The sequence below is a fragment of the Oncorhynchus clarkii genome, chromosome 6 (assembly GCF_045791955.1).
Source record: "Oncorhynchus clarkii lewisi isolate Uvic-CL-2024 chromosome 6, UVic_Ocla_1.0, whole genome shotgun sequence".
Classification (NCBI taxonomy): domain Eukaryota; kingdom Metazoa; phylum Chordata; class Actinopteri; order Salmoniformes; family Salmonidae; genus Oncorhynchus; species Oncorhynchus clarkii.
Window position 1 is genome coordinate 21277993 of NC_092152.1, and position 60948 is coordinate 21338940.

Here is a 60948-nt window from a genome sequence, read left to right on the forward strand (position 1 = left end):
GTAATTAATGTTAGAGACTACACAGCTATTGATCAATTAGGCACTGAGACTGGTTTTGATGGTAGGGACAATTTGTGGCTGTCTTATATGAGGTACACAGCTAAAACCCTGAGAAGAAAGGACTGCACTATTTGTAGTCATGCTAGACTTGTTCTGGCTACACACCCATTTGCTATAGGAGAGGGGTGGTTGTGTATTCTGAGAGGTTTTTACCAGGTTCAGCCCAATTCAACCCTCTGTTCCTCTTTGAGCCTTGTGTTTCCTACAGTACCTCCTCATCGGGCCCCTTGGGGTGTTAAGGCATATGGGGGCAATTACAGTTGCATCACGGGTACAGGTAGTGGCATGGACTATGGGAGATTGCCTGAAGCTGATTGCAGCAGTAACATAACCATTTATGCCACTTGGCCAGTTACAGGCCTAAACCAAACTAGTGGTCTGGCTGATGTGTGGTGGATATGTGGACCCAAAAGAGTACTGAGACCCATTCTTAGAGGAGACTGGCAAGGTACGTGTGCTCTGACCAGTTTGATAATTCCACTGACCATTGTTGATGTTACTTCTGAACAGCTGTTGGGTTCTGTATCCAGGGGACCTGAAAACATTCCATCCCATGGGAGACATAGATGTAGTGCTCCATGGACAGAGGATGTAGTTGACATACACACTAACCTGTTGGGAGTGCCAGTGGGGGTTCCTCATGAGTTTCAGGCCTTGGGTAGGAATGATGGACTCTGGCACTTACTACCTATTATAGGTCCCGCCATAGTGGATGCTAGACAGACTGCATGGATCAGTTATATCTACTATAATCAACAGCGTTTTGTGAATTACCCCCGTGATGCACTCACTGGTCTGTCTGAACAGCTTGAGGCCACATCTAGGGTTGCCAGACAGTCTGCAAGATGTTCGGTGAACAATGTTGCACGTATATTCCTAATAACACCACTCCAGATGGTGGTATAGCTAAGGCCTTTAATGGGCTTGGTGCACTATCTGCTGAGATGAGGACCATGGCGGGGGTGGAGGAGTCTGGACTGTTCTTTTGGTTGGGAGCCTGGTTTGGTAAGTACACTGGTATGGTGGTTACTGGATTTCTGACCCTAATTCTTGTATTTTTATTATTGATGTGTTGTGCTGCTTGCATCATACCGTGTTTTAAGAAGTCTGTTACAGATGTGACTCTAACATGTTTAATCCCATTAATGACTACGGATAACCCCAGTTGTAATTGCTCTGCCTGGGATGCTGTCTATCCCATGACTAAATCTACTGCTAGGAAACCATTGTTTTCCAACAAGGTTGCCAGGGCACATTTCACCTGTGTCAAAATGACGGGAGGCGGTACTAATGTGGGACAGGTTCCTGGGAATTGGTGTCTGGATACAATCAACATTGTTGGGAGTTTCAGGCCAATATCCAGAGCAGATGTGGGGTGGTGGTGTGGCAACACTGTCCTGTTTGATAAATTACCCTCCAATACTACTGGAAGCTGTGCACTTGTTACTCTCCTTTTGCCTGTTTCTATCTACCCTACAGAGGCTGGAGACCTCATCCTTAGGGTCCAGAGGGTGAACCCTGAATATTGGAGGGGACGTTCCAGGCGTGCCACCACCCCATCTAGTGGTGATCCGACGTACATAGACGCCATTGGAGTCCCAAGGGGAGTTCCTGACGAGTACAAGTTGGTGGATCAGGTGGCAGCTGGGTTTGAGTCCTCCATTTGTTGGTGGTGCACTGTTAATAAAAATGTGGATAGAATACATTCCAGAATCGCATTGCAGTGGATATGCTACTGGCAGAGAAAGGTGGAGCTTGCACTATGTTTGGGGAACAATGCTGTACTTTTATCCCTAATAACACTGCTAGTGATGGAAGCCTGACCGTCGCTTTGGAGGGACTTCGGACTCTTAATGGTAAAATGAAATCTCATTTTGGGATTGATACCTCAATGTGGGACTCCTGGAGGAGTGCCTTTGGTAAATATAAAACCCTGGTCTCCTCCATTTTGGTCTCCATTTCGGTGTTCGCGGCCATTTTGGTTCTCTGTGGATGCTGTTGCATTCCATGTATCCGTTCCCTTACCACTAGGGTTATCTCTAGAGCTATTGACCCTTCACCCTTTCCCAGATGTTTCCTCTGCTTGCTAATGACCTGCCCGAATTTGAGGATGAGGTTGAGAGTGCCTACTAGGTTTTGTTTTTCTTTTCATGAAATGCTATGACTGCTGAAATAAGGGATAATGAGTGACACCCTAGTGGGTGTCAAAAAGGGGGGCTTAAATTTCACACCATTTTCTTTTGTTCTGTTTTTCAATGAGCTGTTGTTCTCTTTTGACATGAGGGTTGCAAGTTCCTAGGTGGCTGGTAGCCAATCTAGTACATAGTGGGATCGAATGGAGAACATGAAGGTATTTTAAACTTTGTGATTGTTAGCCTAGTTTATGTCACATCTCTTAGGAGATGTGAAGAGAGGGAATCACAAAACTTTTCCTTCTGGGAAAAGTTTTCTTTTTGTGTCTGGATCTAGTTAGGTTGTGTCACGTCTCTGGGGAGACGTGAAGAGAGGGATTTGTAAGGAAGTGCTATTTCTTATGCAGGTGACCAGCCTACTGCTATTACATTGCTATAACTGAGACAACGTATTTTCACAGTAAAACATGTTAGGTCCCATACAGGATAGCTCCCACACCCACACACACAGCACACACACATTACACACACTAACTGCCGAGGACACACAGATAAGACATACACCCACACATTGGGAGGAAGAGACAGCCTTGACTTGCAGAAACCAGCGCACACACCTAATCTCCTTTCTAGCCGAACATTGTGTGACTGAGGACAGCGCACACACCTAATCTCCTTTTTTAGCTGAACATTGTGTGACAAGGAACGGCACGACAAGACTCAGAGGGATGACGGACGGCCCAACAGGACCAACCAGAAGACCAGAACTTCTAGACTCAACCTACTTTCTGTACTGTATATAACATACATGCACTCTGTTATCGGGGCTTCTTTTCTGCTGGTTCCTTATGAACTGAATGAAATGGGCCCGTATACGTTGTACCAGATATCTTTACTCATAATTAAACTGTCACTTGTCATACAATAGACCACCTTGTCTGAATCGATCCTTGACCGGCTCACCCTCCTACATATCCCATTATCAACACAGTAGATAGCAAGTTATGTTTATTTGTACTAATAGCACAAACTCTGAGAACATCGAGTTATAGGATTCAGAAGGGGCGTGGCATTGATGGAGTTCAATGCGCCATGAGTTTGTGCTATTAGTACATAAAGACATTGTGCTAATTTGTACAGAAAGTACATAATGAATGAGAGACTGGGTTGCAACTCCTTCTATATAAAATAGATTTGGATGAAAATGAAAACATTTGTCACTTTCACGAGCTTGTAATAATGACATGTTCAGCTACATAAAATAACTGCTTTGAATCTAGGTTGTACTATTAGAAATCGATCAAATTAACAACTTAGTTTAAAAAAAATTCACTTCTGTCATTGAGCACGTTTGAGTGGTAAGTCGAACTCATTATCGAATCAATCCGTGAGCGAGAGACTCAAATATCACATGAATATTCCTCCATTGTACATGAATCGCAGCAAATTAGTTGCTGTTTCAGTCATGTCTTTGGTCACCTTCGCATGGGTCAAACAAAAACACCCGTATGAGTGGCTGACAATAGATACTCACACAATACAGTCGATGGATGCAGGATGAAGTCGGTAACCATAGCTAGCTAGCTATTTTAAAGTGAATTTTAAAATTTCTTATCTGATAAGAAATTACCAATACATTTGTAGTTTCTGTATTTCGGCCCGCATAATTCTGGACTATTATTATATTGAAATCAGTTATGTGTATTGCTTTATCATCTTGATTACCAACCACGACGAGACAGCCCACAGGAAGGTGGTGAGGGCACTCAGAGTGTGATGTCAGGAAAATAACCTCTCACTCATCGTCAACAAAACAAAGGAGATGATCGTGGACTTCAGGAAACAGCAGAGGGAGCACCCCCCTATTCATATCGACAGGACAGCAGTGGAGAAGGTGAAAAGTTTTAAGTTCCTCAGCATACACATCACGGACAAACTGAAATGGTCCACCCACACAGACAGTGTGGTGAAGAAGGCGCAACAGTTCCTCTTCAACCTCAGGAGGCTAAAAGAAATTTGGCTTGTCATCCAAACCCTCACAAACTTTTACAGATGCACAGCATCCTGTCGGGCTATATCACCGCCTGGTACAGCAAATGCACCGCCCACAACCGCAAGGCCCTCCAGAGGGTGGTGTGGTCTGCACAACGCATCACCAAGGGCAAACTACCTGCCCTCCAGGACACTTACAGCACCCGATGTCACAGGAAGGCCCAAAAAATAATCAAGGACAACAACCACCCGAGACACTGCCTTTTCACACCTGTGAGGATTGAAAATATGCTTGGCCTATCAAGGAACTTAAAGGTTAGCTTTCTTACATGGCACATATTACACTTTTACTTTCTTCTCCAACACTTTCTTTTTGCATTATTTAAATGTTTCATTAATTATTTGAGGCTAAATTGACTTTATTGATGTATTATATTAAGTTAAAAGTGTTCATTCAGTATTATTGTAATTGTCATTATTACAAATAAATACAGTGCCTTGCGAAAGTATTCGGCCCCCTTGAACTTTGCGACCTTTTGCCACATTTCAGGCTTCAAACATAAAGATATAAAACTGCATTTTTTTATGAAGAATCAACAACAAGTGGGACACAATCATGAAGTGGAACGACATTTATTGGATATTTCAAACTTTTCTAACAAATCAAAAACTGAAAAATTGGGCGTGCAAAATTATTCAGCCCCCTTAAGTTAATACTTTGTAGCGCCACCTTTTGCTGCGATTACAGCTGTAAGTCGCTTGGGGTATGTCTCTATCAGTTTTGCACATCGAGAGACTGACATTTCTTCCCATTTCTCCTTGCAAAACAGCTCGAGCTCAGTGAGGTTGGATGGAGAGCATTTGTGAACAGCAGTTTTCAGTTCTTTCCACAGATTCTCAATTGGATTCAGGTCTGGACTTTGACTTGGCCATTCTAACACCTGGATATGTTTATTTTTGAACCATACCATGTAGATTTTGCTTTATGTTTTGGATCATTGTCTTGTTGGAAGACAAATCTCCGTCCCAGTGTCAGGTCTTTTGCAGACTGCATCAGGTTTTCTTCCAGAATGGTCCTGTATTTGGCTCCATCCATCTTCCCATCAATTTTAACCATCTTCCCTGTCCCTGCTGAAGAAAAGCAGGCCCAAACCATGATGCTGCCACCACCATGTTTGACAGTGGGGATGGTGTGTTCAGGGTGATGAGCTGTGTTGCTTTTACGCCAAACATAACGTTTTGCATTGTTGCCAAAAAGTTCAATTTTGGTTTCATCTGACCAGAGCACCTTTTTCCACATGTTTGGTGTCTCCCCCAGGTGGCTTGTGGCAAACTTTAAACAACACTTTTTATGGATATCTTTAAGAAATGTCTTTCTTCTTGCCACTCTTCCATAAAGGCCAGATTTGTGCAATATACGACTGATTGTTGTCCTATGGACAGAGTCTCCCACCTCAGCTGTAGATCTCTGCAGTTCATCCAGAGTGATCATGGGCCTCTTGGCTGCATCTCTGATCAGTCTTCTCCTTGTATGAGCTGAAAGTTTAGAGGGACGGCCAGGTCTTGGTAGATTTGCAGTGGTCTGATACTCCTTCCATTTCAATATTATCGCTTGCACAGTGCTCCTTGGGATGTTTAAAGCTTGGGAAATCTTTTTGTATCCAAATCCGGCTTTAAACTTCTTCACAACAGTATCTCGGACCTGCCTGGTGTGTTCCTTGTTCTTCATGATGCTCGCTGCGCTTTTAACGGACCTCTGAGACTATCACAGTTCAGGTGCATTTATACGGAGACTTGATTACACACAGGTGGATTGTATTTATCATCATTAGTCATTTAGGTCAACATTGGATCATTCAGAGATCCTCACTGAACTTCTGGAGAGAGTTTGCTGCACTGAAAGTAAAGGGGCTGAATAATTTTGCACGCCCAATTTTTCAGTTTTTGATTTGTTAAAAAAGTTTGAAATATCGTTCCACTTCATGATTGTGTCCCACTTGTTGTTGATTCTTCACAAAAAAATACAGTTTTATATCTTTATGTTTGAAGCCTGAAATGTCGCAAAGTTCAAGGGGGCCGAATACTTTCGCAAGGCACTGTATATATATATATTTTTTTTAAAATTATAAATCGGCCGATTAATCGGTATCGTCTTTTTTTTGTCATCGGTATCGGCGTTCAAAAATAATAATCGGTCGACCTCTAATATAGATTATTGATTGTATGTTTGTTTATTCCATGTGTGTAACGGGTTTCTTCTTCCTCCTCTGAGGAGGAGTAGTAGGAAGGATCGGAGGACCAAAATACAGGACCAAAATACAGCGTGGTATGTATCCATAATGTGATTTAATGGAAAATGAATACAAAAGAACAAGAGAATCAAAATGAAAACCGAAACAGTCCCGAATGGTGCAAACACTGAAACTGAAAAATAATCACCCAACTCAAGGGTGAAAACACCTACCTAAGTATGGTTCTCAATCAGGGACAACAATAGACAGCTGCCTCTGATTGAGAACCATACCAGGCCAAACACACAAATCATAGAAAAAAGAACATAGACTGCCCACCCCAACTCATGCCCTGACCATACTAAAACAAAGACAAAACAAAGGAACTAAGGTCAAAATGTGACAATGTGTAACTCTGTGTTATTGTATGTGTCGAACTGCTTTGCTTTATCTTCACCAGGTCGCAGTTGCAAATGAGAACTTGTTCTCAACTAGCCTACCTGGTTAAATAAAGGTGAAATAAAATAAATAAATAAAAAACTGTAGGTAATCGTTTTGAAATAATCTCCAGTTACAAGGTATCTGTAGGAATATGGAAGATAATGTCATTATTAGACTTTTACATCACCAGGTAATTGTGGATTACTAATGTATAATATCCCTTATAACAAATCATGATAACATTGGACAGATAGATGCATGTGCACACACATGTGCATGTGACAATTACAGGATCATATCAAGGATAGCATCACAAACGAATACATAAATACCACCTGAAACTTGATATTTGATCATTTGAATCAGCAGTGCAGTGCTAAGGCAAAAACAAAAATACGCACCCCTTTGAGTCCCCTGGACCAGGACTGAGAACCACTGCTCTTCAGTGGGACTTTATTCATCTGTAGACAGGCTTTCATAGCTCTCTTTATCTGAGGACAGAAAATCTCTCAAGAAACAGACTTCATTATACTCAAATTACACCGCTCTGAATATTATGTTTTTTAATTTCTCCATCCTCACTTCTAGGGACTGGAACTACACAAGTACCTGCCCTATCCAGAATAGCTTACTCTCTCACTTTGACAGTTGGGGCTGCTATCCTTTCACCCTCCTCCTAAATGGTTGTTAGCTAGCTACCTACAAATGCATTTGGAGTTTTTACAGTGATAAATACATCAAAACAGCTAGCCAATTAAGTAGCTGGGGATATTTCATTCACTTAGCTAGCTATCTATTCAGTATGTAAAGTTGGTTAGATCGCTAGCTAGCTCATTTAGCAGCTAATTTGAGTTAGCCTGTACTGTAGCTAGCTAGCTAATAATACATGTTTTTTTTTACATTTTCAAAATGTATTTACTTACATAGGTTCTCCCAGCCATGTGGACAATTGGAAACAGGACAGCAAAGTTTGTTTTGTCACCAGAGCGTTTTAGAGCATTTTACTATTGAACTATTTACCCATTTAATATCCAGACCCTCATACAAACTTGCAATGCTGAATTATTGACACACAATCGAACTTGCTGCCAGCACGCCCTCAAGCTAGTCACAATGGGTGACCTAAGTGGCACGCGGCAATTTACCGCTTGCTAGTGTACACATGCCCCGCGAGAATTGTTGATGTTACTGAACTAAATCTTAATATCCACATATTTGGGGAAATTTGCTTTTACTTTTCCCCCCCTTATGTGTGGAACAATACACAGAATTCCTTGCAATTAGATATTCTGGTGCAACAATTGTAGTGTCATGGAGGCACACCTTGTTCTTATCCCTGGTCCCATAGCATATTGACAGCTACATGTATGACATCTTCTATTGTGTCCTCCTGGCTCTACCGACTGTCGTATCTGCTACTTTCCTGATTCATCTTGCAACTCGTAGATCTGTCATAGTGCCTTTGATTTGACGGCATGCACATGCGCAGTTCGGCTGGACACGATTGTTAGACCCTATTACGTATTCTGCGCATGAGTTTAGCTAGCTAATTGCCCATGACATCGCCTATAGGCGTGAAAATGGATGTGTATTGGGAGAAGCAGTATCTACATATCTTCATACTAAATCAACCAGATTTTGCGCCGCTCTCTAAGCTAGAGGAGTCTGGAGAGGGATGACTGTTTAAAGTGGTAGAGTTTCATTTCAGCTGCTGGTCAGTGGTGAGTGAGTGGTGACATGGACCCAGTGTTGCCAACTCAGTAAGGAAAGTAGCTATTGGCAGTCCTAAAAGTCACTAGAAGTCGCTAAATGACGTCATCACCCAATTTGCATAATTTACCATGTGCATGTAATTGTGATGGAAGCTGTAGGAGAGAGGAATAACATTGTGGGAGAGACGAAAAGTGAGTAAAAAACACCCTAAATATGTTTAGAACTACAAATGAACTTTCTTCTGTCGATTCTTGATTTTTTTCACGTCAGAGTCTCCAAAAGTCTCCAATAACACCAGTAAAAGTCGCTAGATTTGTCGCTAGTCGCTTTTTTGAAAACGTGTCGCTAGCGGGGTCTAGCGAGAAAGTCGCTAAGTTGGCAACACTGCGTGGACCCAATGCTCAGCAGGCCACAGCCTACCATGTGAACCAGTATGTGGTCTACTGAGCATATTAGGTTAAAAAAATGTGAAGTAGCGACCTCGGGTTCAAAGAGCTAAATAATTTAAAAATAATGTATGAATTTAAATTATTTTATATTTTTACTCAAGTGATTTGTGTGCAGCATCGCTGCATTCTATTGAAGTTCTATTGATTTGGGTTGCTATAAATCAGATAACAAAATTGTCGTAGAAGGCTTTGCAAGCTTTAGCCGACCTACGAGCTTAACTACAGCTCTTTGCCTCAGTCCCTTAACTCTTCGTTTACCTATACCTTACTTACCTCTGCCTTTCCTAAACTTCGAGAGAAGCTACGCAGAGCTAAAGGAAGGGCTGAGATGCAGCATCCTGCTAAACCACTGCTGGTACCATGGACACGTCCCCTGGGAGATGAGGTTATGCTCTGGACACAAACACAGGCATACACACATGCACACATGCACGTCGCACACACGGCCATTTGGCCTTGTTATACAAATGGAATAACTATTTGTAATCAGATCCAGGAGTTTTATCAGCTCTTGTCACCTATCAGAGAGACCTCCTCTCTCTCTCTCTCTCTCTCTCTCTCTCTCTCTCTCTGTCTCTCTGTCTCTCTCTGTCTCTCTGTCTCTCTGTATTTCTCTCAACCAGGCAACTCAAGTGAGTTTTTGTGCTGTAGTGCAACATTTACAACATACAGTAATAACAAATTTGGAGTACAATACTTAATGTGAGGGTGACATTTAAAAAATTGAATGCAAAGATATATTGCCAAAAGTAACCAACTGTATTGTTTCAAATACCCACATTAAGGAGTGTGACCTTCTAATTGATGGTAGGAAGAATACCATCCAAAAATATTTAGAATATTTTATCAATGATAATTTGATAACATATTAATATTCATTAATACATCGCTATCATTCATGTTTCACTTTCCTCCTACAAGACACCTTACGCCACAAAAACCTTACAGCTAAAGTGCTAACCAGCATTATGAGCAACACAATGGCCAGTAGCGTTGCTACGACGTCAACAGAGTGGTAGTTGAACCAGGACATCTTATAAGACTCTGTCCTCAGATGTGCCGCTCCTTTGTTCCTCATGACAAACTCAATCCAGAACATGGCGCGGTCCAGTGGTTTCATGGGCTGGTCCCTGTGCAGCCTGGATAGTCTCTGCATGTTCTCCCTGTAGGTCGGCTCATAGAGAACAGCCTTCACTGCCTCCAGGAAGATGTCTCTGTCTACGGTGGCGATGTCCACTATTTTAGCCACTCCCTTAGCCCTCATCCTATTGAGGTTGTCTTGCTGGTCGAAGACCAACGGGAGGCCGACAATAGGGACACCATGATAGATGGCCTCCTGGACTCCATTGGTTCCGCCGTGGGCAACAAAGGCTCGGGTCTTGGGGTGTCCAAGGAGGTCGTTCTGGGGGAGCCAATCCACTAGTAAGGTGTTGTTGCCCACGGAGGTGGGTCTCTTCCCAGTGTGCCTCCAGACGATCCTCTGAGGCAGTTTGGCGAAAGCAGCTGCGATGTCCTCAGCGATGTCCTCAGGAAGTTGTCCCACCAAGGTCCCCAGGGACATCATGATGACCCCATGGTCCCCAGACTTCTGGACAAAGTCCTCCATGTCCTGAGGAAGCGGCTTCGAGGGCTTGCACTGGAAACCGCCCATGTAGACCACGTTTGGCATGGTGGGCCGCGGAAACTCAAAGGTAAAGTCATTCCTCATGAGCCATATGTCTGCTGCCTGGAACAATGACATGTAGTGAACGTCAGGGCCGAAGTAACGATGGACGAACGGAATGTAGTTAGGGTCTATGACGTATGCAATTTGAAACCTTGTAAAAAGATAAAACAGAACATTTATGACTCTCTCTTGAAAAGTCATTTTGTCTGTCAACAGTGCTCCTGGCAACGGGACATATGAGAGAGGCGAGGGGGCTATGGCAAAGTGACCCTCGCCCTGGACTGTCCATCGGACATTGAAGACAAGAGGAAGACCAATGCGATGAGCCAAAAACACGCCCCCACCAATGGCAGGATCCGTCAAAACCAGGTCATAGTTTGCATCGCGAAGCGAATGCATTAGTTCGGCATCTTCGAATATCATAGTCATCATTACAACCAATTCCTTGTGTAACTCATAGAACTGCTTCACCACCTCAAGCTCCAGACTCATACGAGACCAGAAACCTCCACCCTCCCTTTGGATCTGCAATTGTCTGGTCACAAACAAACTAAAGACCTCCTCAACAAATCCACCACCAGATACTGGGATGGTAATGCACGAGTAGTGAGGGGATTTCTCCTTGATGTACCAGTTGGTGGTTGGACGAATCACTGTGATGCTATGGCCTCTGGAGTGCAGCTCTTCGATGAGGACTTTCATATTCACCCAGTGGCTTCCATCCAATGGGAAGACCAGCACGTTCCCCCCATAGACAGTGGTGAGAGAGAAGAGCAGAACAGCAACCGTGACCAGGGCTGGTTGATGCATCTCTTAGGTGAATCCTTTGATAAAAGATAAAAATGAAGAATAGTTAGTTAGAGGAACTCCATCTCTTATATCCTAATAAATCGTTTTTAATTACATTAACATTTTAGCCACTAAGCAGACACTCTTATCCAGAGTGACTTACAATTTGTGCATTCATCTTAAGATAGCTGGATGAGACAACCACATATCACAGTTGTAGAAAGTACTTTTTCAGTCAATAAAGTAGATGTTGTCAGTTCTAGTGCTAGTAGAAAAATACACATTTTCTCTGTTGATCAATAATTTACTGTGTTATTCATATGTTAATCATGTACAGTGCCTTCAGAAAGTATTCACACCCCTTGACCTTTTTCAGATTTTTTTGTGTTACAGCCTGAATTTAAAATTAATTAAATTGAGATTTTGTGTCACTGTCCTGCATACATTACCCCGTAATGTCAAAGTGCAATTATGTTTTTAGACATTTTTACAAATTCAGAAAACATTTTAAGCTGAAATGTCTTAAGTCAGTAAGTGTTCAACCCCTTTGTCTAAATAAGTTCAGGGGTAAAGATTAGCATAATAACAAGTTAAATCATAAGATGTATAGACTCACTCTGTGTGCAATAAGTGTTTACCATCATTTTTTTATGACTATCGATCTCTGTACCCCACACATACAATTATCTGTAAGGTCCCTTAGTCCAGTAGTGAATTTCAAACACAGATTCAACCACGAAGACCAGGGAGGTTTTCCAATGCCACGCATAAAAGGGACTTGAAAATGGCTGTCTAGCAATGATCAACAACCAACGTGACAGAGCTTGAAGAATTGACAAAAGAATAATGTGCAAATATTGTACAATCCAGATGTGCAAAGCTCTTAGAGACTTACCCAGAAAGACTCACAGCTGTAATCGTTGCCAAAGGTGATTCTAACATGTATTCACTCAGGGGTGTGAATACTTGTGTAAATTGTATATTTCTTTATTTTATTTTAAATAAATGTGTAAAAATGTCTAAAAACATGTTTTAACTTTGTCATTATGGGGTATTGTGTGTAGATGGGTGAGAAAGAAAATATATTTCATACATTTTGAATTCATACTGTAACAACAAAATGTTAGCGGTATGAATACTTTCTGAAGGCGCTGTACAGTATATACATATGAAGTGGGTAAAATAGTATGCAGACATTATTAAAGTGACCATTGTTTAATGTCTATGTACATAGACATGAACCTCTAAATGCGGCCTCAAATTATGCGGTTTCCAGTTTTCACAAAGTCCAGTGTAGTTCCTTGTGAGCTGTCACAGTGTCGGCTTGGAGGTAAATATACACGGCCGATGACCGAATAAATGATCTCAGAAGGTAATGCAGTCAGCATTTGATGGTGATGTATTCCAGATTGGGAGAACAAATGGACTTGAGTTCCTCTACTGTACGTTACCACAGTCACACCATGAGTAGTGAATCATGAAACATACACCTCCACCTTTCTTTTTCCCGGAGAGTTCTTTCTTCACATATCACAGTCCTAGTAAGTACATTTTTCCTCAATAAAGTAGCTATCAGCAAAGTCAGAGCTAGTAAGGGGGAAAGAGTCCGTGCGAGTGTTAGTTAACGAAAGACAATTTTTGACAAAAAAAATGTACACAATAAAAATCTTTACACTTACTGTAAATATGTAGTCAATGTTCAATTGAAAACGTAGAGGCACTGTGTAATGCTATGAAGTCTTCCAATACTGTCACAATTCTCCCAGTCATTGTCAAGCCTTCAGGCACATTACTTCTAAAGTTGTGCAAGTTCTCTCTATGTCTGGTAAAGCTTGCTTGTTACGTGACACAATTGTTTCCACTGGCAAAGCCCAGATGCACCACGAAATATGTATAGGATGGGAGCTACTCTGACAACGTCTCTTTAAAAACGATTATTTTGTTTACATACCTTACAAAAAGCTTTGTTAGACCTCACTGAAAATATTCAATCAAAGAAGTTGATCTAATTTGAATGGTGATGCTGAGTTTTATATGGATTTGTATAACTACAAATGTTTGTGGAGGATGCTTCTTGAGATGTTAGACATTTATGTTGTGTAAAAACTATTGAATCTAGTCAAGTTTATAGTTCTTCTACATAAGTTTATAGGTATTCTATAATTCTCTGTAAACATAGATCGATATGAGTTCCAATGGGTTAATCTGAGAACGTTGTAGGTCTGATGATGCTATGTTTTCAACACCAGATACTGAGATCAGAAACTGTTTCAACAACAGGTTTAACTATTCCGATATTCCACTACTTTAACTGTTAATTTAAACTAGATGTTATTCACATAAACACTTACCAAAAAAAAACCAGTCTGCAAGTAGCCTTAAATCCAAAGTGATGTTTGGCCAACCTCCCCTGAACAGCAGTTTGCAAACAGTGAAAGTAGTCCTATGGCTGTGGCTTTGAGCTGGAGTAACCTAACTTATGCTGCCACAACTAATCTGTGTTCTCTTGTTCAAAGTTCACAAGTTCTGACATGCAGTGTAATAACACCCCTGTAATTGCGTAAGGCTTTTATGTGTTGGATTCCTGTTATGAATTAGGAAATGGTAATTAGTTAAACATTGTTATAGTGAACTAAAATGGAAACTTAAATGGAAACTAATCATGAAAAAACTGTTTAGTAAAGTGAAATAAAATCATTAAGAAATCTGTTTGAAAAACTGAAATTGGAGTTGGTCCAGGGAGTGGGTCCAAGGCTGGTCATGTGTGTCAATCTCCTAAGTACTCTATGCAGCCTACTACAAATTTGGTTTGATATCCATGTCATTTGAATACAGTCAGAGGTGATACTATAAGTATTATGGGCCATAATTCATGGATAATACGGTCTGTTTTCAAAACACCTTAGCAATGTTTTTCAGTGTCTTTATATAAATGACTGCCTGTCTGTGCACACACTTTTTATTCTGAAAAGTGTGGAAGCATCTACCTGTGAAGGGGAGTCTACATGGTAGTAGTAGTAGTAGTAGTTTAAATGCTATGAGGTTTTTAGTGTTAATTCTTAGATTTTATTTGACCATGGGAAAAATAGCTACAGTACTGCAGGGAAACAACAAGCACATTTTCTTGAACTGAGCCTGCTCAGCAGGCCACATAGCCAACCATGTGGACCAGTATGTGGTCTACTGAGCATTTTAGGTTAACAAAATGTGAAGTAGTGACCTCGGGTTCAAAGAGCTAAATAATGTATTAATAATTTATGAATTTTAATTATTTTATATTTTTACTCAAGTGATTTGCATGCAGCAACCCTGCATTATATTGAAGTTATTTTGATTTCAGTTGCTATAAATCAGATAACAAAATTGTCGTAGAAGTCTTTACAAGCTTTAGCCTACTTACGAGCCTACCTACAGCTCTTTGTCTCACTCCCTTAACTCTTTGTCTACCTATGCGTTACTTACCTCTGCCTTTCCTAAACTTCAAGGAGAGTTTAAGGAAGAGCTGAAATTGAGATGCAGCATACTGCTAAACCACAGCTGGTACCATGGACACATCCCCTGGGAGGTGAGGCTATGCTCTGGACACACAAACCCACATGCACACACGGACGTCATACACACGGTTCTTTGGCCTTGTTATACAAATGTAATAACTATTTGTAATCAGATCCAGGAGTTTTATCAGCTCTTGTCACCTATATCAGAGATCTCTCTCTCTCTCTCTCTCTCTCTCTGTCTGTCTGTCTGTCTGTCTGTCTGTCTGTCTGTCTGTCTGTCTGTCTGTCTGTCTGTCTGTCTGTCTGTCTGTCTGTCTGTCTGTCTGTCTGTCTGTCTGTCTGTCTGTCTGTCTGTCTGTCTGTCTGTCTGTCTGTCTGTCTGTCTGTCTGTCTGTCTGTCTGTCTGTCTGTCTGTCTGTCTGTCTGTCTGTCTGTCTGTCTGTCTGTCTGTCTGTCTGTCTGTCTGTCTGTCTGTCTGTCTGTCTGTCTGTCTGTCTGTCTGTCTGTCTGTCTGTCTGTCTGTCTGTCTGTCTGTCTGTCTGTCTGTCTGTCTGTGTCTGTCTGTCTGTGTCTGTCTGTCTGTCTGTCTGTCTGTCTGTCTGTCTGTCTGTCTGTCTGTCTGTCTGTCTGTCTGTCTGTCTGTCTGTCTGTGTGTGTGTGTGTGTGTGTGTCTGTGTCTGTGTCTGTGTCTGTCTGTCTGTCTGTCTGTCTGTCTGTCTGTCTGTCTGTCTGTCTGTCTGTCTGTCTGTCTGTCTGTCTGTCTGTGTGTGTGTGTGTGTGTGTGTGTGTGTGTGTGTGTGTGTGTGTGTTGTAGTACAACATACAGTGATAACAAATTTGGAGTACAATACTTAATGTGAGGGTGACATTTAAAAAATGGAATGCAAAGATATATTACCAAAAGTAACCAACTGTATTGTTTCAAATACCCACATTAAGGAGTGTGACCTTCTAATTGATGGTAGGAAGAATACCATCCAAAAATATTTAGAATATTTTATCAATGATAATTTGATAACATATTAATATTCATTAATACATCGCTATCATTCATGTTTCACTTTCCTCCTACAAAACACCTTACGCCACAAAAACCTTACAGCTAAAGTGCTAACCAGCATTATGAGCAACACAATGGCCAGTAGCGTGGCTATGACGTCAACAGAGTGGTAGGTGAACCAGGACATCTTATAAGACTCTGTCCTCAGATGTGCCGCTCCTTTGTTCCTCATGACATACTCAATCCAGAACATGGCACGGTCCAGTGGTTTCATGGGCTGGTCCCTGTGCAGCCTGGATAGTCTCTGCATGTTCTCCCTGTAGGTCGGCTCATAGAGAACAGCCTTCACTGCCTCCAGGAAGATGTCTCTGTCTACGGTGGCGATGTCCACTATCTTAGCCACTCCCTTAGCCCTCATCCTATTGAGGTTATCATGCTGGTCGAAGACCAACGGGAGGCCAACAATAGGGACACCATGGTAGATGGCCTCCTGGACTCCATTGGTTCCGCCGTGGGCAACAAAGGCTCGGGTCTTGGGGTGTCCAAGGAGGTCGTTCTGGGGGAGCCAATCCACTAGTAAGGTGTTGTTGCCCACGGAGGTGGGCCTCTTCCCAGTGTGCCTCCAGACGATCCTCTGAGGCAGTTTGGCGAAAGCAGCTGCGATGTCCTCAGTGATGTCCTCAGGAAGTTGTCCCACCAAGGTCCCCAGGGACATCATGATGACCCCATGGTCCCCGGACTTCTGGACAAAGTCCTCCATGTCCTGATGAAGCGGCTTCGAGGGCTTGCACTGGAAACCGCCCATGTAGACCACGTTTGGCATGGTAGGCCGCGGAAACTCAAAGGTAAAGTCATTCCTCATGAGCCATATGTCTGCTGCCTGGAACAATGACATGTAGTGAACGTCAGGGCCGAAGTAACGATGGACAAACGGAATGTAGTTAGGGTCTATGACGTATGCAAATTGAAACCTTGTAAAAAGATAAAACAGAACATTTATGACTCTCTCTTGAAAAGTCATTTTGTCTGTCAACAGTGCTCCTGGCAATGGGACATATGAGAGAGGCGAGGGGGCGATGGTAAAGTGACCCTCGCCCAGGACTGTCCATCGGACATTGAAGACAAGAGGAAGTCCAATGCGGTGAGCCAGAAACACACCCCCACCAATGGCAGGATCTGTCAAAACCAGGTCATAGTTTGCATCGCGAAGCAATTGCATTAGTTCGGCATCTTCAAATATCGTAGTCATCATTACGACCAAATCCTTGTGTAACTCATAGATCTGCTTCGCTACCTCAAGCTCCAGACTCATACGAGACCAGAAACTTCCACGCTCCCTTTGGATCTGCAATTGTCTGCTCACAAACAAACTAAAGACCTCCTCAACAATTCCACCACCAGATACTGGGATGGTAATGCACGAGTAGTGAGGGGATTTCTCCTTGATGTACCAGTTGGTGGTTGGACGAATCACTGTGATGCTATGGCCTCTGGAGTGCAGCTCTTCGATGAGGACTTTCATATTCACCCAGTGGCTTCCATCCAATGGGAAGACCAGCACGTTCCCCCCATAGACAGTGGTGAGAGAGAAGAGCAGAACAGCAACCGTGACCAGGGCTGGTTGATGCATCTCTTAGGTGAATCCTTTGATAAAAGATAAAAATGAAGAATAGTTAGTTAGAGGAACTCCATCTCTTATTTCCTAATAAATAGGTTTGAATTACATTAACATTTTAGTCACTTAGCAGACACTCTTATCCAGAGTGACTTACAAGTATTGCATTAGTGCATTCAATTAGTGCGTTCCACTCGCGGAATCCCCCCTCCCAACAGCCAGTGAAAGTGCAGGGCGCCAAATTCAAAACAACAACAATCTCATCATTAAAATTCCTCATGCATACAAGTATTTTACACCATTTTAAAGATACATTTTTCGTTAATCCAGCCACAGTGTCTGATTTCAAACAGGATTTACAGCGAAGCACCACAAACGATTATGTTAGGTCACCACCAACTCACAGAAAAACAGCAATTTTTCCAGCCAAATAGAGGAGTCCCAAAAAGCAGAAATAGAGATACAAGGAATCACCAACCTTTGATGATCTTCATCAGATGACACTCATAGGACTTCATGTTACACAATAAGTGTATGTTTTGTTTGATAAAGTTCATATTTATATAAAAAAAACCTGAGTTTACATTGGCGCGTTACGTTCAGTAGTTCTAAAACATGCGGTGATTGTGCAGAGAGCCACATCAATTTACAGAAATACTCATAATTAACATTGATAAAGATACGACTATTATACATGGAACTTCAGATAAACTTCTCCTTAATGCAACCGCTGTATCAGAAAGCAAACCATGCAATAATCCTAGTACAGCCTTTAGACAACAAAGCAGCCAAAAAGATACCCGCCATATTGGGTAGTCAACATTTCTCAGAAATAGCATTTTAAATATTCACTTACCTTTGATTATCTTCATCAGAATGCACTCCCAGGAATCCCAGTTCCACCATAAATGTTTGATTTGTTTGATAATGTCTATCAGTTATGTCCAAATGTCTTCTTTTGTTAGGGCAAATAAATCCAAAAGTGCGTCAGACGAAAAGTTCAAAAAGTTCCGTTACAGCCCGTAGAAACATGCCAAACTAAGTATGGAATCAATCTTTAGGAAGTTTTTAACATAAAACTTCATTAATGTTCCAACCGGACAATTCCTTTATCTGTACAAATGAAGTGGAACGTAGCTACCTTTCACATGACCGAGGCTGTGGCAGACCGAGGCTGTGGCACTCTGCCGGACCACTCACTCAAATAGCCCTTATGATCCCCTCCTTTAGAGTAGAATCCTCAAAACAGGTTCTAAATACTGTTGACATCTGGTGTAAGCCTTGGGAAGTGCAATATAACTAATATCACCCTGTATCTTCAATGGGGGCTGAGTTAAAAACTACAAACCTCAGATTTCTCACTTTCTGGTTGGATTTTTTCTCTGGTATTTGCCTGCCATATGAGTTCTGTTATACTCACAGACATCATTCAAACAGTGTTAGAAACGTCAGAGTGTTTTCTATCCAATACTACTAATAATATGCATACTGTATATTTGCATCTGGGACAGAGTAGGAGGCAGTTCACTCTGGGCATGCTATTCATCCAAAAGTGAAAATGCTGCCCCCTATCCCAAATAGGTTTTAAGATAGCTGGATGAGACAACCACATATCACAGTTGTAGAAAGTACTTTTTCAGTCAATAAAGTAGTTGTTGTCAGTTCTAGTGCTAGTGCTAGTAGAAAAATACACATTTTCTGTGTTGATCAATAATTTACTGGGTTATTCATATGTTAATCATGTACAGTGCCTTCAGAAAGTATTCACACCCCTTGACCTTTTTCAGATTTTGTTGTGTTACAGCCTGAATTAAAAATTAATTAAATTGAGATTTTGTGTCACTGTCCTGCATACAATACCCCGTAATGTCAAAGTGGAATTATGTTTTTAGACATTTTTACAAATTCAGTAAACATTTTAAGCTGAAATGTCTTAAGTCAATAAGTGTTCAATCCCTTTGTCTAAATAAGTTCAGGGGTAAAGATTAGCATAATAACAAGTTAAATCATAAGATGTATAGACTCACTCTGTGTGCAATAAGTGTTTAACATAATTTTTTATGACTATCTCATCTCTGTACCCCACACACACAATTATCTGTAAGGTCCCTTAGTCAAGCAGTGAATTTCAAACACAGATTCAACCACGAAGACCAGGGAGGTTTTCCAATGCCACGCATAGAAGGGACTTGAAAATGGCTGTCTAGCAATGATCAACAACCAACGTGACAGAGCTTGGAGAATTGAAAAAATAATAATGTGCAAATATTGTACAATCCAGATGTGCAAAGCTCTTAGAGACTTACCCAGAAAGACTCACAGCTGTAATCATTGCCAAAGGTGATTCTAACATGTATTCACTCAGGGGTGTGAATACTTATGTAAATTGTATATTTCTTTATTTTACTGTGTCTATGTCTAAAAACATGTTTTAACTTTGTCATTATGGGGTATTGTGTGTAGATGGGTGAGAAAGAAAATATATTTCATACATTTTGAATTCATACTGTAACAACAAAATGTTAGGGGTATGAATACTTTCTGAAGGCGCTGTACAGTATATACATATGAAGTGGGTAAAATAGTATGCAGACATTATTAAAGTGACCATTGTTTAATGTCTATGTACATAGCGCAGCAGTCTCTAAGGTGTGGGGTAGAGTACCAGGTGGTAGCTGGCTATTAACAGTGACTAAGGTCCAGGGCAGAGTACTGGGCAGATGCCGGCTAATGGTGACTATTTAACAGTCTGATGGCTTGGGGATAGAAATAGTTTTTAATTTTCTTGGTCCCGGCTTTAATGCACCTGTACTTGGGATAAACAGGTCATGGCTGAGGTCCTTGATGATCTTCTTGGCCTTCCTGTGACACAGCAGTGTGCCCCCAGTAAATGCGTTCGGCTGACCGCACCACCCTCTGGAGAGCTCTGCGGTATAGGATGGTGAAATTACTGTACCAGGCGGTGATACAGTCCAGCAGGATGCTCTCAATGGTGCATCTGTAGAAGTTTGTAATAGTCTTAGGGGCCAAGCTGAATTTCTTCAGCCTCCTGAGGTTGCTATTGCGCCTTCTTCACCACACTGTCTGTAAGAATGGACCATTTCAGATTGTCAGTGATGTGCATGCCGAGGAACATGAAGCTTTTCACCCTCTCCACTACGGGTCCTGTTGATGTGGATGGGAGTGTGCTCCCTCTGCTGTCTCCTGAAGTCCACGATCAGCTCCTTCGTTTTGTTGACATTGAAGGAGGTGTTATTTGTCTGGCACCACTCCACCATGGTCTTAACCTCTTCCCTGTAGGCTGTCTTGTCGTTACAGTAAATGCAGCCTCAAGATATGCGGTTTCCAGTTTGCAGTTCCTTGTGAGCCGTCACAGTGTCGGCTTGGGGGGAATATACAGGGCCGTGACGATGACCGAAGAAATTATCTCAGAAGGTAATGCAGTCAGCATTTGATGGTGATGTATTCCAGATTGGGAGAACAAATGGACTTGAGTTCCTCTACTGTACGTTACCACAGTCACACCATGAGTAGTGAATCATGAAACATACACCTCCACCTTTCTTTTTCCCGGAGAGTTCTTTCTTCACATATCACAGTCCTAGTAAGTACATTTTTCCTCAATAAAGTAGCTATCAGCAAAGTCAGAGCTAGTAAGGGGGAAAGAGTCAGTGCGAGTGTTAGTTAACGAAAGACAATTTTTGACAAAAAAAATGTACACAATAAAAATCTTTACACTTACTGTAAATAAGTAGTCAATGTTCAATTGAAAACGTAGAGGCACTGTGTAATGCTATGAAGTCTTCCAATACTGTCACAATTCTCCCAGTCATTGTCAAGCCTTCAGGCACATTACTTCTAAAGTTGTGCAAGTTCTCTCTATGTCTGGTAAAGCTTGCTTGTTACGTGACACAATTGTTTCCACTGGCAAAGCCCAGATGCACCACGAAATATGTATAGGATGGGAGCTACTCTGACAACGTCTCTTTAAAAACGATTATTTTGTTTACATACCTTACAAAAAGCTTTGTTAGACCTCACTGAAAATATTCAATCAAAGAAGTTAATCTAATTTGAATGGTGATGCTGAGTTTTATATGGATTTGTATAACCACAAATGTTTGTGGAGGATGCTTCTTGAGATGTTAGACATTTATGTTGTGTAAAAGCTATTGAATCTAGTCAAGTTTATAGTTCTTCTACATAAGTTTATAGGTATTCTATAATTCTCTGTAAACATAGATCGATATGAGTTCCAATGGGTTAATCTGAGAACGTTGTAGGTCTGATGATGCTATGTTTTCAACACCAGATACTGAGGTCAGAAACTGTTTCAACAACAGGTTTAACTATTCCGATATTCCACTACTTTAACTGTTAATTTAAACTAGATTTTATTCACATAAACACTTACCAAAAAAAAACCAGTCTGCAAGTAGCCTTAAATCCAAAGTGATGTTTGGCCAACCTCCCCTGAACAGCAGTTTGCAAACAGTGAAAGTAGTCCTATGGCTGTGGCTTTGAGCTGGAGTAACCTAACTTATGCTGCCACAACTAATCTGTGTTCTCTTGTTCAAAGTTCACAAGTTCTGACATGCAGTGTAATAACACCCCTGTAATTGCGTAAGGCTTTTATGTGTTGGATTCCTGTTATGAATTAGGAAATGGTAATTAGTTCAACATTGTTATAGTGAACTAAAATGGAAACTTAAATGGAAACTAATCATGAAAAAACTGTTTAGTAAAGTGAAATAAAATCATTAAGAAATCTGTTTGAAAAACTGAAATTGGAGTTGGTCCAGGGAGTGGGTCCAAGGCTGGTCATGTGTGTCAATCTCCTAAGTACTCTATGCAGCCTACTGCAAATTTAGTTTGATATTCATGTCATTTGAATACAGTCAGAGGTGATACTATAAGTATTATGGGCCATAATTCATGGATAATACGGTCTGTTTTCAAAACACCTTAGCAATGTTTTCAGTGTCTTTATATAAATGACTGCCTGTCTGTGCACACACTTCTTATTCTGAAAAGTGTGGAAGCATCTACCTGTGAAGGGGAGTCTACATGGTAGTAGTAGTAGTAGTTTCTATGAGGTTTTTAGTGTTCATTCTTAGATTTTATTTGACCATGTGAAAAATAGCTACAGTACTGCAGGGAAACAACATGCACTTTTTCATTAACTGAGCCGTAAATATTACCTGTCAGACTTGGCCACAGGGGGGCAGTCCTCTCAATCAAAAGAATACAGGCTACTTAAAAGCATTCACCAAAGTTATTCTGCATAATGGTGGTTCCATGAGGACACACTACCTGCACTATTCCCACACAACACCGACAGATGCAACTACAACAGATGGTATCAATTTACACCCCCGATAGGGTTGTTGTGCAAACTACTTTCATATTTCACAGGGAGTTTCCAGGATTGTGTTGCAGATTTGTCAGACAGTGATGTGGTAATATACTGTACATCGTTGACATGATATGAAAGCACAGAATGAACTGAGTTTTGGTGCCAGTCACTGTTCTTCTTATTCCTTTTTTGGAAGAAAGATATTTATTGTTTGAACTGCACCTGTTTGCTTATATATTTGTAAATCTTTGTCTGTGTCTTTGTGTGTGCGTGGGTGGGAATTACAGGGAGAATTTGTGTTGGCATTTAGGGGAACTAATGACAAAGGTTAGGATAATTTACGTAGCAGATTAGGTGAAATGGGTTCAGTTTAGAATAAGGGGAAAGGTTAGCTAAAATGCTCCAGTTGTCCCTGACACGCAACCTTTGGATTGCTAGACGATCACTGATTGCGGTTACCCAGCCTCCCCGACCAACCTCCCTACTTTCGTTTCTGTCTAAAGACCAAGTAGGTTTCATACGTCTTGGAGGTGCTCAGAAATTCATAAAGTATGTTTCGTTTGACTCTTTGGGCAGTCTGACCTACACCTGCATGCTGGTGTGTGTGACCTCATAAATGAATGCCTTGAGTAACCACAGCCCCTCCGTGATGTTGTCTCATCTTCCATTCAGTTGTTCTTCAAAAGTATGACTGTGAGACAAAGCCATTCATAATATTTGTGTAGCGTATAACATTAAAAATAATATCTCTCTCCAACTCACATTAACAGTTCCTGTTGGAAAAATGTACTTTCATGTTGAACATGGATGTGACTCGCATAGGTGTATTTTTGGTGCCGCTATTCCCCCTGATAGTTTCTCTTTATTCTGCTGCACTAAACCCTCCTGGTTCGTATGACCACGGACACTATGTCATAGTGTTTGTATTGTGAATGTATGTCAGCGGCCCACTGTATCATTTAACAATATAGAGAACATGAAAGGAATATTTAATATTGTCAATAGACTATACTCTACACAGTCGTCAAATGACTATCATGAAATAAGCCTCCATACTGTAAATATGATGTTGCGGATTATCCATAGAGATTTGCATACTTAGGGAAGGTTGATACATGTGAGCGGAGGAGGCATCATGTTATATACAGTGCTTCAGTGACCTCAGTACCTCAGCTGCTTAGCAAATACATACAGTAGCTGATCACTATTACAGGTTTTTTCATATAAAAACAACATTAATACTTCACTCAGATATGCTATTATACTTACCATGGTTTCTATGGCATTACAGGGTCCGATACCTGTAGCTGGCTGGATGCACACACACACACTCAGATGTCACTGGGGAACTTCACACACTAGTGAGGGCCTCAGTGATTAGAGGTCAGGGCAGTGAAAAGGGTAGAAAAAAGGGTGCTTTGAAAAAGGAGCATTGTGCACTTCATAGATATTGAGTTACACAGGCTCATTATAAAGTGGTAGCAGATAAAAGTTTGTCATTTATCTACAACTGATCATCCAGGTTAACAAGAGTAATAAAGAACTTAGATAGACAATGGAAAGATTATTCTTATTTTGTGGGTTGGTCAATTTGGGGAAGGTGACAGTAGCCATAGATGGTATTATAACTGACATGACACCTGATCTTAACTCTATGCGTACCACAATAATCCAGAAAAACAGGACAATACAATGCTTTTCACGACATCAATTGTACTGCCTGCCTATGCCGTCAAGGGCGTCACTGTTGTCATTGCAAACTAACGTGTTTGCAGAAACGTTTGAGACGTTATTTAGACATCCCTCTCTCTCTCTCTCTTTCGCTTGCACGCACACACACACTCACACATCTGAGACTACTGTATTTGGGCCTCTCTTCAGTTTCTGCCTCCCTATTATTTTCAGTCCCTGATTATTCTTCCATAGATTTTCCATGTACCCGTCAAAAGTTAGTACACACCCACTCATTCAAGGGCTTTTCTTTAGTTTAACTTTTTTCTACATTGTAGAATAATAGTGAAGACATGGAATCATGTAGTAACCAAAAAAGTATTAAACAAATACAAATCTAATTTATATTTGAGATTCTTCAAAGTAGCCACCCTTTGCCTTGATGACAGCTTTGCACACTCTTGATATTCTCTCAACCAGCCTCATGAGGTAGTGACCTGGAATGCATTTCTATTAACAGGTGTGCCTTGTTAAAAGTTAATTTATGGAATCTCTTTCCTTCTTAATGCATTTGAGCTAATCAGTTGTGCTGTGACAAGGTAGGGGTGGTATACAGAAGATAGCCATATTTGGTAAAAGACCAAGTCCATATTATAGCAAGAACAGCTCAAATAAGCAAAGAGAAATGACAGTCCATCATTAATTTAAGAAATGAAGGTCAGTCAATCAAGAATATTCCAAGAACTTTGAACGTTTCTTCAAGTGCAGTCGCAAAACCATCAAGCGCTATGATCAAACTGGGTCTCCTGAGGACCGCCACAGGAAAGGAAGACCCAGAATTTCCTCTGCTGCAGAGGATAAGTTCATGAGAGTTAACTGCACCTCAGATTGCAGCCCATATAAATGCTTCACAGACTTGAGGTAACAGACACATATCAACATCAACGGTTCAGAGGAGACTGTTCAGAGGAGGCCTTCATGGTTGAATTGCTGCAAAGAAACCACTACTAAAGGACATCAATAATAATAAGAGACTTGGTGGGCCAAGAAACATGAGCAATGCACATTGGACCGGTGGAAATCTGTCTGGTCGGATGAGTTCAAATTTGAGATTTTTGGTCCCAACCGCCGTGTCTTTGTGAGACGCAGAGTAGGTGAACGGATGATCTCCTTATATGTGGTTCCCACTGTAAAGCATGGAGGAGGAGGTGTGGGGGTGCTTTTCTGGTGACACTGTCAGTGATTTATTTACAATTCAAGGCACACTTAACCACCATGGCTACCACAGCATTCTGCAGCGACATGCCATCCCATCTGGTTTGTGCTTAGTGGACTATCATTTGTTTTCCAACAGGACAATGACCCAAAACCCACCTCCAGGCTTTGTAAGGGCTATTTGACCAAGGAGAGTGATGGGAGTTGCAAACAAAAAGCCATATCTCAGACTGGCCAACAAAAAGAAAAGATTAAGATGGGGAAAAGAACACAGACACTGGACAGAGGAACTCTGCCTACAAGGCCAGCGTCCCGGAGTCGCCTCTTCACTGTTGACGTTGAGACTGGTGTTTTGCGGATACTATTTAATGAAGCTGCCAGTTGAGGACTTGTGTGTTTCTCAAAATAGATGTACTTGTCATCTTGCTCAGTTGTGCACCAGGGCCTCCCACTCCTCTTTCTATTCTGGTTATAGCCAGTTCGTTCTGTGAAGGGAGTAGCACACAGCGTTGTACAAGATCTTCAGTTTCTTGGCAAATTCTCACATGGAATAGCCTTCAATTCTCAGAACAAGAATAGACTGACGAGTTTCAGAAGAAAGTTATTTGTTCCTGGCCATTTTGAGCCTGTAATTGAACCCACAAATGCTGATGCTCCAGATACTCAACCAGTCTAAAGAATGACAGTGTTATTGCTTCTTTAATCAGGACAACAGTTTTCAGCTGTCCTAACATAATTGCAAAATGGTTTTCAATTAGCCTTTTAAAATGAAACACTTGGATTAGCTAACACAACGTGCCATTGGAACACAGGAGTGATGGTTGCTGATAATGGGCCTCTGTATGCCTATTTAGATATTCCATAAGAAATCTGCCATTTCCAACTACAATAGTCATTTACAACATTAACAATGTCCACTGTATTCCTGATCAATTTTATGTTATTTTAATGGACAAAAATGTTGCTTTTCTTTCAAAAACAAGGACATTGCTAAGTGACCCCAAACATTTGAACTGTAGTGTGTGTATATATATATATATATATATATATATATATATATATATATATATATATATATATATATATATATATTATTATATTTAATACAATTCCATATGGAAATTATCTGACAATGTACTGACTTTTAGTTGTATTCCACTTTGTAACTACTGCTAACAGAGTTTCCTTTCATTACAATACAATCATTACATTTATCTGCAGCTACAATATAGGCATAATTACATTTTGGTGAATGTACAGCATAGTTGCAAAGTTACTATATGCCGTAAAGAACTTAATGTAAAGTAGAATGTTGAAGGGATCTCTCAAGCTCTCCCGCTCATATAAAAACAGACACAATTCTAGTCCACAATTTGCCTACTACTGTTTACTATTTCCCAAATAAACCCCAAAATTATATATTCCAAATATTGATTATACATTGACCCCACACATTTCCCACATTTTAGGCTCCAGTTACTGCATGTCCAGAGATTGGTGGTCGAACATCTCCTTAGTCGACTCAGACTGTCCTTGTTTGTAGATTAAAAAGAATTATTTTACAAATTTGTGTTTTCAACTAGAATGTGGAGGGCCAAGGCTCTGTGTATGTGATGAAGAGGAAGATAATGAAGATTAAACGAATGGAGCTGATTATCTTATTTCTTGCTGTCTTTGATCTGCTCCACCTCACTGGATTCTTCCACTACCCTGCCGTTGATCATGGTCTGGGTGACCACCTTGACGATCTTCCTGGTCCTCACCTCGGGCTCCTCTGTAACACAGAACAGATCCACAGTTTCAGTTTCCACTTATCAGCACTAGTACACTGTAATAGCTGGTGTGTGGCACAAAATGGCTGCCAGGATTTTAAAGGCTGGGATAGAGGTTAGAGAAGAAATTATCTGACAATGTACTTACTTTTAGTTGGAGGCATTTCCTTGATCCTGAAAGTCAAATCAATAAAACACAGTTTACTTACACTGAACAAAAATATAAATGCAACATGTGACAATTTCAAAGATTTTACAGAGTTACAGTTCATATAAGGAAATCAGTCAATTGAAATAAATTAATTAGGCTCTAATCTTTGGATTTCACATGACTGGGAATACAGATATGCATCTGTTGGCCACAGATACCTTTAAAACTTCTTAGGGATCAAATCCCGTTACGGGATCGATTTGACAACATCCGGTGAAATGGCAGAGCGCCAAATTCCAATTAAATTACTATAAATATTAAACTTTCATGAAATCACACATGCAATACACCAAATTAAAGCTACACTTGTTGTTAATCCAGCCAATGTGTCAGATTTGAAAAAGGCTTTTCGGCAAAAGCAAACCATGCGATTATCAGAGGATAGCACCCCACAAAACAAACACATGACATTCATATTTCAACCCGCCGGGCGCGACACAAAACTCAGAAATAACGATATAATTCATGCCTTACCTTTAAAGATCTTCTTTTGTTGGCACTCCAAAATGTCTCATAAACATCACAAACGGTCCTTTTGTTCGATAAATTCCGTCGTTATATACCCAAAATGTCAATTTATTTGGCGCGTTTGATCCAGAAAAACACCGGTTCCAACTCGCGCCACATAACTACAAAATATCTAGTAAGTTACATGTAAACTTGTTCCAAACATTTCAAACAACTTTCCTAATACAACTTTAGGTATTTTTTTACGTAAATAATTGATACAATTTAAGACAGGAAAAACTGTGTTCAATACCGGACGAAAACAAAGTGGAGCGTGCTTTCAGGTCACACGCCTCTAACAAACAGTACACTTCACTCAACCCTCGTTCTGAACTGCCCTACTTCTTCATTACACAAAGGATAAACATCAACCAATTTCTAAAGATTGTTGACGTCTAGTGGAAGCGATAGGAACTGCAAGCAAGTGCCTTAGAAATCCAGATCCCTATAGAAAACCCGTTGAAAAGAGAGTGACCTCAAAAAAAAAATCCTGGATGGTTTGTCCCCATGGTTTCGCCTGCCAAATAAGTTCTGTTATACTCACAGACATCTTCAAACAGTTTTAGAAACTTCAAAGTGGTTTCTATCCAAATCTACTAACAATATGTAAATCCTAGCTTCTGGGCCTGAATAGTAGGCAGTTTACTTTGGGCACGCTTTTCATCCGGACGTGAAAATACCGCCCCCTAGCCTTAAGAAGTTTTTTTTTTAAAGGTTGGGGCGTGACTGCCATTGGCTTGTGGAATGTTGTCCTACTCCTCTTCAATGGCAGTGCGAAGTTGCTGGATATTGGCGGAAACTGGAACAAGCTGTCAATCCAGAGCATCTCAAACATGCTCAACGGGTGACATGTCTGTTAAATATGTACAGTCGTGGCCAAAAATTTTGAGACTGACACAAATATTAATTTCCACAAAGTTTGCTGTTCAGTGTCTTTAGATATTTTTGTCAGATGTTACTATGGAATACTGAAGTATAATAAAATCTAATTTTATTTGTCACATACACAGGGTTAGCAGATGTTAATGCGAGTGTAGCGAAATGCTTGTGCTTCTAGTTCCAACAATGCAGTAATAACCAACGAGTAATCTAACCTACAAGCATTTCATAAGTGTCAACGGCTTTTATTGACAATTACATGAAGTTAATGCAAAGAGTCAATATTTGCAGTGTTGACCCTTCTTTTTCAAGCCCTCTGCAATCCGTCCTGGCATGCTGTCAATTAACTTCTGGGCCACATCCTGACTGATGGCAGCCCATTCTTGCACAATCAATGCTTGGAGTTTGTCAGTATTTGTGGGTTTTTTTTGTCCACCCGCCTCTTGAGGATCGACCACAAGTTCTCAATGGGATTAAGGTCTGGGGAGTTTCCAGACCATGGACCCAAAATATCGATGTTTTGTTCCCCGAGCCACCTAGTTATCACTTTTGCCTTATGGCAAGGTGATCCATCATGCTGGAAAAGGCATTGTTCGTCACCAAACTGTTCCTGGATGGTTGGGAGAAGTTGCTCTTGGAGGATGTGTTGGTACCATTCTTTATTCATGGCTGTGTTCTTAGGCAAGATTGTGAGTGAGCCCACTCCCTTGGCTGAGAAGCAACCCCACACATGAATGGTCTCAGGATGCTTTACTGTTGGTATGACACAGGACTGATGGTAGCGCTCACCTTGTCTTCTCCGGACAAGCTTTTTTCCGGATGCCCCAAACAATCATCAGAGAAAATGACTTTACCCCAGTCCTCAGCAGTCCAATCCCTGTACCTTTTGCATAATATCAGTCTGTCCCTGATGTTTTTCCTGGAGAGAATTGGCTTCTTTGCTGCCCTCCTTGACACCAGACCATCCTACAAAAGTCTTCGCCTCACTGTGCGTGCAGATGCACTCACACCTGCCTGCTGCCATTCCTGAGCAAGCTCTGTACTGGTGGTGCCCCGATCCTGCTACTGAATCAACTTTACAAGACGGTCCTTGTGCTTGCTGGACTTTCTTGGGCTCCCTGAAATCAAATCAAATTTATTTATATAGCCCTTCGTACATCAGCTGATATCTCAAAGTGCTGTACAGAAACCCAGCCTAAAACCCCAAACAGCAAGCAATGCAGGTGTAGAAGCACGGTGGCTAGGAAAAACTCCCTAGAAAGGCCAAAACCTAGGAAGAAACCTAGAGAGGAACCAGGCTATGTGGGGTGGCCAGTCCTCTTCTGGCTGTGCCGGGTGGAGATTATAACAAAACATGGTAAAGATGTTCAAATGTTCATAAATGACCAGCATGGTCGTATAATAATAAGACAGAATAGTTGATACTGGAGCAGCAGCACAGTCAGGTGGACTGGGGACAGCAAGGAGTCATCATGTCAGGTATTCCTGGGGCATGGTCCTATGGCTCAGGTCCTCCGAGAGAGAGAAAGAAAGAGAGAATTAGAGAGAGCATATGTGGGATGGCCAGTCCTCTTCTGGCTGTGCCGGGTGGAGATTATAACAGAACATGGCCAAGATGTTCAAATGTTCATAAATGACCAGCATGGTCGAATAATAATAAGGCAGAACAGTTGAAACTGGAGCAGCAGCACAGCCAGGTGGACTGGGGACAGCAAGGAGTCATCATGTCAGGTAGTCCTGGGGCATGGTCCTAGGGCTCAGGTCCTCCGAGAGAGAGAAAGAGAGAAGGAGAGAATTAGAGAACGCACACTTAGATTCACACAGGACACCGAATAGGACAGGAGAAGTACTCCAGATATAACAAACTGACCCTAGCCCCCCGACACATAAACTACTGCAGCATAAATACTGGAGGCTGAGACAGGAGGGGTCAGGAGACACTGTGGCCCCATCCGAGGACACCCCCGGACAGGGCCAAACAGGAAGGATATAACCCCACCCACTTTGCCAAAGCACAGCCCCCACAACACTAGAGGGATATCTTCAACCACCAACTTACCATCCTGAGACAAGGCTGAGTATAGCCCACAAAGACCTCCGCCACGGCACAACCCAAGGGGGGGGGGGGCGCCAACCCAGACAGGATGACCACATCAGTGACTCAACCCACTCAGGTGACGCACCCCCTCCAGGGACGGCATGAGAGAGCCCCAGTAAAGCCAGTGACTCAGCCCCTGTAATAGGGTTAGAGGCAGAGAATCCCAGTGGAAAGAGGGGAACCGGCCAGGCAGAGACAGCAAGGGCGGTTCGTTGCTCCAGAGCCTTTCCGTTCACCCTCCCACTCCTGGGCCAGACTACACTCAATCATATGACCCACTGAAGAGATGAGTCTTCAGTAGAGACTAAAAGGTTGAGACCGAGTTTGCGTCTCTGACATGGGTAGGCAGACCGTTCCATAAAAATGGAGCTCTATAGGAGAAAGCCCTGCCTCCAGCTGTTTGCTTAAAAATTCTAGGGACAATTAGGAGGCCTGCGTCTTGTGACCGTAGCGTACGTGTAGGTATGTACGGCAGGACCAAATCAGAGAGATAGGTAGGAGCAAGCCCATGTAATGCTTTGTAGGTTAGCAGTAAAACCTTGAAATCAGCCCTTGCTTTGACAGGAAGCCAGTGTAGAGAGGCTAGCACTGGAGTAATATGATCAAATTTTTTGGTTCTAGTCAGGATTCTAGCAGCCGTATTTAGCACTAACTGAAGTTTATTTAGTGCTTTATCCGGGTAGCCGGAAAGTAGAGCATTGCAGTAGTCTAACCTGGAAGTGACAAAAGCATGGATTAATTTTTCTGCATCATTTTTGGACAGAAAGTTTCTGATTTTTGCAATGTTACGTAGATGGAAAAAAGCTGTCCTTGAAATGGTCTTGATATGTTCTTCAAAAGAGAGATCAGGGTCCAGAGTAACGCCGAGGTCCTTCACAGTTTTATTTGAGACGACTGTACAACCATTAAGATTAATTGTCAGATTCAACAGAAGATCTCTTTGTTTCTTGGGACCTAGAACAAGCATCTCTGTTTTGTCCGAGTTTAAAAGTAGAAAGTTTGCAGCCATCCACTTCCTTATGTCTGAAACACATTCTTCTAGCAAGGGCAATTTTGGGGCTTCACCATGTTTAATTGAAATGTACAGCTGTGTGTCATCCGCATAGCAGTGAAAGTTAACATTATGTTTTCGAATGACATCCCCAAGAGGTAAAATATATAGTGAAAACAATAGTGGTCCTAAAACGGAACCTTGAGGAACACTGAAATTTACAGTTGATTTGTCAGAGGACAAACCATTCACAGAGACAAACTGATATCTTTCCGACAGATAAGATCTAAACCAGGCCAGAACTTGTCCGTGTAGACCAATTTGGGTTTCCAATCTCTCCAAAAGAATGTGGTGATCGATGGTATCAAAAGCAGCACTAAGGTCTAGGAGCACGAGGACAGATGCAGAGCCTCGGTCCGATGCCATTAAAATGTCATTTACCACCTTCACAAGTGCCGTCTCAGTGCTATGATGGGGTCTAAAACCAGACTGAAGCATTTCGTATACATTGTTTGTCTTCAGGAAGGCAGTGAGTTGTTGCGCAACAGCCTTTTCTAAAATTTTTGAGAGGAATGGAAGATTCGATATAGGCCGATAGTTTTTTATATTTTCTGGGTCAAGGTTTGGCTTTTTCAAGAGAGGCTTTATTACTGCCACTTTTAGTGAGTTTGGTACACATCCGGTGGATAGAGATCCGTTTATTATATTCAACATAGGAGGGCCAAGCACAGGAAGCAGCTCTTTCAGTAGTTTAGTTGGAATAGGGTCCAGTATGCAGCTTGAAGGTTTAGAGGCCATGATTATTTTCATCATTGTGTCAAGAGATATAGTACTAAAACACTTGAGCGTCTCTCTTGATCCTAGGTCCTGGCAGAGTTGTGCAGACTCAGGACAACTGAGCTTTGAAGGAATACGCAGATTTAAGGAGTAGTCCGTAATTTGCTTTCTAATAATCATAATCTTTTCCTCAAAGAAGTTCATGAATTTATCACTGCTAAAGTGAAAGTCATCCTCTCTTGGGGAATGCTGCTTTTTAGTTAGCTTTGCGACAGTATCAAAAAGGAATTTCGGATTGTTCTTATTTTCCTCAATTAAGTTAGAAAAATAGGATGATCGAGCAGCAGTAAGGGCTCTTCGGTACTGCACAGTACTGTCTTTCCAAGCTAGTCGGAAGACTTCCAGTTTGGTGTGGCGCCATTTCCGTTCCAATTTTCTGGAAGCTTGCTTCAGAGCTCGGGTATTTTCTGTGTACCAGGGAGCTAGTTTCTTATGAGAAATGTTTTTAGTTTTTAGGGGTGCAACTGCATCTAGGGTATTGCGCAAGGTTAAGTTGAGTTCCTCAGTTAGGTGGTTAACTGATTTTTGTCCTCTGGCGTCCTTGGGTAGACAGAGGGAATCTGGAAGGACATCAAGGAATCTTTGTGTTGTCTGTGAATTTATAGCACGACTTTTGATGATCCTTGGTTGGGGTCTGAGCAGATTATTTGTTGCAATTGCAAACGTAATAAAATGGTGGTCCGATAGTCCAGGATTATGAGGAAAAACATTAAGATCCACAACATTTATTCCATGGGACAAAACTAGGTCCAGCGTATGACTGTGACAGTGAGTGGGTCCAGAGACATGTTGGACAAAACCCACTGAGTCGATGATGGCTCCGAAAGCCTTTTGGAGTGGGTCTGTGGACTTTTCCATGTGAATATTAAAGTCACCAAATATTAGAATATTATCCGCTATGACTACAAGGTCCGATAGGAATTCAGGGAACTCAGTGAGGAACGCTGTATATGGCCCAGGAGGCCTGTAAACAGTAGCTATAAAAAGTGATTGAGTAGGCTGCATAGATTTCATGACTAGAAGCTCAAAAGACGAAAACGTCATTTTTTTTTTTGTAAATTGAAATTTGCTATCGTAAATGTTAGCAACACCTCCGCCTTTGCGGAGGTGCCAGGGGATTTATACTACTATCTGTACTTACTGGTGGCACAGACGCGGTTTCATCCTTTCCTACACTGAAATTACCCTTGCCTAGCGATTGCGTCTGAAGCTGGGTTTGTAGCACAGCTATCCTCGCCGTAAGGCGAGTACAGCGACTGCAATTAGAAGGCATCATGTTAATGTTACTACTTAGCTTCGGCTGTTGGAGGTCCTGACGAACCGTGTCCAGATAAAGCGTCCGGAGTGAAAAAGTTGAGTAGGAAAAAACAAAAATATAAACGGTAATTAAAAAGTAAAAACCGTAAATTTGTCAGGTAGCAAAACAGGTTGGCAACAAAACGCACAGCAACTCAAAAACAAGTCTGCAAGTCGTCTGAAGCCTTCTTCACAACAATTGAACTGCTCTCCTTGAAGTTATTGGTGATCCGATAAATGGTTGATTTAGGTGCAAACTTATTGGCAGCAATATCCTTGCCTGTGAAGCCCTTTTTGTGCAAAGCAATGATGACGGCACGTGTTTCCTTGCAGAAACCATGGTTGACAGAGGAAGAACAATGATTCCAAGCACCACCCTCCTTTTGAAGCTTCCAGTCTGTTATTCAAACTCAATCAGCATGACAGAGTGATCTCCAGCCTTGTCCTCGTCAACACTCACACCTGTGTTAACAAGATAATCACTGACCTGATGTCAGCTGGTCCTTTTGTGGCTGGGCTAAAATGCAGTGGAAATGTTTTTTGGGGGGATTCAGTTCATTTGCATGGCAAATAGGGACTTTGCAATTAATTGCAATTCATCTGATCACTCTTCATAACATTCTGGAGTATATGCAAATTTCCATCAAACAAACTGAGGCAGCAGACCTTGTGAAAATTAATATTTGTGTCATTCTCAAAACTTTTGACCGGGACTGTAGACCATGGAAGAACTTTCAGCTTCCAGGAATTGTGTATAGATCCTTGTGACATGGGGCTGTGCATTATCATGCTGAAACATGAGGTGATGGCGGCGGAGGAATGGCACAACAATGGGCCTCAGAATTTCGTCATGGTGTCTCTGTGCATTCAAATTGCCATCGCTAAAATGCAGTTGTGTTCGTTGTCCGTAGTTTATGCCTGCCCATACCATAACCCCACCGCCACCATGTGGCACTCTGTTCATAACATTGATGTCAATAAACTGCTTCCCCACATGGCACCTTACACGTGGTCTGCAGTTGTGAAAGCCTGTTGGACATTTTGACAAATTTTCTAAAACAATGTTTTAGAACATGATGTTCGACCACCAGTCTCTGGCTTATGGTAGAGAAATTAACATTACATTCTCTGGCAACAGCCCTTTTGGACATTCCTTCCGTCAGCATTCCAATTGCACCCTCCCTCGAAACTTGATACATCTGTGACATTGTGTTGTGTGACAAACTGTACATTTAAAGTGGCCTTTTATTTTCCACATCACAAGGTGTACCTGTGTAATGGTAATGCTGTTTAATCAGCTTCTTAATATGCCACACCTGTCAGGTGGATAAATTATCATGGCAAAGAAAAAATGCTCACTAACAGGATTGTAAACATATTTGTGCACAACATTTTAGACAAATAAGCTTTTTGTGCATATGGAACATTTCTGGGATCTTTTACTTCAGCTCATGAAACATGGAACCAACACTTTACATGTTGCGTTTTTGTTCAGTGTACATATGACGGAAGTAAGCCATGTCACACATACAGTGGTGGTACTGTCACCAGGCTCTTGTCTCATTTACCGTCTGAATTAGACGACAGTTCACCAAGGCTCAGGCTTGTTTCCAAATAACTCATACCAAGAAGAATAATTCTCCCCCATTATCTTACTGTATTTATGTTCAAATCTGAGGGAATGTCAGTGAGGGAGGTGAGGGAATGTCAATCTTCATAATAATTATGTCGGTGTAAATCTGAGCTTAAAAAATGAATACAAATATTAAAATATATCAATAGAGGGACTCACACTTCCTCTCCCTCCAGCAGTCTCCTGTAGGTGGCGATCTCCAGCTCCAGGTTCTGCTTGATGCGGAGCAGCTGTTCATAGTCTGTCTTGTTGCGCTGCATGTCCAGACGCAGCTGGGACAGCTCCTCCTCCAGCTGAGACAGCATGGCTTGCAGACTGTCCATCTCCAGAGCATACTTATGGCCTGTCTCTCTCAGGTTCCCTTCCAACACACCCACCTGCATTGGGGACAGACAGGACAGGCCAGGGCAGACAAGTTAACCTACTGTGTTTAGCTAGATGTTGGGATCGTCGCTAAGCTAAGGCGCTAATTTTATACTCAGGCATGCTAGAAATGTGTTAGTGTCTTACCACTACACCACTCATCACTGTAATGCTTATGTTATACACAAATATGGCTGCCAAATTGTTGTAGCTTGCCACTAGCTCATCACTTTTCAAGCTGGCGCACTAATATTATATACAGACACAGCAGCCATGTTATATGCTCCTGAGTAGAACTACACAGTCTGTATATGGCTCTCGAATTCCACACCTGGCTCATCAATTTACCATCTGTCAACCCTCACCAATTGACCAGCAAGACCAGGGAGTGTCATCCTCACTCATCATTCTTCAGCTTATAGAGAGAGACATTAGGTTCTTTAGCAGGTTGAACAAACACACATGATCTGTTTTCCAAACCAGCGCCTTCTCTATGTAGAGCTGGAGCTGCTGCGGGATGTATATATCTACCCTCACATGTTACTGACAGTGCCACAGATATGACCTTGATTTGTCTGGCTCTGTCTGGGTCCTGACACATTGATGAATTGACCTCCATTTATCTCCATTCACTCAGGAGAGCAGAGGATATTCACTGTGTGCACTGCAGCACTGTTTCTTTATAATGGCAAAACAGATGCAGATGTGAAGCAACACACTAAGAGAGGATGACTCAATCTATTTGAGCAGTGTTTTTCCATGCACCTCCCACAGGGTTCATTTTACAATGATGCCCAGTGATTCAGTATCCTCAAAATCCAAAATGAATTGACCCCAACCCTGCTTCTCATCAGGGAGAAAGCATTGGTAGAGGCCGAGGAAATGGTAGAGGACAGATAAGGGTGTGTCTGGACACAAAGGGGCTGTGTCTGTACAGCTGAAGCGTGTGTCTCTGGACTGAAAGGGGCCTGTCGACAGAAGGTGGCGTTTGAACAGCTGAAGGACAGCTGCAGTACCTGTTTGCGCAGACTGTCCAGTTCCCCCTCCAGGGCCTGTAGGAAGCGGCGTCTCTCGCTGAGCTCACTCTGAGCACAGCGTAGCGCCTCACCGCTCTCCTTTACCTCTGACTGCACTGACTCCAGCTGCAAAACACACACACGTACACATACACATGCACACACGCAGACACAAGTGCACGCACACACACAACACACACACACACACACACACATATCATACGTGTACATACAGTAAACAATCAGGCTGACACTGAATAAGTATTCCATTGCACCAGTAGTGTTGCATACACACAGCAGTCATCAGTACATCTACCCATATACAGTACTACGTTCACAAACACAGATGACATCCTACTGAGCTCAGCTGAGTTCTTCATCATTACCATGTCAGATGTCTCACTGACCTTCTTAAGGTACCAGGTCTCTGAGTCCTCTTTGTTCTTACGCGCAATGCCCTCATACTGGTTCCTCAGCTCAGCCATAATGGCCCCAAGGTCTGGGCCCTGGGCTGCATCCACCTCCACATTCACCTGCTCGTTGGCCATACGGGCCTTCATGGAGCCCATCTCCTACAGGGACAGAGACCATAGTTGGGGTCTTCCATTTCAATGCAGTCACCTCAGGAATTAAACTGGAGTTAGAATTGGAATGGAATTGACCCCAACCCTGATGGAGAGAGACAAACACATTAAGTGGGCCTGGAAATGGAAAACTGTAATGGCTGATACTGATGGGTTCTAATCAATGTCTACACACTAACACCCAGATGTCAGGCGACAGTTGAGGTCAGTGTGTTGTTGCTGGTTCTATGGGGAGGCAGCCAGTTGAGCTCTTAAAAAGGTATCTGATGGAAACATTAACACTCTATTGTCTGTTAATATGCACTTGTACATATGTGAATTAGCACAAATGTAAGAACCCAATAAATGTTTTATTATTATTATTATTATGAATTATTCAGAGGTAATATTGTGTGTGTGTGTGTGTGGGAGATATAATTTTTACTAGGGAGCCTGAGTTGTTGGCCACATCCTGGACACCACACCTGGCTGTCTAAACACACACACTCCCTGTGGCTAGTGGAGCTTACGTAATGATGTGTGTGTGTGCAGTAGTCTGTATGATCATCGTATCACTAGACTCAAAGACTACAAGTAGTACAGGGTGTGGTCATTCTACCCATGATTATATTTCAGTGACATTCAACATGCATGAGGGAATGAAACTGTATTCACGTACCAAATGAGAATATATTTTTAATTTGAACACAATTACCCATTTGCACCATTTGCCTAAAATAATAAACATTTTACGAAGTCAAACAAGATGCCATAAGGATACCATATGAAGCCTCATGTTTTTGTGAGGATGTAATTCATATTTAAGAGTATGTGCACTGGAACAAACCTCCCCTGAACCAAAAACAGTTTGACAACGTGTGAAGTGATTAGGTTGATGTGTAATTACTCATCACTATTGACCCATCAGTATTGACTCATCAGTTTTGACCCATGCAGCGGAGCTCTCACCTCATCGTGATTCTTCTTGAGGAAGTAGAGCTCCTCCTTCAGGCTGTCCAGGTCTCCTCTCAGGGTGGCTATGATCTGGTCGTGGTCTGACTTGGCCCTCCGGAGAGCCAGACAGTCCCTCTCTACAGACTGGCACAGTGTGGCCTCAGCCTCCCATCTACACAAATGGATGGTAACAAAGGCATAGCACACAGACATGGACACACACAGATACACACGCCGGTATGCAGACAAACGCACGCAGGTAAACACACACACTTAACCATACCTCGGTCAGCAGACACATCTACACATTCTGTGAGCACTGCTGCATTCCAACATTTGACTGTATACCATCAGTACATTGTGAATACATAGGGACCTTGACACAGACAACTCTGGCGCCTCTTGATTTGTGCTTCACCTTGCCAACCACAGATACCTCTGAAATGGATGATGTTTCCTTGACCCTATCTATCTATCATGGCCAGTGCTAACTGATGGCCTCCTTTCAGTCTGTGAGTACCGTGGGAGCAGGCTCTTATTTCTCGGCCTGACAGAGAGGTAATTTATCCAAAGTGCAACGTAGTCTAGCACTCCCATGTGAATCTCACAGACAGGCAGGTAAAATAAAAGCCCCTCTGTGTTGGCACCATAGAGATCTTATTAAATTACTAGAGGGGCTATGTCATGAACCCTAAAAGTTCCGGAATGGGGTGAAAGCACTGGCAAACCATGGTTGACCAACTCCCTGACCAAAATAGCTGACCTTTATCCCATCATAAGAAGGTTCATGTCCATTCTAGTATTCTAATTCCTAATTCTATGTTTGGCACTCACTTGACCCTGAAGTCATCGGCGGCCAGCTTGGCGTTATCAATCTCCAGCATGATGCGGGCATTCTCCAGGGTCTTCTTTCTCACCTGAGAAGTAGCAGGAAGCAAGGAACACATTTACTTTAAAGTTAGACACTAAAGCACATAGATACACATCTGAAAGTGTCCCATCACAGGACAGCAGTCGAATCTGATGTACTAGTGAAAGAAGAAAGTTGAGGAGCATGGCAGGGCACATACAGGAGACGTTTGTGGAATAGGACTACACAATATAAACAATAAGGGTACCCAGGTATTGTGACCTATACACAATTACTGACTAGCTGATTACATATCATATTCATCATTACTGACAGGTGGGCACTGACCTCCTGTCCAATGGCGTGAGCCTGGGCCATCATACCCTCGATATCGTGACCTTTGGGGGCCCGCTCCAGCATCAGTTGTTTGATCTTGAGCTCCAGCTCAGCGTTGGATCGCTCCAGGGAGCGCACCTTGTCCAGGTAGTTGGACAGCCGGTCATTCAGGCCCTGCATGGTCTCCTTGTCGCTGGCGCCCACACCCATGCCGTTCAGGGAGGAGAGGGCGCCCAGGACATTGAGCCCGTTGCCCATGGAGAGGGAGCGGGAGAGGGACAGGGTGCTGGCAGAGGACAGGGAGGAGACAGGGGCTTTGGAGCGGCTCCTGCCACCACTACTACTGCTGTCTCTCAGAGACATGCTGGAGAAGGATGGCTGGCGGGCTGAGTAGCTGCGCATGGAGAAGGTGGAGGACATAGTGCGTTTCTGCTGTGCTGGGGCAGAGTGGTGGAGAGAATAGAGTGTTGTCAGTTGTCACTAACTGGGCAAGCTGCAAAGGCAAAAGTTATTACATTTCTCTCCTAAAAATCTGAATTAGAAACTAACCATAACCTTAACCACACTACTAAGCAGAGTAGAGAAGGACTAAAACACACTGTTTGAACTATTCTGTCATTTGTAATCATATAGCAGCTGGACTATAAACCCACTGTAATGCAGTGTTGTGTCATTATAGAAACATACAGCACACAGAGCTCAGACCTAAACTCATGATATTCTGAACTGGTGGTTTAAATTAACAATACCCGTTGCTCATGTCAATTGTGCACAATAGACTCTCAGTCAACATTGCTTTAGCGAACAATACAGTATGTTTGAAATCATCCAATCATCTAATATCCATGAAGCTGAAGTCTCCATCTCTTTGCACAAGACAAAGTAATTTAGCATCTAGATGTCACTGCTTCAGACCTACTGTACATTGTGTTTTAACTCTCCCCTCCCCAGTGTGAACTGAAAAAATACAAAGAAAACCGTGCTTTACCGAACACTAAAAAACCTGTTAACTGTCAATTTCAGGTCACACAACAGAAAGAAGTTCAACATACATAATCATAATCTATTTACAAACTTTTGGAAAATAAAGAACTTCAAAGACAAAAGTACTTACATATGAATGTGTGCTGAAGCAGGTCCTGTGAAAGTTGTTTGTGGCGCGATGGGTTCCGACCCTGATGGTACAGGTGACTGTTATGACTATATGAGAATCCTCAGGTGAGCTGGGCTGTGTCACCGAAGGGCGCTAGGGACTGGCTCAGAATACATGTGTATTGGGCGGAGCCATCATGGATGTATCCAATCGAAAGGATCCACTAGTAGAGCGCAATGTGACACCCTAGAGGGGTACAAAATTTGAAGTCTTGCCATGATAGATAAAATATATCATCATTATAATCCCCTCAAATATTGTAATCCCATGTCTTATTTCTCGGCTCCTTCTTTTGACAAAAATGGAGGTTTACAAAAAATCCCATCATCGTAATGATACACCACCAACTGAACAAGCATGGCACAAATACTGTATATAATACAATAGACGTATATTAATTAGACTTACGTTATACTAAAAATCAATGCTAGCACATCAATGACGGACCAATAATGCTAGGGCAAACTGAGAAGTCACACAGACAGTCTCTACTGCCTGTTATGCTTCCAATCTCAGTAAACAGCATCCTCTTTAAAGGCACTGTCCTGTCTGACCTGATTAGCTACAATGGAGAGTTTAGCTAGGGGTGATAAAACACACACACACACACACACACTCACTATCACACTGAACAGGGCTCCTATTGAGCCGCAGCACAATGCAGAGTAACCGGATACAACTGTTCCATGTGAGGATGGGCTGAGGGCCGAGGGGCTGGGGAGGGAAGGGAGGAAGCTGGGACAATGGAGAGAGAGAGTGAGGAGAAAGGAAAGAAAGGAAAAACCCCTGAGAAATGGTACCGAGGTGGGCGGAAGTTTGAGTTTGGTTTGGGGCTGAGCTCTGGCCTAAAAACACGGACATACCCTTGCATTGCAAGTCTAGGTTTTGGTAATGTCTATCTGCGCCTTCGTGCAGTCCTTATTTTTGATATCTAAACACTGTCAGATTGAACAACATCTGCATTTAACAATGAAAGAGATGTGCTTTTTGAGTCAAACTGGGAAATTAGTGGTTCCTTATTGGAAACATCACCACCTCCAACACATCAGATACTAAAACTGACCTCATTCATATTGACAGACCTGGACCCTGACCACATGAGGAAATCCAAAGTTGTTATTAACAATATATAAACAAATTGTTGGGATAATTAAGATTGTAAGGTTATGGTATAAATATTACAGCTGTAGTCTGGATGAGCATAAATGGTGAATCCCTAATCACTGTGTGAAGAGTGGAGACATACCTGTTGACATCCCCAACATGAAATGTTGATAGGAGCTGCCTTAGGCAGTGCTTTCACCCCATTCAGTGGTAAGAAGGAGCTATTGCATTTATAGGCAACTACATTCATTTGTTGAAATAGCAAAGCAGACTTAAATTGATATACCAGACACTAGCAACACTTTCGTAATATTGAGTTACCCCCCTGCCCCCACCCGCCCGCCCCATTTTGCCCTCAGAATAGCCTCAATTTGTCAGGGAATAGACTCTACAAGGTGTCAAAAGCATTCAACAGGGATGCTGACTCCAATGCTTCCCAGAGTTGTGCCAAGTTGGCTGGATGTCCTTTAGGTGGTGGACAATTCCTGATACACACGGGAAACTGTTGCGCTTGAAAAACCCAGAAGTGTTGCAGTTCTTGACACAAATTGGTGCCCCTGGCACCTACTATTACCATACCCCTTTCAAAGGCACACATCTATTGCCTTTGTCCATTCGCCTTCTGTATGGCACACATACACAATCCACGTTCCAAGTGTCTCAAGGCTTAAAAATCCTTCTTTAACCTGTCTCATCCCCTTCACATCAAATCAAACCAAACTTTATTTGTCACATGCACCGAATACACATGCTCCGAATACTTGCTCACCTTACCGTGAAATGCTTACTTACAAGTCCTTAACCAACAGTGCAGTTCAAGAAGAGTTAAGAAAATATTTACCAAATAAACGAAAGAAAAAATAATAAAAAGTAACACAATAACATAACAATAACAGGGCTATATATAGGGTGTACCGGTTCCCGAGTCAGTGTGCGGGGATACAGGTTAGAGACAATTTGTACATGTAGGTAGGGGTGAAATGGCTAAGTATAGCTAATAAACAGCGAGTTGCAGCAGTCAGTGTGTGTGTGGGGGTACAGGTTAGAGGTAATATGTACATGTAGGTAGGAGTGAAATGGCTATGTATAGCTAATAAACAGCGATTTGCAGCAGTGCACAAAACAAATCGAGGGGGGTCAATGTAATAGTCCGGTTGCCATTTGATTAGTTGTTCAGCAGTCTTATGGCCTGGTGGTAGAAGCTGTTAAGGAGATTTTTGGTCCTTGGTGCTCCGGTACCGCTTGCGGTGCGGTAGCAGAGAAAACAGTCTATGACTTGGGTGACTGGAGTCTCTGACAATTTTATGGGCTTTCCTCTGACATTGTCTATGAGTACACGTCCTGGTAATCCATCTGGCCCCGCGGCTTTGTGAATGTTGACCTATTTAAAGGTCTATCTCATATTGGCTACTGAGAGCTTTATCACACAGTCATCCAGAACAGCTGGTGCTCTCATGCATGCTTCAGTGTTGCTTGCCTCAAAGCGAGCATAAAAGCCATTTTACGTGAGCCTACCAGCTCGTCTGGTAGGCTCGCATCACTGGGCAGCTCGCGTCTGGGTTTCCCTTTGTAGTCCGTAATAGTTTTCAAGCCAAGGCTTCTGGTTGGAATATGTATGCACGGCCACTGTGGGGATGACGTCGTCAATGCACTTTTTGATGAAGCCGATGACTGAGGTGCTATACTCCTCAATGCCATTGGATGAATCCCGGAACATATGCCAGTCTGTGATAGCAAAACAGTCCTGTAGCGTAGCATCCGCGCCATCTGACCACTTCTGTGTTGAGCGAGTCACTGGTACTTCCTGCTTTAGTTTTTGCTTGTAAGCAGGAATCAGGAAGATAGAATTATGGTCTGATTTGCCGAAAGGAGGGTGGGGGAGAGATTTGTATGCATCTCTGTGTGTGGTGCATACAAAGCTCTCCCCCACCCTCCATTTGGAAAATCCGACCATAATTCTATCCTCCTGATTCCTGCTTACAAGCGTGGATTTAACAAGTGACATCAATAAGGGGTCAGCCTGTCATGGAAAGAGAAGGTGTTCTTAATGTTTTGTATACTCAGTGTAGATGCATTTGAATTCAGTAATTTAGTGCAAAATAGAAATCAAATAATTTGTAGGACTAAACATACGTAATTAAACTTGGTTAAGAATATAGACACTGATTTCTCATTCTATGTCTGAGAGGGCAGGGGTGTATACGGTAAGCTAAAAGGCTGCTTGGACACACTTTATACTCTAGTCTTCCAGATGCTTGGTCCACAGTCTCTATACATCCCCCCCCCCCTTCCTGCCAGTACAATACAATAGAGTAGCCACAGTCAGGGTGATGCTTCCAAGATGTTACCGTGAATTATAGGGTAGCGAGTGTAGCCAATCATTAATCAAACGGAAGTACTGCTGTACAGTTTTAACAGTTGTTGTCACCCTGATAAATTAACACATTTTTGACTCACGTTGACGTTTCATATTTATTTTTGCAAAGTGGGCAGTTGGCTTTGAGCGTTGTCAAAGTTTATCATTTGTGTTAGCTATTTCCTCAGTTTTCCTCAGTGGTAGGCTACTCCTCATGTTCAATGCATATGTGTATGTTTCTTCGTGTAGGCGTAGTTGTACTGTGTGCTATAGTAAGAATCTGAGTTTATTATACTACGGTTTTCATGTTGTAGCATTCAGAAACGACTTTGTGTACAGTCTCCATGATTTTCACATTTCTCCTTCCCATATTTAACAAAAATACACATGTACTATTTTTTGTTGTTGTAAACTAACTCAACATAATGTTCATAAACAGCATGCTCTTGGCCTCAAAGTGAGGTGTTTCTCTAAGCAATGCTCTGCAATGTATAGTAGTGTGTCAACTACTATGCCCTTGTAGATGGTTTTCAACCACTGGCCCCCTTCCAGCTAGTTCGGGTCCAGAATAGAGAGTGGGGTTGAACGTCCTTCATGTAGATATTTCTTCTGTCTTGTGTCACAAAAACAGCCGATGAATAACCCTGCATGCCAGAAATACTTTAAATATGAGGTTTAAGTACAACTGTAGTGTTCCAACAAAAAATATTCTCTGATGCTTAAAAAAAGCTACACTCAACCCATATTTTGTGGTGGACTTGCATGACTGTTATTCTTGATATCCGATGTGAATAGCTTGAAGAAGATGACAGGAAGAGGCCTTTTAAAGTTGTCATCAAGCTGAGGCATTCCTAGAACACTGCGCTTTTACAGCTTGTCTTTTTTTCTAGTTTACAGTATGTCATCATCATTATCTATGTTAGATTGTTTAAGTCCTTGTGACCATTATGACTGTTTTTGTCACAGGCTATTCTCTGTACATCATTGCGATACATTGTATGGATGAGGGTTCCTCTGAACAGATAAAAAGGTGCACATACAAGAAAAGCAGGCAGAAAATGAAACTTCAGAAATAAACTTTACTTTAGGAAGAGAAAGAGGAAAGAGGAGGAGGTAGAGGAACTAAAACCAAATGGCACAGACTTTTGTTGTCTACAGCGAGAGTTAAGTGCTGCTGATCAGTATGATGGTGAGTAGCAGGAACAGTGATGTGATGATGTGAATATGCAGCAGAGACAAGAGCTACTGTAAATGTAATTGCTCATCAGTGGAGCTACACTGTAATCCGGGAAGAGGAATCCTGCAATCAGAGGCCTATTCATTAGCATGGGGCCCCATTTCATCTGTAAGCACTTGAGCCTGCCAATCACAGGGCAGACGCATGACATTATGACAAAATGAGACAGTTCTTACTACCAGAGATGCTTGTGCCTGGAGAAACATGGTTTTAAATCCTCTGTTCTGTCTGCTTCATGCTTTCAATGGGTATTGGTTGCTGTGTTAGAGATTTTGATTTGACCAAAAAAATTGAATTTGCATTTATATCTCATTTAGTTGGACTGTAGCCCAGAATATGCCTGATTGATAATCATCGGGTAGTTCTCTGTACAACACACACAAAAAGGTCCTTTCACAGATTACATCTAGAAGGGCACAAGAAAGGCAAATCAGATCATATAGCTGAAAGCACTGGTTATTGGTAAAGTATCTTGCAAAACCAGTCACCTCAAGGACTTCACCTCAAGGAATTCAGAATTGTTTTCTATTTCACAATTGGTCTGATTGTAAAGGAATAATTTTTAAAAAGTGACTTTGAATATGCTGTAGAGACCATTCATAATGACATGTTTTAATAAAAAAAGAAAGTTATTACATTGTAATTACAAATGTAATTAGAGTAATTAGAATGAATGTAAACTTCATGTTCAATTCCAAGCTGTTCAACTGGTGTTCCTGACTGTTCTTTTCCATCTCTCTGTAATTGGCCACATCCTGAGACTCCCGTTTCCTCCTCCTTGTCCTTGTTTCCATGTGTCAGGCATGGTAATGTCCTCTCCGTTGCTCCACTCATGTTGGGTGGGTTTCACATCTCTGCCTGATCCACACCTGGCTCAGTCAATGCATACCCATCTCTAATTAAATCTTCAATGGTCAAATCACAGCACAAGGGAAGCCACTGTTGCTGCTTCTACCTACAGTATATACCCCTCTTTTTTACTGTAGCTCTGGTTTCTGTGTCACTGGGTCAAGGAACATGTAGTCATGTATCTAACATTCTCTGTCTCCTAGCCAAGGCTTTCAGGCCTCACTCAGGTGAAAGCCTGGTGGAGGCTATCTGTCTCCTAATGCAGCAAGAACATGTTCTGGGTAGAAGTTGCCCATAAGCACATATCTTGGATCAGCTTACCCTCTCAATCATCACCTTAACCATTAGGAGGGAAAATTAAAAACGGACCTTAAATCAGTGTCAAGGAGCAACTCAGCTACTACTCCCGAGAGCACCATTGGTCTATGGCTTGGGATGATGTGGTTATTGGATGTATGCCCCCTTGTGGTGAACAGTGGCCCTCTGAGTATGGATGAGAGTATAGGTTGACGTTGCCCCTAAACACTCCTCTAAGGTCAGATTTGCATTCTCCCCTCCCTAATGGTTGAGGATCGATTAAGGTTACGCTGATCCCAGATCTGTGCCTGCGGGGAATGGTGATAATAGAGGGCCCTTGAGGCTGGAGGTATCTTCATTTCAAATTGGCCTTTACCAACACACTTAAAAAAATGGAATCCTTTGGATTCTCAAACAATAGACAGATAGCTTACAGTAAATCCTATTCTTTGTCAAACATACTTTGCTGGTGGTGTCATGCATCAAATTCACAACACATGTCCCTCTATTGAATGCCAACAGCAAGATTCTTTGATTTCAAGTGAATTCCCTCTCACAGAGAGAGGTTCTGACTGGGATGCCAGATATTTTAGCATGGTTAAAGCACCAATGAATGTCACAAGCTAGGAACGATTGTGGTTTCCATTTGTTCCACCGTATGTGGCATACATGCGTGTATGAGGTCTGCCGGAGTATTGTTCCTCTCTCACTTTCACTGTTTAATTAAATGTACTGTTATAACGAGAATTTTGATTACGTGAGCTCAAAACACTGTATGCAATATGAGTATGAATACGTTTGTTCATTCAATGACTGTTATGTATAATCAGTGTTTGACTTTAGTTTTACAAGGCAAAGAATGACAGGTAGTAAAACATGTTGAAGTGTTATACGGTTTTTATGCAAGTGTCAAGGAGCTGGATTTTCTCTCATTTTATCAAATTCAAAGATCAGGGAAAACGGACCGTCAACCTACTTGAAGAGAGCATTAGAATGGAAAGGCGAGAATTAATTCAGGCTTAGTTAGTATTAACAATAGATAACTGACTTGGATCCCTAACAAAGGAAACGGTCAGGACTACATCTTCCTCAGAGTTCATTATGCTCTTCCTTGCCACAACAGCAGCTTGAGTGGTGTCAATTAATACAACAACTTCAGATTATCACAGTAAAAAGGTCTTATGGAATGAATCATAGTGCTAGATCAATACTATCCACAGTTAAGCGTTTTAAATGGTTATTGCCATCGGATTGATTTTTGCAGCCATTAAACACAGAGACTAAATTGGGGACCCTCAAACCTGTAGCATGATTATTACATACTTATGAATATTGCTGTTAAATACAGGTTACAAAGGGTACTTGGCCTTTACTGGGTAACCAAATGGATTTACTATTGTTGAATGAGTGTAAGGTGCTTCTATCAGGGGGGAGTTTGTGTGTGTGTGTGTGTGTGTGTGTGTGTGTAAGTTTATTTCTCATATGCACAGGATGCACATGGTGTACACAGTTCAATCAAATGCTTACTTGCAGGTTCCTTCCTGAAAATGCAACAACAATTAGAAATAATACAAAAATAAAGATGCATAAGTATAACTACAGGAAGGAGCTCAACAATTTACAGTACAATATTTATATTTGGATAGCAAAGTGTTTAAATTGTGCAGTATTTAGTAAAAAATAAATGTGTTTGTGTGTGTGCATGCATACGTGTGTGTGTGTGTGTGTGTGTTAGTGAAATAATTAGTTCAACTTTGTGTATTTTATCTTCCGCACAGCATGTTCCCTATTCCACACGATTATAGAACTTAAATCCTTCATGTTTCCTGTTGGGTCCTTGTAAAACCAAATAGTTTTATTTCTATAAATGTTATGTGTAATGTTCTATTTCCCAACTTATTTTTTTCCAACAACCTTTAAAGCACATTTGATTAAATCAGTAAAATATTTACAATTTACAATAAATTATTTATTTCATTTGAAAACATTTTTAAAAGTGCTTCTTGGTGAAGTATATTTTTTAATAAATAAAGCGACACATAAGCTTTCCATTTTACTGAACTGAAACAAGTAAATAACAACACTCAACACTCTCTCAGCACACAAGGTCAGAAGAGTCTTCATCGTCACCTTACACATAAATAATAGTCTATGTATAGGAGGGTTATATACAGGAAAACAAGCTGACAGAGTGACAGAAAAAAGTATTATTTAAGACGATGGAAATTGAAACATGAAATACCTTTAGTACTACCAGTTGATGAATAAGATGATGAAAAATCATAATCCACAATGAATGAAAGGAGATTTCCTGTTGGATGAGTCTTCCTGTTCCTAATCCTGGTCCCGGAGTTCCAATTTATTCCCTGTCAATGGATGGGTGGTCAAATCTGGTCCTGATGATTATCATATTTATATTGGACTGGGATGTTTTTCCACAGATGATCTAAAGTCTAGCTGCCATTATAAAACTGTCCGTCCAATTGACAATGTGATATTTCCAACTCTGCAGACCATGGAGGCGGAAGAAGCCGCAGCAGTCCTCTTGTACAGTAAAATGGGAGAGGCTAATGTTGAAATGTTCTCAACTTTGCGGGATGGAAAGTTCTGTGAGAAATAAAGTTTGTGGGGGAAGTGCTGGTCTCAGGGGTGTTAGTTAGCGACTGATGGGTAACTGTGGTAAGGCCATGCCTGGGTGGGTGAGGTGGTTAGGGGCGGACAGCATCGAGAAGGGATGACCTGTGCACAGAAAGATATATATATATTTGTTTTACTCAATTAGACTAAATACACAAGAACTATAAATGATGCGATGTGAATTGAAATACATTATAGTCAGTAACTATCTTTGATCATCTGCATCGAAGAACGGCGTTAACAAAAATAGAATTATGTTAGAACCAAAGTCACCTAAATGTACATGCATGTGTTGTCCATCGATATGAAAAAAAACGACTCACTGTCTATGTATCCATGCAGAGCCAGCAGGTGTGGTCTGTCGGGACTGCTAAAAGGGGAGTAGAGGTTGTCTGGCAGTGAGGGGGGGATTCTGGAGTGGGGATGGGGGGCTCCCTGGAGGTGACCGTTGTGCTGGGGGGGAGGGTGCTTTTTATGTCTTGCTCTGCAGTTTTGAAACCAAACCTATATGAAAATGGAACGTTACTAAAGATCGTTGAATGATTCATGCAACAAGTTATCTGGTATAGATGAATGATTTTATTATATCATATTATTTATTTCATTACATTATTTTTTTAAATCCTAAATGTCTAACAACCTTACACCCACTAGTTTGATATTGTCATACATACTTGTATGACCCGTCTGCTCAGTCCTGTCATGTCTGACAGCTTCTGTAGAGTCTGGGCATCAGGGTTGTTGTCTTGGTTAAACTGAGACTGCATCACCTGGGAACACACACCTAGCAAACTCAGTCATGAAGCTCCAAATGCAGCTGAATATTCACTGAATCAAGCAAATTCAGTCAGTCAGTCACATTTATCTGAATGATGTAGAACGCACAACTAAAACTAACATTCATCCTGTCTTTGTTCAGTCTCTCTCTGTCATACAAATACTGTGCACACTTTCACAGACTCACTCACACATGTAAACACACACCGGCAGTACCTGTAGCTGCTCAGCGCTGAAGGAAGTACGTGCTCTCTTGGCTGGTTTGGGTTGGCCATCCTGATCAGAGGGGAAGGCTCCCTCCAAAGTGAGACCCGTCCCTAAATCACACGAACAGGGTGGAAATAAACACCACACGATGTTATATTGTTTGTCTCATAAAACAACGGAAAGAGAAATAGGCTACACATGTAATGTGTGCAGGTGCTGGACAATCAAAGCATACAATCCTAAGAGTAAGAAACGTAGGACCCCAATTATGTCTGAATTCTCCCCCAATACAGTTTACTCAGGGATGAATCCTACCTGGAAAATTCCATACATGGCGATTTACTTGATGAAATTCTGAGGCAGCATGCATCCCACACAAAAATGTATTAGGAATCAGTACCCTTTCCTTGGCTCATATTTGGGCTCCCTACTCCCTGACATTGTGTGTGACACCCGTCTGACCACGTACCGTTCTCAGCCGCTCTCTGGAGGTTCTCCACCATGGTGTCGTAGTGGGCCCGACATAGCACCCTGCCCTCCACCAGACCAAACTCCTCCCCTGTGGACAGCTGCCTCTTACAGGAGTAGCAGGCGAAGCAGGCCAGGTGGTACACACTGCCCCGTGCCCGCCGCACCCAGTCACTGGCATACACCTGGCGCCTGCACTGGCCACACTTGGTGCCAAACTTACTGTGGTGAGACAGAGAAGAGCAGGGGGAATTGTCACTAGTCTTTTACTCCTAATGAAAATAAACTTGTCTTCACCTGAAATGTTGTGCAGGCCAGGGATAGAAAGAAGTAATTTTATTGTAAAAGATTACAGACAGCATTGCTTACAGTTTTCCAAACGAATTTCACTTTAGTCAAATATTATTTATCCTTCTGTTAATTAAAACCATAACAAGCAACAGCAATAAGATCATAATAACAATTTAATTATAGAATAATGATGAGAATATAACAATCGCGTTTACTTGACATGCTTCAAGTATAGAGTGAGTGAGAAAAACAGACCTTGATAAAGGACATAATGTTTTAGCAATGGCCCCGGTCTGAGGAGGGAATAATACTCTGATAAATGAAGATCAACAAAACGAATAATCTAAATTTAGTGATCTCAAAGTTGTAAGAATCATGGTTGAGAGTAAAAATGTTGATAATGTCCGCCACATTATCACTAAAGACAACAATTAAAATATATAGAAAGAAGAGAAAAATAACGTGACAAAAACTATTTATCGGTCGTAAAGTATGCATCATGATATGTTATAAATGGTCTAGGTTTTTATTCAAATAGCCTTGTTAAAAGATTTGCATTTGTTGTTGCTTTACCAAACGTAAAACCTGTAGTTGTATTTATATGATTTAGAAGTTACAACGAAAAAAACAGTACAATCCTGTTTACTTGCCCCAAGACATAATGAAACACTTGCCTTATAACAATGCATTTTTAGTCAAATGTATAATAACGATGATATGATAAGTAATCAATTGTTTATGAACATTCGTCCTCGTGCCAAACATAGAACATACATTTTAAGGAAAACAAATAGCAAAACTTACCCTACCTGAAATAATCCAATTTGCAAAATATTTCTTTGTTTTTGATGTAGCAGCTATTGTGCTGACGTAATGATACTCTGCAGACTGAACACTCCAGACATCCCACGTGCCAATTCAAATTGTTCACCTGCAATGATAAATAAACACTCATTATAATAATGATGATAATAATAACAATAATAATAACAACAACAATAATCATATAATAATAATGTTTTGTTCGGCGTACTTATTCTATAAAATGGAAGTAATGTGAAAGACTATGCAAATATGCATGCAATTCATGAGGAATAAACAGGGTTTAAATTCAATATTAAATTATTATTGATTTGAGCAGTGTAACTAAAGGCATTATAATGCTCACTTTCAGTAGGTATCTGTCTTGGATCTCTGTGCCGCAGTTGGCACACTGTTTTTTCCCCGTGGACTGAACTGGCGTCGGGGAGGCCAGGGTCGGATGCGAGCACATAGACGGTGTTACCGGAGGACTGGGCAGGAGAGGAGCCTCTTCTTTTACATCTGCGTGAGACTCCCCGTCCGAGTGAGACTGAGGTTTGGGATATATTTTTCTTGTCATAATCTTATATCGCCAGGGATGCAAGGTAGGCTACAAGGCCTCTCGATTTGTATAAATTGCAGGACACATGGCACAGCACATGACAAACTCACAGGATACAAGAAAACAAGCATTGTATGCAGTAGCCTAAATGCAACACAGATTTCGAATGAAATGGGCTTAGAACAACACCCTGCTACTGAAAACAAAACTTAAAAGGCCTGTCACAAAAGTAAACTATGAAAATGGGGTCGGGAAATGAAAAACAGGTAGTCCAGGTTCGGCCAAGACTCCGATTATCAGTTTACACTATGTCGATGTTCCTATTTTGATTAGATAACATAATTAATGTCTTAAGTCGGAATAACTCACCATTATCAAGCTATTCTGTTTGTGGAGTAACAGCGGTGTAGATGAAGCCTGGAGCTGCGCCAAAAGTCTGCTCTGCGCCCTGCTCTGCTCTGAGCATTACGCATCCCTACCAGCCCATACTGCAAGCTATATCCAGTCCAAAACAATGAATAACACTTTCTACTGCATTTAAATCCTGGCGACAAAAGCTACATTTGCTGAAGCAATTATAATTAGGACTTATCTTTTTCTTTTACGCACAACCCGTAAACTACCTCCTTAAATAATCGCATATAGTTCCCTTGCAATCGAAAGCACTGAAAAGATGGACTACCTGCAATTAGTGATGGCTTCAAATGCTCGGGATAAGAGGCAGCCAGTGTCAATTTCAACTGTCAATCAGAGAAGGCATCGCGCCACCAGAATAATTGCATATTTTAATTTTAATAGCCGTAATCGAAAATCGAATTTCTCAACACAAGACTAAGATTTGAAGAGCCTCAATTGAACATCGCACTATTCATAGTAGCCTACGTAAGTTGCCGCTGATCTTGAAACATAAAGGAGGGTGATTGTCTCGGCTTCCCTTATGATAGGCCACTTGAGCCTCTCTTGGTGATTAAAACGGTATTCAAAGAGTGCCAGAAATCTGGTTTTGGGTGGAATTCAGAATCTATTTTGTCCTTCGTTTAAACAAAATTAGGCTAGCACAATTGTGAAATGTGTTTATAATTATCATTAAACACAGGCTGGAACGTGGAAAACAAAAAGGCAATCAGCTGGGCTATTCAACGAGCAGCGCAGCCGAGCAATTAGCATAAGTCTTCACTTGCAGTGAGTCGATAGCCTAAACTGCATATACTCAGATAATTAGATGTCATGTCATACCTGCTTAACGAAAACATTGTCCAATAAGACTTTATTCTCCTCCGGGAGTGGAGATGGAACTTCATTGTTCCAGTACATGCAGGGGACCCGTTAACACTGTAGTCTAAGTGAGAGGCAGGCGGTTTCCAATTAGGGTCCCGGAATGGGTTTAGTAGCGAATTACAATTTTACACATGAAAATGTAAATTAAAATAGCAAAAAAGCGTTTAACCCCTTGCACGGACATTCATAAAAGTAGGTTGAATTGTCCATGACCGTTAGCTTTACTGCCACTCCCTGATGGTGTTTATTTCCAAGATACAGTCCTTTGCGCTATATATTGTTGAAGCTGCAGCCAGCAGCAAATTAGTCCAAATCGACGCTGGCCTGCGATGTATCGGCATGCGCTGAGTTGGGGAGGCTATCCCGCGTGCTCTGCACGGTGTTCAAGAAATTCAGCGACCGGTTTCCATTCAAGAAAGCTCTTGAGGGGATGACGGACAATCACTGGTCCTTCAGGCACTCGCCCTCTCCACCTCTCCAAAAGGGACGTTACTCCGGTCTGCCTTGAGAGGAATAGGAGTGGGTGGGGTGGGGGCATAAATAACATAATTAAGATTTTTTTGTATTGTTGTTGCGTGCAGCAGATGATGAAAATAGGCCTATCTCGTTTACCAGTACTATACATGGATGCTTCAAAGTGCTACAGTAAATGTGAGATCATGCATAAATATGATACTTACAATTAAATAAATAGGCCTACTATTATGTGAAATAGAAAACTTTTGGCTTAGAAAAAAGTAGATTTGTGGTAAATTCACAAATACAGGAGCACTAAATTATGTTTCCTACCCCATTCACTTTGTCTGCAGTAATTGTGATGATTTGAGGTTTGAATCAGCTGAATGCATACTTTTTGGATCATACTGGAGATACTGAAACTTTTAAAGCAGGTGTAGGCAACCCTGCTCCTGGAGTGCCTTAGGTACTGCAGAATTTTCTTCCAACTAGGCACCACACCTGACCAACAACTAATCGATCAGTTCAATGATTGCCTAAATTCAACACACCTGGTCTTCCACGTCGGTTAAATCAAAAATATGAAGTGCCTGCTGCACTCCAGGACCCCGGTTGCCCGCCCCTGTTTTATAGTAACAGGAGATCAAATATGAATAATTGGCCAATCAAAATAAACATTTAGGTCTAATTATTTGTTCATTTACTGGTTTCTTAAATTCAACAAATCTCAATATTAGTGGACATTTCAGAAGTGTGTGTGTGTTTTGATGGGAGGCATCCTATAATGGAATGTCTCTCTATAAAACCATGCCACACCTCTTTCTCTTGTAGAGAGAACACACTGCAAACAGCATTCAACGTCTTTATGAGGACATTGAGTGTTCCTTGCGTGTTACACTTTGGGATTGTCTCAGGAACTTCCATTGATGAATTGTAGACCTACTTAATTGTTCTGACACCAAAACAAATGTGATTAAGTATGAACTGGAGGAACCACATTGTCCTGCTTGTTACATTAATGTCTTCCGCCTGTTTCCCCATGGAGTTGTAATTCAAGGGAGTGTCACTGGGGCTCCCGAGTGGTGCAGCGGTCTAAGGCAATGCATCTCAGTGATAGAGGCGTCACTACAGACACCCTGGTTTGAATCCAGGCTGTATCACAACCGGCCGTGATTGGGAGTCCCATAGGGTTGCGCACAATTTGCCCAGCGTTGTCCGGGCTTGGCCGGTGTTGGCCGTCATTGTAAATAAGAATGTGTTCTTAACTGACTTGCCTAGTTAAATAAAGGTTCAATAAAAAATAAAAACTTCCCAGACACCGGCAAGCCTCCCATGCAATTCTGTAATGGCACAGACGTCAATTCAATATCTATTCCACGTTGGTCCAATGTGGAAACAATATTGATTCAACCAGTTTGTGCCCAGTGGGATGGGCTTGTCAGCAACACCATGGGATTGTCAGTAACAGGCTTTTGTGGTCTCCTTCACTCATTCTATATTATAAAGTAGAATAACCATACAATATACTGTAACCTTAGGAGGGGAACCAGCCTCTGCAACATTCCACTCCTTATACTCCATGTTACTTGGAACAATCCCCGGAATACAAGGACTAAGGCACTCAAACTACTGTCACCTATGATCCTACTGTAATACAGTAAAAAATAATAGATTACTCTTTTCTCTGTTTAATAGTAATTCTGTTCGGCATCAATTTCTTTGGCTTTGCTTCTTCAGCTTCTGCTCTAAGGACTTACTGTAATTCAACAAAATCATGAAGTGTGTTTTGATTGGTTGTATCCTAAGACAATAGGAAAGGTCACTGGCGGGGAGGTGACACCTGTGGCATCCTGCTGCTTCCTGTGTTGTTCTGTGGAAGTGGTGAGGTGAGGTGCAGCGATGTGACTGTGTTCCTGTTGCCCTGCCTTTCCGGTAGGTAGAATACATCTGTCCATGTTCTACACAGACAATAAGCATTCTGTCCACAACCTCAATAACAACAACCTGCATAACACATGTTGAAGCCATCACTGCCACTGAATAGTCCCCAGTGGACAGTCCATTGGTCAGTATGTCGACGATGGATCACGTGTAGTCCACTCTGTGTGAATGCATGCACAAGGTAAGGAGGAGTTATTTAAAGGCATTGTTTGTGTACCTATTGCTTGCAGGAAAAGTATCATTATTAAGGAGGAGTCCTATTGTGGAAAACAAGTAAATGTGAACAACATGTTCTAGTCCAAGGGTAGGCAACCCTGTTCCTGGAGTACCGCAGGCTTTCCCCATGTTGGTGTCGATTACAGACGTGCTGTGCATGCACACAAAGGCCTACCTGCAGGAATTGTCCTACAGCAAAATGGCCCCAAAATCAAGTGGGAGATCCTGTAGGTAAAAATCCTGCAGGGAATTCCACAAGATTTTCAGGGCCATTTTCCTGTAGGACAACCTGCAGGATCCCTTTCTCATCCTTCAGAGAGAATTTACTGTAGGATAATCCACATTCTTTCAAATGAATGGACAGAAAGCACAAGGTATCAGATTGCATGGCAATTTTTTTATTCAATGCAGCAACAGTGAACATGTTTGATTGTCCATTTCACCAGCACTGCATAAAATATGATTCCTAGGAGAAAGGAAATATGAGATTTTGAATAAATATGGTAAAAGCATATTTTGTAATAAGAGTGAGAGTAATGGTAATGTCAAATGAACAACTTATGTGTATTGGTGTGAAGGAGGGAAAGAGATGTCTCCAATTGTAAACTTGGTGATAGTTTGTTTTAATATGGCTGGTACACCAACAACATCTGTGAGTATGCGTGTGTGTTAGGCTCCATTTTAAAGGGAGAAATGAGAGGCTGAAACTGTGTTACCTTCGCCTGCATGGCTGCTCAGTGCTGCCTTCTGTTGTTTATATGCTCGGGAGGAGAGAGATGAGTGGGGCAGAGTTCAGAATATAACTAAATACATCTGTGTGTTTGTTACATGAAAAACAGTGACAAAATAGTACCAATTATATACTGTAGTAGTAAAGGAAACCTATTCTAAAAATTGAATTTTCAAAACACTTAAAAATGATAGCCTAACTTGTGACAAAAGTACTAGAGACATACAGTAGCAAAAGGGACCTCATTTGTCACTTTCCATAGAAACAAAAGCTTTTAAAACATTTTTTTTTTTAATCAAAGCTAGCTAGCAGCCAGTAAATTGTAAAGGAGAGTTAAATACAGTTGTGGAAAAAGTACACAATTGTCATACTTCAGTAAAAGTAAATGACTCAAGTAAAAGTGAAAGTCGCCCAGTAAAATACTACTTGAGTAGTCTAAAAGTATGTGGCTTTTAAATATACTTAAGTATCAAAAGTAAATGTAATTGCAAAAATATACTTGCCTATCAAAAGTAAAAAAGTATGAATTAAAAAATATATACATTATATACTGTATATATTTTTACGGATAGCCAAGGGCACACTCCAACACTCAGACTTCATTTACAAACTAAGCATTTGTGTTTAGTGAGTCCACCAGATCAGAGGCAGTAGAGATGACATGGGGTGTTCTCTTGATAAGTGTGTGATTTGGACCATTTTCTGTTCTGCTAAGCATTCAAAATGTAATGAGTACTTTTGGGTGTCAAGGAAAATGTGTGGAATAAAAAGTACATTATTTTCATTAGGAATGTAGTGAAGTAAAGTAAAAGTTGTCAAAAATATAAATAGTAAAGTTAAGTACAGATACTTTAAAGTATTTGTTTTACTTAAGCACTTTACAGCACTGGTTAAAAATATGTTTTTTTAAATAAAAATACTAGCTAGCTATATACAAAATGATGTGCATTCACCTCCACACATTTTATCTCCTCATTCAGCAGTTTGACTATCCGATATGGCCCTAGAAATATCTAAATTCTGCAGGATTCGTAATGGAATTGGTCCTGCAGGAATTGCCATATTCTGCAGGAATATCAATACCCTGCAGGATTCTGTCCTGCAGGATTCGTGCTGTAATGTACTTGGTCCTGCAGGAATTGCCATATTCTACAGGAATATCACAATCCTGAAGGTTTCGGTCCTGCAGGATTCCTGCAGGAATTGACATGGTCTTCTAGGATTTTCTAAATTCATACTTGTGAATCCTGCAGGACACTTGCACAATTCCTTCACAAAGGGTCAAATTTCTGCAAGATTCCTGTAGGACTTTTTTGTAAGAGTGGACTGATCATTTGCACTGACTCTCCGCACCTCTAGCACACATGCACACTCACTCACTCACTCACTCACTCACTCACTCACTCACTCACTCACTCACTCACTCACTCACTCACACCCACACATATACATTCATGCTACACACACATCACGACTGCTGCTACTAGACTTTTATTTATTATTGCTAAATACTGCACAATTTAAACCCTTTGCTCTTCAAATGTAAATATTGTACTGTACAATTGTAGAGTTCCTTCTTGTGTTTATACTTATGCAAAATGTGTATTCTATTTAATTACATTATCTTTATTTTTATTTTGTTTTATTTCTTATTGTTGTTACATTGTCGAGAGGGATCCTCCAAGTAAGCATTTGATTGGGATGTGTACACCATGCGCATCCTGTGCATGTGCATGTGACTTGAATTTAAACACACACACACACACACACAGCCTAAAGCCAAGTGACAGAATGACAGATGCTCTGCTTGGCATGTTCGCTGAAAGAAAGTGTTTGGGGAAGGAGGCAACGAAGCCCAAACGCAATGCTGGGACCTTATCTTGTCTCTGTAGCACCACTGCCACTGTGGACTTGTTTCACCATATGACAAACGGATAAAAATGATGGCTGAACAAACGGGTGTTGGCGGTTGGATTATATTCATATTTCCATTGGTCAGTTATTGTAGAGCAAAAAATTAAAGTTAGTTTTTTCTTACTTTACATTGATTGAATTCTATATATTTCAGCCGGACCCTTTTTTGAGACTTTTTGGGGTAAGCACCACAGGTCATATAGCCTTCCGATTTTTCTATAATTTTGGCTTAGTGCGGGGACTCCTGACCTCCTTATTTTACTGAAAATCAGGCTACATGAAAATGATTTTTTATAAATGATGAATGGATACTGTTGCATATCTTATCATATTGAATTGTGGTGGGCCGTTGATGTGGGCTGTTGAAAAATCCCCATGAGGAGTTTACTGTAACACTGGTCTGGAGCTACTCTTCAAATAAAATTAGGGTCCTGCATGCGGCAGATTAGGGTCCTAACATTACACCAACTCTCTCTCTGAAGCATTGTTGTACTGTAAGTGGACAAAAATACATTAAACACAAGTTTATTTGAAGTACAGACTAGTAGAACTGGTGGGTTTTTCTGCATTTGGGCTCCATATGACTGCAATTGAAGGGCATTGTGTATCTTGGCCCGAGCTGGGAGCCCATGATGGATGACAGCAGAGAAAATCACCCGCCGCTGGCTCCAACACAGACATGCAAATTGCTTGCAGCTGATTGCTTTATTTCGGTTGATATTTATCAAGTGCATTACAGTATGCCTCTGTGTTTACTACTAGGAGGCAGCACATAGGTTGGAGCTGAGCAGAGAGGAGAGTTAATGCTTTTTCTCTGCAGGATGAAAATATACAAGCTGTTAGAGGTCTGTAAACATGGTAATATATTTTCCACTATTTGCAAGGGTCCTGTGCAGGTGTATGGTCATTGTGCAGGCATCCAGGTGACTGATTGTCTGAATGACTGTCAAATGCTGTGGTAACACATTTATTCTATTGTAGAAATACTGCCCTAGATAAGCATTACCAGCCCCAGTCCTTGACCAGCCATAGTCCCAGCCACAGCCCTAGGCCCAGCCCCAACACCAGCCCCATATTTGTATGGAGTGGGGCTGGTGTCAGGGGTCAGCTACTTACACAATCAGGTAACTACCTCCAGGTGGAAAATTGTTTACATCCGACTACTTGCACTCACCTACAGTGACCTGAGCAATTCACAGTTAAATAAGCCCCTAATCAAAAGGAAACCCCCTTGGGTCCACGTGCAGCATGTCCAGAACACACCCTGGCACTGAGCAATCCCTTCAAAACAGAACGTCTTTGAGTTCAAGTGTTTAAATTGTCAGATCAAATCGGCTCAACGTGGAGATTACTTGCGCAGGAGGCCATTGTGTGCTTGGTTTAATGCCGGCTGCAATATCCTGCTCCTCCTGTTGATCCTAACAACTCAGTGTGTAAAATCTAGCACTTTCAAGGAGAGCTGACCGAGGCTTGCCAGTCCTGCACTCTGAACAACCAGAGGGAATTCACACGGTTGGACAGGAAGAAGAGGAGTGTTTAAG

The 60948-nt window shown here is 41.6% G+C and overlaps 3 protein-coding genes and 2 pseudogenes across 4 annotated transcripts in view; all 5 read right to left on the reverse strand.

Annotated features, from left to right (window-relative positions):
* The window catches only part of LOC139410771 (zinc finger and BTB domain-containing protein 26-like), an 18412-nt gene extending 10577 nt beyond the window's left edge, over positions 1-7835 (reverse strand). Inside the window, exon 1 of the mRNA XM_071156255.1 lies at positions 7258-7835. Coding sequence (XP_071012356.1) covers positions 7258-7335 — 78 coding nt within the window. The 5' untranslated portion in view covers positions 7336-7835. The remainder of the gene's footprint in view (positions 1-7257) is intronic.
* Positions 7836-9509: 1674 nt separating this feature from the next.
* On the reverse strand, positions 9510-13989 carry LOC139410769 (UDP-glucuronosyltransferase 2A2 pseudogene; annotated as a pseudogene).
* Positions 13990-15821: 1832 nt separating this feature from the next.
* On the reverse strand, positions 15822-22154 carry LOC139410770 (UDP-glucuronosyltransferase 2C1 pseudogene; annotated as a pseudogene).
* A 4859-nt stretch (positions 22155-27013) lies between these two features.
* LOC139410772 (keratin, type 1, gene c5) lies at positions 27014-41312 on the reverse strand. 2 transcript variants are annotated; one of them, XM_071156259.1, is made up of 9 exons: positions 41248-41312; positions 40146-40565; positions 39782-39864; positions 38963-39119; positions 37838-38002; positions 37431-37556; positions 36211-36428; positions 27748-27773; positions 27014-27601 (listed from the first exon to the last, which is right to left on the reverse strand). In XM_071156259.1, exons 2-9 carry the CDS (start codon positions 40551-40553, stop codon positions 27486-27488), a joined length of 1299 nt encoding a protein of 432 aa, XP_071012360.1. In that variant the 5' UTR covers positions 40554-40565; positions 41248-41312; the 3' UTR covers positions 27014-27485. The 2 variants fall into 2 exon arrangements, with proteins under 2 accessions (XP_071012360.1, XP_071012359.1); XM_071156258.1 differs by having other exon boundaries at positions 40146-40570; positions 41248-41308.
* A 7820-nt stretch (positions 41313-49132) lies between these two features.
* On the reverse strand, positions 49133-54271 carry LOC139411960 (LIM/homeobox protein Lhx6-like). Its single transcript, XM_071158728.1, has 8 exons — positions 54109-54271; positions 52678-52860; positions 52319-52440; positions 51220-51440; positions 50760-50860; positions 50441-50536; positions 50090-50270; positions 49133-49868 (listed from the first exon to the last, which is right to left on the reverse strand). Exons 1-8 carry the CDS (start codon positions 54184-54186, stop codon positions 49786-49788), a joined length of 1065 nt encoding a protein of 354 aa, XP_071014829.1. The 5' UTR covers positions 54187-54271; the 3' UTR covers positions 49133-49785.
* Between the last annotated feature and the right edge of the window lie 6677 nt (positions 54272-60948).

What these genes read in the sequence shown, in the direction of transcription:
- LOC139410772 (XM_071156259.1), bottom strand. Translation starts at nt 40,553, where the DNA reads ATGTCCTCCACCTTCTCCATGCGCAGCTACTCAGCCCGCCAGCCATCC. An exon ending in GCCGATGACTTCAGGGTCAA is followed by an intron (nt 39,120 to 39,781) that starts GTGAGTGCCAAA and finishes CCATTTGTGTAG; the next exon opens with ATGGGAGGCTGAGGCCACAC. An exon ending in AGACCTGGTACCTTAAGAAG is followed by an intron (nt 37,557 to 37,837) that starts GTCAGTGAGACA and finishes TGTGTTTTGCAG; the next exon opens with CTGGAGTCAGTGCAGTCAGA.
- LOC139411960 (XM_071158728.1), bottom strand. Translation starts at nt 54,186, where the DNA reads ATGTACTGGAACAATGAAGTTCCATCTCCACTCCCGGAGGAGAATAAA. An exon ending in TCAGCGCTGAGCAGCTACAG is followed by an intron (nt 50,537 to 50,759) that starts GTACTGCCGGTG and finishes GTGTGTTCCCAG; the next exon opens with GTGATGCAGTCTCAGTTTAA. An exon ending in TGAGCAGACGGGTCATACAA is followed by an intron (nt 50,271 to 50,440) that starts GTATGTATGACA and finishes ATTTTCATATAG; the next exon opens with GTTTGGTTTCAAAACTGCAG.